The 72,089-nt window shown below is 37.5% G+C and overlaps 5 protein-coding genes across 10 annotated transcripts in view; 3 read left to right on the forward strand and 2 right to left on the reverse strand.

Annotated features, from left to right (window-relative positions):
• Positions 1–22,961: 22,961 nt before the first annotated feature.
• On the reverse strand, positions 22,962–38,685 carry sec23a (Sec23 homolog A, coat complex II component). Of its 2 annotated transcripts, none has more exons than XM_053509915.1 (20): positions 38,615–38,685; positions 37,124–37,366; positions 36,459–36,516; positions 36,280–36,366; positions 35,212–35,448; positions 34,853–34,932; positions 34,460–34,604; positions 34,046–34,204; positions 33,757–33,872; positions 33,052–33,175; positions 32,898–32,978; positions 32,675–32,764; positions 27,369–27,475; positions 26,820–26,973; positions 26,623–26,700; positions 26,363–26,524; positions 25,574–25,660; positions 24,491–24,646; positions 24,091–24,156; positions 22,962–23,699 (listed from the first exon to the last, which is right to left on the reverse strand). In XM_053509915.1, exons 2-20 carry the CDS (start codon positions 37,342–37,344, stop codon positions 23,610–23,612), a joined length of 2,298 nt encoding a protein of 765 aa, XP_053365890.1. In that variant the 5' UTR covers positions 37,345–37,366; positions 38,615–38,685; the 3' UTR covers positions 22,962–23,609. The 2 variants fall into 2 exon arrangements, with proteins under 2 accessions (XP_053365890.1, XP_053365891.1); XM_053509916.1 differs by having other exon boundaries at positions 37,124–37,363; positions 38,615–38,660.
• On the forward strand, positions 27,484–32,667 carry LOC128535847 (histamine H2 receptor). The gene is made up of 3 exons (XM_053509917.1): positions 27,484–30,221; positions 30,717–30,870; positions 31,577–32,667. The coding sequence occupies exons 1-3, from the start codon at positions 29,525–29,527 to the stop codon at positions 31,755–31,757; spliced, it is 1,032 nt and encodes a 343-aa protein (XP_053365892.1). The 5' UTR covers positions 27,484–29,524; the 3' UTR covers positions 31,758–32,667.
• A 2,198-nt stretch (positions 38,686–40,883) lies between the features above and the next one.
• Positions 40,884–49,613, reverse strand: srp54 (signal recognition particle 54). 2 transcript variants are annotated; one of them, XM_053510408.1, is made up of 17 exons: positions 49,553–49,613; positions 47,983–48,075; positions 47,776–47,878; positions 47,561–47,652; positions 47,386–47,470; positions 46,577–46,681; positions 46,343–46,409; positions 46,200–46,257; positions 45,963–46,113; positions 45,701–45,849; positions 45,510–45,610; positions 45,331–45,417; positions 44,272–44,345; positions 44,065–44,173; positions 41,475–41,645; positions 41,268–41,363; positions 40,884–41,105 (listed from the first exon to the last, which is right to left on the reverse strand). In XM_053510408.1, exons 3-17 carry the CDS (start codon positions 47,851–47,853, stop codon positions 41,014–41,016), a joined length of 1,515 nt encoding a protein of 504 aa, XP_053366383.1. In that variant the 5' UTR covers positions 47,854–47,878; positions 47,983–48,075; positions 49,553–49,613; the 3' UTR covers positions 40,884–41,013. The 2 variants fall into 2 exon arrangements, with proteins under 2 accessions (XP_053366383.1, XP_053366382.1); XM_053510407.1 differs by having other exon boundaries at positions 47,983–48,070; positions 49,553–49,611.
• Positions 49,614–50,147: 534 nt separating this feature from the next.
• On the forward strand, positions 50,148–67,342 carry zgc:109986 (uncharacterized protein LOC553566 homolog). The gene is made up of 8 exons (XM_053510178.1): positions 50,148–50,319; positions 51,546–51,667; positions 51,742–51,880; positions 59,188–59,309; positions 66,392–66,502; positions 66,577–66,683; positions 66,949–67,048; positions 67,183–67,342. The coding sequence occupies exons 1-8, from the start codon at positions 50,223–50,225 to the stop codon at positions 67,297–67,299; spliced, it is 915 nt and encodes a 304-aa protein (XP_053366153.1). The 5' UTR covers positions 50,148–50,222; the 3' UTR covers positions 67,300–67,342.
• Positions 67,343–68,269: 927 nt separating this feature from the next.
• baz1a (bromodomain adjacent to zinc finger domain, 1A) overlaps positions 68,270–72,089 on the forward strand; it is a 23,002-nt gene continuing 19,182 nt past the window's right edge. The window contains exons 1-2 of one of the 4 annotated variants that reach the window (XM_053510337.1): positions 68,270–68,467; positions 68,804–68,980. In XM_053510337.1, the coding sequence (XP_053366312.1) occupies positions 68,868–68,980 (113 nt within the window). In that variant the 5' untranslated portion in view covers positions 68,270–68,467; positions 68,804–68,867. Of the gene's footprint in view, positions 68,468–68,598; positions 68,981–72,089 lie in introns of those variants that run through there. The other 3 variants (XM_053510338.1, XM_053510340.1, XM_053510339.1) reach the window with 3 other exon arrangements.

Raw genomic sequence — 72,089 nt, forward strand, 5'->3', positions numbered from 1 at the left:
AGGATCTTCTCCTATTGAAATTTTATCCATGGATTAGCGTGAATATATCTAGTGTCTGTTTAGTCTGTGAATGTGGCAACATTTTTTTAAACAGACATCCCAAGGATTTCCCCTGCACAATAATACTTGCATACTTGCACATAATTTAACTGCACATCTGTAATTGCAATTTCTAACGATGCCACTTGTGTCTTAGTAATGTTTTGGTTAAACCTGTTTGCACATATTTACCACATAAGACATGTTGTGCTTGTTAAAAATACAAAAATAGAAAGAAGGCTGTGTGTGAAACTCAGTGAGAGATTTGTGTTTTCTCACTCTCTAACTAACACATGATATTCAGCATGTGAGCATCTTGATAATTAGCTGATGAGTTGATGACTATGTTAATGAGGTGGTAAAGTGTTAAACTCACTTGTTTCGGCACTTGTTTAAACAGAACATATTGTGCTGCGGTACAGGTGTTGGGATTTGATGGCTGTGTTTTTCTCCATTAACAGTGCGTGTTTGGGACAGTTGGTGTTTGTGCACTCATTAATCCATTATCCTGTGACTATATTTGGAGTAGACTACAGCTGTGATTGATGGTTATGTACTAATTAGCACTGCTAGTCTTGCTATATTTTCAACAATGACTAATAACTTGCTGTGCCTAGCTGTTTTATCCTATTCCTTGGAATAGTTTTTATATATTACTGGTTTTCCTGAGTAGACTGTTATCAAGACGAGTTGTTGCATGGCAGGTGCAGCAGCTGCGGTGAAGATACGGTCGGATAATGCAGATGGCCGATGCTTTGAAAGTGACCATGGAGAAAAGAATGAAGTTATAAAAATGGTACCCATGGCAAGGTTTTCTTACTGCATACTAAAAATAGAGTTATCTGTGTAGACAAAAGGTCTATGCAACAGTACATTGACTTGGATTAAGTTTACAGTGACATTTTTCAATGGACTGTATATTTATGATGTACGTTCTGCGCCAGAATTATTAACACATAAATTTATGTCTTACTTTTTATCAAGGTTAAAAATGTGCTATGTGCAGAATCTCTCTCTCTCTCTCTCTCTCTTTTACACGAATTTTCTGTGAATCCTGTTATATTCTGTATAAACTAACTACTATAATGTATCTAACTATGAAGGGAGGACATTATATTTTACAGTCTCATATGCAGGTAGAAGGCATTTTTATTTGTTTCAATTTCAGAAACAATTTTCAGTTAGCAATAATAAAGACTGTAGACTTTCATAACCTTATTATAACCTTATAGAGGCATTGAAGTGACCGATATTTCTAAATTACACTGTTCATGGACACTTGTGATTAATGCATAGCTCACAGGCTGGCCATTTCTCTCTCTCTCTCTCTCTCTCTCTCTCTCACACACACACACACACACACACACACACACACACACAGAAAGAGAGAGAGAGAGAGATTGTGTGTATTTATGACCCACTTTTGCTTTTATAATTGCCTTTCAGAGATCACTAGCTCCTTCCTGAAGTCGTAAATACAAACCTATTTGTAGATTTAAAAAATCCAGGATTAGAACAATGTTGCCTCTGAGCTTGGCTGAGAAAATACTTTTGTTGGATGGCAGCACTCAGTGTTTCATCAGTGCAGATTTATTTGCAGTGAAATAATTGTAGTGAATGATTCATAAGGCTTAGAATTGTGAAATGCTGAATATCTATATCTGTCAACCCTAGAAATTATAAAGTGTTCTTTTTACATAATAATATACGTTGTAATAACGTATTATGTCAGGTGGTGTTGGGCTCAAGTTCTGCAATCAAGTTCCAACCGGAAAGATTTTTCAGAAATTTTGACTTGGAAAACAAACAAAGTTTTGGTTTAAGAGTACTGAGTATCATGTATTTACGCATGCGCTTCTTGTTTTGACGCAGAGCATCACATGATCACAACTGAGCCGATGGTTTTTCTCTTTTTTGCGCTGCGGAATTGTGGGTAATTGTCTTTCCTACTGGTTCTTAGTGTTCGTCTCTTACTGCGTGTACTGTTTACAATAATACTGAGATAACGTGTGTACACGTAAAACATATTTTATTTTGTGTTTGTAAGTGCGCGTGTACTGTTTTTTTATAACACACCTGTGCGAGCGTCTAAAGCAAAAGGAAGTGCCTCTATACACTCACGCATAAACACCCTCCTCTTCTCACCTTTACACGCACACACACACAAACACACACACACACACACACACACACTGCTTTACACAGAAACACAGCTCTGTCGCGATTCTATTTTTTTTCACCCGAGAGTTATTATAGATATTCCTTGCTAATTTTTTCCAATAAAACAGTCTTTCCGTTTGTGTGTGTTTGTGTGTGTGTGTGTGTGTGTGTGTGTGAAACTTAAATAAGAGAGGAGGAAGTGTTACTGTGTAATAGGAGAATAGGGGAGAGACTGATTCCTCCTCTTCTCTTACTTTAGCTTCACAAACACACACACACACACTAATGGAAAGACTGTTTTATCGGAAAAATTAGCAAGGAATATCTATAATAACTCTAGCACGCATAAACGGAAACACTTTTTTTTAAAGTAAAGTGCAGGTTAATTGTTTTTATTTTTACTTTATATTTTGTATTAATTATTTTTATGTATTTATTTTTTGGGCTGTGATTTGAGTTTCCATTATTTCTTATGGGGAAAACTCTTAATGTTTTACAAAGCTTGTTAAGATTTCATATGATAATCTGGCCACATTCTTTTTCTGATTCAAATGAATTTTTTCAACATTTTTTTTTTAATGGCAGACTGGCAAAAGGTATATTTTCCTGAATCCATTTTATTTACTATTTAGAATGTGCAAAAGCGTCTTTATCCCTATGGTATTATCCCTTATCTTTTAAAATTTGTATTTAATAGGGAAGAAGTACTATCGGTTGGCAGCAAGACTACATTTATTAAACTAGACACCATGGAGACAGAATGACAGAAATAGTCTACAGCAACACTTTCAGGATCAGTGCAGGGTCAGTAAGCCAATGTTTCTTTTTTCGCCACATTAAATCAAGAATAAATGCTCCTGTGTTTAAATAGGCATGGTGTTAACAGAAGATACATGAGTGCATTGTGTGTGTTCCATGTTCAGTGTGCACTGATTTGGACAACAAACAACAATTCTTTTGTGATGTTAACACACTTAATTTAAAGGTCCACCAGAAGGGCTATCACCACAGAGGCAGCTAGAGCACCTGAATTCTTTGCAGGTTGCTTATCACCCCTCATCTGTACAAATAGAGCCGTATTCACTGCCCTTCACCTTGCACCACTTTTTTGGACAGAAAGGACAATTAAGAAATATTTTCTTTTAGTTCAGGATTTTACACATTTGCCTACTGAGTCTAAACATATTCTTCTGTAGCATAATCATTTTTTGGTGAAGACCTTAACCTAAGTCTTTAGCCCAACACAAATAACTTATGACAACATTCTGACCTTAAACACCATCAAACAAAAATTCCCAACATCTTCAAACACAGAAAAGAGTTAAGAACATAACTGTGCTTAAGAGTTCAACTAGAACCCCATACGATCAAGTTTTGTGCATCCAAAAGCATGAATAAATATACTGCAGTTAAGTCATCTGTAAATATTTAAATACAGCTAAATTGAGGGTGCTCTATAAGGAGTAGATGGGATAGTATTAGTGGTGTTGGTGGTCAAAGAGAGTATTTAATCTTACTATCCAGCCAGTGCCCTGGTTTTTAAATTTCTGGTATTTCTTTGAATACTGTAGCATTACAAATTTCCTTTATTGAAACTTAGAGACCTGGCCCAAGCCTGTTCCAGCATGAAATTACCCCTGTGCATAAAGCAAAATCCATGAAGTCATGGTTTGCCAAGGTTGGAGTGGAAGAATTTCATTGAGCTGCACAGAACACTTACCCCACGGAATACCATTGAGATGAACTGAAATGCTGATTGTGTAGCATCAGCCTTCTCACCTAAAAATCAGTGCCTGACCTTACTAAACCTTTATAGCTAAATTGAGAAATCGTCCTAATCACAGTCACATTCCAAGAAATTCCATATATTAAGAAAAGACTCTAATGGGCAGGTGTCCACCAACATTTGACTATTTTTACGGTTTATAACACATTTCTTCACAATTAAATAATAAAAGATGTTGAGTGTGCTTAAGATAATGATTAACATTTTTACTTTGGTCTTGACCTGACAGTAATTGTTAGAATTATGACTAAAACTATGGGCCTTCAGGCAGTCAAACACTAATTTTAGCCTACATGAACAACAGGCAAAAGGATTCACTATCATTCAGGACTAATTAAGTACAGCATGTTGTTAAATGTCATGTCTCACTCAATTAACATTTAATACACATTTAATACCCAGTACAAATATTAGTTAACCAACTACCAATTACCACATAATGTAAGTTTGCTTAAATATGTCAGTAATTAAAGTTGAATTTGGATTCACCAGGCGGCACTCGCTATCCTACCAATAACTGATGTTTCTGTCTGCTAAAGGACTGAGGAGATTAAACAGAATGACACTACAGGAATCTGTGAACATCCCCATCTGTGAAACCAAACCGCCTGCTTCTTATTTCATTTCTTTGAGAGCCAGGATTCTCAGATTGTGTTTGAAGGACATAAAATGTAATTCACCAATTCACGCAGTACTTGCTACATAACTTGCCATGTTGAAGAATACACAAGAAGTGGTTTAAAATACTTTAGTTCGATTATAAATACTTTAGTTAGATTCTTTTTTGTATTTATAAACCTGAGAACTCCCAACATAGAGCTTCATCCCTCCTTGGAGCATTCAGATAACCTCATTTGTTTGAGGTAGGAAATAAATAGACAAATGACAACCTGTTGTGTTGTTATGTGAATATGCAATAAAAAGCTTTCGAAGAGCTTTACCCACAATCTTTCAAGAAAAGCAGAAGAAATGCATGAAGGTAGTATATATTTTATATGATTTTGCACAACATATAACAATTTACTGTTGTGTACTGTACATCGAGTATGGTGCTCTCCTAGTTTTTATAAAACCTACTATTGTCAGTTCATGATGATTTCTTTGTTTATACAAAAGCAAGGCTCCGTTCTGGGGCCACTATAACACTTTCACACTGTTTTATAATTTTCTTATGCAGCTAGTGGGTACTCAAACATAAACGTTTAATGAATAATGAGAATTTAACTAGACTAAAGTGTATAAAGAAAATTAACGACTAGATGCTGGATAATTATTTACTATTTAGGGTTTACATAATAAAAAGTCTGCTAAAAGCAATTGTATGATAAACCTCAGTTGCTTCTATCTTTTCCTTAACCTGGTGTGCCCATTTTTATTATCTCATTATAATCTCAGGTAGACACCAGTCATAGGACATGGTTTTTCCAACAAAAAAACACAGCTAAATATTTAAATAGCTAAACTAAATACATGACACACTACTATATGCATCTGAAAAATTTGAGAAAAACTTGATGCCTTTATCACCTATGCTGTCAATACTTGCTGATCTGTTTCAATAGATGCTTAATTAGTATCCAGTCCATAGTATATCAGCTTGTCTCTAGGAGATCCACAATGTTGTCCATATTAGCACTATTTTTCTATACCCATACTATTTTCCTATTAGATGGCGGTTGAGTTTAACATTATGCTTATATAAAACCTTTTTTTTTTTTTAATTTGGAATATATTTGTCAGAAAGCCTACCTTTTAAACCAGGAATTTTGTTAAAAATAAACAGACAGAATTGTGGTAAACCGGGGTGACGTTACAATTGTCCTCGCTCTGTAATGCAGTAACAGCACTGTGTGGGGCAGCTGTGTCTGAGGGGGCATTGAATCTATGGAACCTTCTGCCTCTTTCATTTTATTTATATTGTTGTACGTAGGCCTTCTAGACTGCCTGAATGCATTTTGATCACTGAATCTATTTTTAAATACTGAATCACACCAATGGATTTGTTATTTGAACTTTCTGTTCAGCTGTAAGCAACCGAGTGTTGCCTGATGTGATGCTATAGCAAGATTCTGATATATAATGCGCGTCCTGTTTTTTCCACATGCCATATGTACCTGCCTGATTTTACACAAGTGTCTGATCATGATACTCACATTTACTTTTAACTCAACCTTTTTCAGGTTATTTTTGTTAAAATCCTTACAGTATTTAGCACCATGTTACTGTCAAATACATGGGCGTCTTGCTTTTGGAAGAAACAAGTCAGCCCTAAATTCATCATGAGCACGATATTTCACTCTTCCTCTCCTCTAAGGTTCTCCTGCAATCTCAGGAGTTTTCTTACTGCTAACTTTGTCTTTGAGTCAGATTTATGTAATCCTGTTTTATAGGAAGAAAAAGTCTTGAAAAATATCTATATGGTTTGAAATTGAGATTTGTTTACATTTTCTGAATGCACCAATGTAATTATAGTTAGCCATCGCTACAGAAGAGATGACTCATATTACAATTTGGCAGTTTGCCTAAAGGAAAGAAAAATCTCATCACAAGTAGCTACCACATCAGTGTCTCAGCCACGAGGAAATTAATTATTATGATTGTGATAATTAGTGCCTCAAGGAAAATTTGATCCAACTACATGCTTTTGAGGTTTTCTCCTCTTCCCTGTTTTCCTGGGTTGTAGACATTAATCCATAGAACAAATGCTCTGTATGACTATTCAGGATCTTTGTTTATGAATAATATATATTTTTTTACATTTGATCCAATCTGTTCTCTTTGTAATGTTTTTCAACTTGATAATAGGAACGAGATGATATCCTGTGTGATTAACAAACATAAAACCCTTGCAGTCACATAGAAAATAGTAATTTTCACTGCTGTTGCTTGTTAATCCAACTGCCAACTTTTTGAAAGAAACATAATCAGAAAAAATATATATAAATAACCATGATCAGAGATTATTTAAATGTTTGGTAAGGTTACATCGTACAAAAATCAACAGCATATACCGCAGCTATGTTTAATATTAAAACAATGTGACAAGATCTCACAGGATTGGGACTAAACAGCGGTCTGGTCGTATGAAAACCACTTATTAGTGAGACTAATTAAAAAATTATAAAAAATTATTCAAATATATATATTTTTTAAGGAAGCATAAAGTTTAGTCTTTGAAGCTACAAAAAAGATCAGGTATTCTTATTAGCTCAGATTGACACTATTTCAGAGAGATGAGTACATCTGGGTAAGAAGGGAAGTGCACTTGAGTGTTTCATTTCATATATAATGCCCACTGTACAAGCCTCTGGAGGCAGTGTTATGATCTGCAGTTGCTTCAGTTGGTCAGGTCTAGGCTCAGCAATGTTATGTGTTAATAATAAAAATGAATTCAGCTGATGACCTGAATGTATTAAATGACCAGGCTATAACATCATACAGTAGGTTTCCTTTCCCTGATAGTGTGGGCATATTCCAGCATGGCGATACCAATACTAAAGAGTGAAATTGTTGTTCTGGGAAAATAAAAAATCATCACTTCACACATGAGTTGACCAACACAGAGCCCTGACTCTTAACCTTATTAAAAGTCATTGTGATGTGCTAAAGAAGATATCATGAAATGGTTTGACTCATCTGTCATGAGTAGAAAAATTAATGCGTGATGTTGTGAGATTGCATAATGTGGTTGAAACAATGCCATGGTGAATATGCATCGTGATCAGATTGAAAGGTGGTCCAAAGAAATAATATACAGTGGAACCTTGGATTATGAGCACAATTAGTTCCGGAAGTGGGCTCGTATTCCAAAACACTCATAAACCAAATAAAGTTTTCTTATAAGAAATAATAAAAACTTAAATTATTCGTTCCACAGCCCCCAAATTAAAATAATTAATACAAAATAAAAAGTATATATAAAACAAATAAACCTGTATTTTACCTTTAAGTAAAAATAAATCCAGAGAGATAAGTGTATCCATTTATGCACGCAGCTACTGTGTGTGTGTGTGTGTGTGTGCTCACACATAACTAAATCACTAAATGTGTCACTGAACATAATGTCACTTAATATGTGTCGGGTGTGTTTTGAAAAATAATAAAAATTAAATAACTTACTTACTTTTGAGTTGAGCCCATGACATGCAATGCGAAAGCTGTTCTGTCAATAAGCTCTAATTGTGTACTGGGTTTTGTGTGCATACGTGCAAGTGTATATGACACTACAACATTGTATGACAAGATGAAAATCTTGTGTGAGGGCCCTGTGCCACCCCTGGGGCCCAGAATCTTAGACATCCTAATGGCAGCAGATTCCAACCTGTCTTTGAGCATTTTAAGACCACCCAAAAGCCTCAAATGTTGCAAAAAACAACAGGGCCCTTTCCACACTATGATGAAATAATAGTATGATGACATCACTATGGCTGATGTCATTGTGCTGGGCCCCTAATAATCCCTATAAAACAATATGGCCCTCCACACACTATGATGACATAGGGCTTATGTCATAGTGCTTGGGCCCTAATTAGAGTACGACTTCTTATGGCCAGGTATGTAAATGCAGATAAATATAACTTTAATGCTGTGCATTTAAAACATTTCTTTTAACTTAATTTGAAGAAAAAATCTTGGTAGCTAAAACTGCCAAATATGTTGGCCAACATTCTTTTGGATAAGTGTGGTGGGAAAAATTTTATATGTTCATTTTCAACATCTCATTTTGTTCAACATCTCTAGTTTTTAAAGGCCAAGGTTGTTTGAAAAGAAAAAGTGCAAGAGTTTGGTTTGTTTTTTTATCTACAAGAAAGACTATCTAGAGACTGATTTTAATAATGATCCTGTGTTGAAGCAGTTTGGGAAGCAGTTCTGGTAATTATGAGGACCCGGACTAGAAGAAGAATGTCACAGGGTCAGGAACAAAAGGAGTAGCATTTTAAACATCGTTAACGAATAATTAGTAGAGATAACATGTAGACAGAGGACATCACATGTTTGTGGTGCAGTAAAGGTGTCACCTTCACAACATATACACAGATAGCTGTATGAAACTAGTATCCACATTTTGCCTTAGGTAAAGGAACAGACCTGGGGGACTCATGGACGTAGAGTATTATGGTGAACTGGTATGTTTAGATGCTGTCTTTCCCACTCTCATTGATCACTCAGGTTTGTTGATGGTGAGGTGATTGGTCGCCTTACATCTCAGGGAGCTCTCATTTCTCCCTAAAATGTTAAGCGAACCCTGGCTCTCCCTTTTAGTTATGCTATTACAGTTAGTCCTGCCAGAGTCCTGCTTGCACTCTACACTAAATATACACTCACCTTATACATTATGTGACTGCGACCATACCTAAATGTTATCTCTCCTCTTCTGCTCTCCCCTCTTCTGTTCTCTCTCCCCCTCTCTCTCTTCCCTCTCTCTCCCCCTCTCTTTCTTTCCCTCTCTCTGTCGAGCTACACATGTCGTTCCTGAGCTGCCAGTGATCCAGACTCCCTCTGCCCTCTGGACCTGTCTGACTCATCCCGCTTCTGGTTGGAGATCTCGTCACATGGATGCCCCATGTGTCTCTTTGGGATGCGTCTGGTGTCTGAGGATGGTTTCACTCTACCATAAAGACAGTTCTGGCCTCGACTGATAGTCGGGACTGGAAAGTCTACCTGAGCCTCCAATAACTACCTGGACTCCATATTAACATTAATTAACGTCAATTAACATCAACTGTAATACTGAACCACCTAACACACAGTATGAATGCAGATCAATTCCTCCTTTCTGTTTTCACCCAGATGAGGATGGGTTCCCTGTTAAATCTGGTTCCTCTCAAGGTTTCGTCCTATTGCCATCTCAGGCAGTTTTTCCTTGCCACTGTCGCCCTCGGCTTGCTCACCAGGGACTATCTGACCATTTTGATTCATACACATTCAAATTCCATACAAACTTAAATAATTCTATTGATTGTGTAAAGCTGTTTTGTGACAATGACAATTGCAAAGCTATTGCGCTATACAAATAAAATTTAATTGAATTCAATCAAACATTTTCTGATTTAATCATTTTATATATTTTATACAAGGTTTTATTAACTGAAACATTTTAACTAATACTGCAATAATTTATAAGACATTTTAAATGGACACAATTGCAAAACCTTGTCCAAAATAAGCTTTGCGTAGTTAAGTATTATGTATTTATAAACAAAAAGTAATATACTTACTGTAAATGTTAACCTATGCGACACACTGATTAAATTAAGCATTGCATTCTTAGATGTTTTTGACCTTTTATCTCGATATTATTTTCCATGCCTTTAAATGCTTATGGGAGGAAAAGCAATTCCTTATCATCTCTCTTTTTTCTTTGCCTAGAGACAGCTCTGTGCCTGATTTGCAGGATCCGTTGTGGCATGCAGTCCCAGCACAATTTCGTGCCCACACACTTTTGTGTGTGTGTGTGTGTGTGTGTATGTGTGTGTGTGTGTGTGTGTGTTGATAATGACGATGTTTTATCTTTTTGGTTGCTAGTATAAAGTCAGAGCGTCTACTTCCCCCAATTAATTTACCCTCCTGGAGCACTGTTGTTTGTCCAAGAGATTTACTCTTTCGCCCAGTCGAAGTAATCAGAGAAAGAGACTGAAACAGGGCCGGGAACATATTGTATGTCAATTCATAATTAACACACACACTCACAATCGAACACATAATTAATGATCGTATTGACCAACAACAAAGCTCGATAGATGCTGATCGCAAATCTAGAGAATTCTTGTTTTTGTATTTAATGTATTTAAGCATTACTGGAGTGTGTAATTACTTAACGTTGCTATTATGTAACAAATAAACTTTGCTAAATATCAACATTTAGCCACTAAAAACACTAATTACTACATTACAAAATTTCATATAATAGTATGGTGAGCTAAATACTGCCAGAGTTTTACGCTTGGCCAGAATAAGCTGTTAATTGTTTTGCTGTATAATCAAAATTATTAATGCTGTTATGCAGATATGTTTTTATCATCCTGTGGCTACATTGTCTGCCCACACAGACTTCCAAAGGGAAATAATGAAAAACAATTTAATTTAGTTTCTTCTAAAGACCAGTTTTAAAAGAGCCTGAGCCTAAAGGGTCCACAATCCATGCATAAATCTGTTTAAAGCCCACAACCTCAACAAGACCCTGTTTGTTTGTTTTTTCTTTTACAGTTGAGAGGTGGAGACAAAAGGTGTTAGGAAAACAACCGGTAGAATTGCTAATGTGATCTCAGCGAAAATGTTCCGGCTCCAGGGGAGTCATTCTTGCCAGTTTGATGGGCTCTCTTTGGGGTGTGCTTGAACTAGAGGAAACACTAAAATAGAATTTGCCCAAGGAGTCCCATTTTACACAGGTTGGGAGGTAGTTGTTCTTCAGTATTTGCCGGAGTTCACAATTCCTGTAACTGTACATTCTATACAATTGTTGTACCAAATTCTGAGCCCCCAGAGAGATCCCATCCATGGTGTCATACTGCTCTATGACAGCTGTCACAACACCCTTAGAATAAATGGGAACTTATTGCTGTCTGCCCTCCTCTGGAAAACAAAACTAAATTCTGAGCTTCAAACTGAGCTCATTTGGTGATTCATTCTAGAAGCAGAAACACGCAGACCGTTCCATAGGATGTACATGTTTTCTGCCTTGTAAACAAGAAATGACAGGTGACTGTAAGACACCATTATTTATTGTGGATACTGCATTGTGCATCACTTCATGACCTACATCAGGTTCAGAAGTATTGGAAAAATGATAAGTTTTCCGGTATTTGGCCTTGGTACACAACTACATTCATTAATGTACAGTTTGCTGATGACACGACCGTGGTGGGTCTTATCAGCAAGAATGATGAATCAGCGTACAGAGAGGAAATACAGAGGCTAATGGACTGGTGTAAACACAACAACCTGTCCCTGAATGTTGATAAAACAAAAGAGATGGTTTTTGACTTCAGGAGGACATGAAGCAACCACTCTCTGCTGTACATCAACTGCTCCACTGTGGAAATCGTCAACCAAATTCCTTGGTGTCCACCTGGAGAAGAATCTCACGTGATCCCTAAACACCAGCTCTCTGCACAATGTACTGTACTATGTGCACAAGTTTCTCTTTCCTGTCTCTGCTGCTACTTTTAAAAGAAATGTTTACCTTTTTTTCATCTATCATGTCATTTACTTTCACTACCTTAACTACCTTAACTGTGGAGGAGCTTCTTCCCGCAGGCGATAAGGTCTCTCAATCACATCACACCACACAGGAGTAATGTCTTTTAAACATTGACAATGACTGGACAATCATGGACACATTCATGCAATACATATTTACATATCTAAAGTCATTGCACATGTCACTTTATACAATACATGTTTACCTGCCATTGCACATAACACTTTGCCACTCTGACACTTTAAGACATTAAAAAAAAATTTATATATATATATATATATATATATATATATATATATTTCCCCCATATTCCTATATTCTATTTTTGTGATATTTTTACATGCCCTTATTTGTACAGTTGTTAATTTTACTAGTTACATTAATTTTCCTTTGTATTTTATTTCTTTATTAATATTTATTCCTTATATATCGTTTTTTTATTTTCTTTTTAAGGTCACCGGCGGTCGTATAAGCATTTCACTGCATATCGTACTGTGTGTGACTGTGTATGTGACAAATAAAATTTAAATTTGAATTTGAATTCAATCACAGTATACTGTTTGCACATTTTGACATGCACCTTATGTTGTCTTTGTGTTGTCTTTTGTAAAGTATTTAGAATAGTTTTTGTTAATTTGTGGTGTCAGTTTGGTTTGTCTTAGATAGTTAGATAATTAGGTGTCCTATTTAACTAGCATGTATGTATGTATGTATGTATGTAGACATCTATAGTGGTGTTATCAGCAAATTATAGTATTGAAGGGGTGGATAGAGGTGAAAAGATTGAAGAGTATTGGCCTCAACACACACCCCTGGGGGGTTTCTGTGTTCAGGACAAAACTGGAGAGGTGTGATTATTAATCATGACTCACTATGGCCTCCGGGTGAGATGGTCCAGAAGCAGGGTATGTACCCAGACCTACACTGGCCAGTTTGTAAAAAGTGTTATAAGGGCTTATGTTGTTAGCTGAAGACCACAAACAGTATCCTCACATACCTGGTTACTGTATGTGTGTCAGAGTCATCTGGCATGTGAATGAGACATTCAGTTTGCCCACTAGGCGAAGTGGTGCTGGTACAGATTTAGAGGGATAATGTATTTAATGAGGTAGAGCACTTTACTTGTGACTTGAATTCGAAGCCTGAATCTGAAATGTTGGAACAGCTGATTGTTGTAGTGAGTGGTTATTTCTGAAGCAGGTTACTTTGCTTGCTGATTGGCACCTGCTTTTAACATTTACTAAGGCACTCTGCAGGGTAAATGTCACCTGGTGGTACTGTATAAAATTGTCTCTGCCACATGATGGTGCGTGTTGAGTGTCAAATTAGGCAAAAAACTGGTTTAGGGTGTCAGGTAAGTTTTTGTTATTACAGAGCTGAACAGTGTATGTCTTGTTGTTTGTCAGTGCCTTGAATCCACTCCAAGGATTTTTGTTCTTAAAGTGTTCTTCAATGTGCTGCATATTAGTGCTTTGCATCCTTGACCCCAATCAGTGCAATGTAGCATTGAGGTGGCATCTTTAATCAACACTTGCACTGTTTTGCCAGCTGGCCTTGTCCTTCAGATCAGTGGTTTGTATACTGGGGTCATAACATTGGTTAACAATTGTCTAGTAGTACCAGGTGTGCAGATAATATATATTTAAATACTTCTCAGATATTTGTGTCAACATGGTAGAGACCGTTGCTCTCTCTCTCTCTCTCTCTCACACACTCTCATGCATGCACCTTTTTCTTTCTATTATTGAAAGGTTTTCATTTTTGCCATAACTCTTTTAAGACTTTTAAGGTCTGTCTGGTTGACGTCCCCTGCCACAATATAAACTATAAATGCACTGTTTCTTAATGACCTTAGGTAGCACCACAATTACTATTATTACTGTTATTACTGTGAATTTGCTTTAAATAAAGCACAGTCTAGACTAGACATTAGCAAAAACTGGGGAGTCCAGATAGCAATTTTTTGTCTATAAGATCCATGGCTGTTCATTATTGATGGAAAATGTGTATTTACTCGCCTGCCTTTACATGCATATGAGTGTTACTAACATCCAATTCTTAATCCTTAGGGTTCAATATGATGTTGGCCCAACCTTTGCAGCTATAAAAACTTCATCTCGTTTGGGAAGGCTTTCCACAAGGTTTTGACATTTTTCCAAAAGCGCATTTGTGAGGTCAGACACTGATGTTGGACGAGAAGGCCTGGATCTTCGATCCCAAAGGTGGTCTACTGGGAGGTCAGGACTCACAGTGGGCCAACATCATATTAAACCCTACGGATTAAGTGTTAGATAGACTTTGGGCAATGTAGTTGCCATTGCCATGGAGACTGAAATATCATCTTCCATAGCGTATTCTAATAAGCAGCATACGGAGACAAGAGTTTATTTGTGTAGACACTGCACATTCACATGTACTAATTTAATGCTGTCATGAACAGCAATATCTTCCATTGTCTGATTACATTGTTTAACTAGTTCTGTTTTGTTGTTCAGCCAATACTGGTACATATATATTATATTATATTATATTATATTATATTATATTATATTATATTATATTATATTATATTGTATTGTATTGTATTGTATTGTATTGTATTGTATTAAGTTTAAGTCTTATACACAACATGAAAATTGTTCTTTTCAAGCTTTTATCTCATTAACCCTCTGCATATTGATGGAGGTTGGGGCAAGAGTCGATCAGTGCTTGAGATGTTGGACTGGTGATCAGGAGGTTGTAACCCAGATGCAGCCAGGCTCCCACTGTTGAAACCTGGAACAAGATCCTTCACCCCCCCACTGCTTAGATACAATAGATCGTTTCGTAGGTCCTGCCCAGCAGTGGGCCAGATTAAATGATTAAGGGCCAAATTAGATGACTGTATCTGAGGATCCCCAAAACTACAGGTCATGTGGAATGTTCCCTGTCTGCATTGTTGAAGTATTCGTCGTTGTCTTTCACCAGTTTCACTAGATACAGTTTAATTGTGAACAATTACTTACTGAAGTATATGTGCCACCAGTTCGTGAGTGGAAATGACTCAACCTGGAATTACAGATTTTTGGGTGGATGATCGCTCCCAGTTGCATGGCAACAGATGGACTGTAATTGTACTTGTAATTGTATAACTACAAAATGACCTAAATGACTAGTGCTGATAAAATGGACAAGGAGATAAAATTGGAGCGTGTACTTTGAATATTATTTCAGCCCTTACAGATATATTAAAAGATTTCATCAGATTCACAGAGACTTTTTTATGGCATTAACCTCTTCAATAATTATCAGCAAGAGGGTTGTATGTCTTCTGTACAATTTTAGAGCTCTTTTGATTTTATACATTCTATTAAACTGGCACAGATAAGATCCCTAGGTGCCATTTCTGTCCTGCTCTTGTGAGTATAGTGGAACATTTAGGTTCAACAACGATGAAATCAAGAATATTTAGGAATGTGCACGTGTTTTCATTAAATGCATCATGTAATTGTAGTATTTGAGATTGCAATGTCACATCTTACCTCTTTAGAACATAACCCTCATCTTAGTCATTAGAATTGATTTTCAGTGTCATGCTTTTGCTGGTTGCTGTTCATTTTATCTATAAAGCTAAAACTGAGTGCTCATAGCAACATAGTGCGTGTGTGTGTGTGTTGTCTCCATCAGCACTCAAATCTTTACCTGATGTTGCTGTCGCCACAGCAACATACTGTTGGTCTCACTGATTTATTCATTCCTGATGTTCTGCCTATGCCAAGGAAGAAGAGAAGAAATAAAAATAGACGTAAGAAAAATAATCAGCTCTTCAGAGCACCTACAGTTGTTTTCATTAGTTTATACAGACTCATCATGAATATAAATGTCTCGGCAACAGTGGGCTTTCAATTATATCTTTAAACAGATTGTGCAGTATTGATCTTTAATAGAAAAAAATAACTATTGCTTAATTTATTTAGTTCTATGTGCCAAAAATACACATAAAACTAATTAGATCATTGATTCAGTGGTTCTGATAAACAAATAATTTTACTTCAAATTAAGATCTTGTATTTGTAGACAAAGGCCAAAGTTCTCTCAGACCTGTGTAGTAAAATAAGTTTAAAAGTTGAAGAATTTACCTGCCATTAAATTAGCTAAATCAGAGATTTTGAAACATAATTGATATCAGAGATTCGGTCTGTAAACTATTCTAGACAACACTGACACTTCCATGTTTTCCAAATTCCTGACACCATTTTACAGTATAACAGATTGATTTCATACTAAGGGTGTCTAGGACAAGAAAAAGTCCTCCTGCTTTTTTTCTTTGTGTGTGTGTGTGTGTAATGATGTTGTGCCATCTGCTCTGTTCCTTCTCCTTGCCTGTTGATCTGACGTTCCTGTTAAATTTTGGGTAGCCTGGGTAGACACAAGCTGTCAAGGCTTCTCTAAGATTTTTTCTTTTTCTTTTCATCTTCCCAGGCTCAGTGATGGACAACACATTATTAGCCTTATGGTGCAGTGTTCTTAGTGTTCTCGCTTTGGTTCCTAGCAGGAATTTATTAAAAAATACTTATAGGATCAGAGTGTAAAACTGCTTAGTTGGAATAACCAGTCATTACGCTAGCACACAACCTCTCTCGTGTGCCTTTTAAAGACTTTGATATGTAAAAAAGTTTTTTAAAAGAACATTTGCATCACTTTGTCATATTTCATATCACATATCACTTTCTACACAATTCTACTTGAAGGTTACTGCTCCCATGTGGCCATGTTTGAGAATGATCTTTGCAGTTTGTCAACCTGTGTGAACAGGGTCGAGTCAAATTAAAAACCTTTACAATATGACATATTGCAAAAACAAACTGTATGCACCAATCACTCATTCTGGATTCTGATTTCCACTGAATGAGCCACTGGGTGGAAAAAAAAAATAAGTTCAACAGATGGTGCATCAGTGATGATACATGCAACCAGAACACATTTTTATGAATCCAGACATTCTTTAATAAATGGAACTATTAAATGAAATGTTTGAATCAAATGGACATTAAATTTAAAAAATCCACTTTAGACATCTACATTATTTGCTTTAAGGAGTGCAAAATAAAAAATAATACGCTTTTTATCACCCCTCATGAATGGCATTTCCATTATGCTATTGATTTCAAAGTCATGTATGCCATTTTTTTATCTTGACCAATAAAGATAATCATATTGTGACTTTAAAATACTCTAAAATCTAGGTCTCATTCTTAACGAAGAAAGATTCAAAAGAAGAGGCAAAAAATAATGATGACAAATAAAGTAAAATAAATGTAAAGATTTTGAGAATGTTTAAGTCTGTTTTTTTTCACTCAGCGCTGTTTCACTTAATAATAATAATAATAATAATAATAATAATAATTATTATTATTATTATTATTATACAGCTGTTGAGTATTTAAGTATTATTTATAAGATAATGTAGATTTATCTGTTTAATGTAGATTCTTAATATTTAAGGAAATTGCAATTCTACAGCAGCATTGAATAGAAGAGCTTAAACAAAATATGCAAAAAAAAAAAATTAAGTAAACCGAATATACAGAAGTACTACATGTACAGTATATGCATGTATCGAAATTAACAAATATACATAACTGTGTAAGGAGGTAGTGCATCTTGAGCTGATATTTTGTGAAATATTGTGCACACTGTGTGTAAAATGGTCGAGCAGCAAAAAAGAATAAACATATATATATAGTGACGGTTCACTCCTTTTCAGAAACAAGAAGGTCGACAATACTCCGGCCCTGTAGGGACTCATTAAACGCCCTCATCGCTGCAGTTATCAACAACCTCCCATAATACTTGTTAGAGCAGTGACCTATTGTTTTGTTACAAAAAAAGGACTGGACGAGAGGCTTTTTTTTTCTATGGTCTATATTTTTAAAGTGTCCTTTGTTTGACTATAGTCTCTAGTGAATCAAGAGTGATTCCCCCATCCAAGTCTGTTTTCCTGAGCAGCTTAAAAAGCCTGCTGGCATCACTGAAATTTACACTATTGCCCCAACACCCCACAGCATAAAAAAAAATCTCACTGGCCACAACAGGCTAATAGAACATATTCAAAAGTCAAAAGTCACCTGCAAACATCAAAGGACCTAAGTCTTTTAAGGAAATAGAGGTGACTCTGTCCCGTCCTGTATGCCTCCTTATTTGTAATCCAAGTGCACCCCCAAATACTTTTAGTTGTTTGTCTCAACACACTCACCCTCAATAGCAACAGTACACCAAGGGGCTTCAATCTTTCTGGAGTCAATAGCCATCTCTTTTTGTTTTGGTGATGTTCAGTTTCAGACGGTTCAATTTACATGGCTTACCAAAGGACCCCACTGGGTACCTATATTTCTCCTCCTGTCAATTCCTTACGTACGCAACCACAGCTGCATCATAAGGAAATGTTTGCAGAGGGCCCAGTTCACTGTTGCACCTACAGTCAGACGTGAAAAGGAAAGAAGGTAATACAATCCATGTGTTGCTCATTGCCATGTCTAATACACAGTCCTTAAGCTGCACAAATTGTGGTCTACCAGTTAAATAGTTCATCCTCCAGCATGAGATAGATGGCTCAATTTGCATACCATGGATATTACTCCCCAACAGTCTCTGGTGTATGGTGTTAAAATCACTTGAGAAATCGAAGAAACACACAAAAAAGCAGGAGGACCTTTTCTTACCCTAGACACCCTTAGTAGTATAAAATCAATCTGTTATGAAATGGTGTCAGGAAAACATGGAAGTGTCAGTGTTGTCTAGAATGGTTTACAGACCAAATATCTGACATCAATTATTTTTTTCAAAATCTCTGATTTAGCTCTAATTGGTGATCTAATTAGTTTTATGTGACAGTGGCTGGAGTGCAGATGTATGAGTTGAGAGAAGAAGTAGCTTCGGAGCAGATGTCTAAATGGAAAGGGAGGAATTGGAAGGAGCTGCAGGTGGCATCACTGTAAATTGGCGCTAGAGATTCTGGACAGACTAGGGGAGTTGCCACAGTCATTTCAGTTGATTGAAACAGTGAACTGAGGGAGCACAGAGAAGATTAATTTAAACCTATTAAGGAACACTTTTAATTCATTCTCTCTTTCCAAACCCCTTACACAATTGTGCTAGTGACATGTTCAAAACCAGTAATACTGCTTCTACAGAGTGGGTGAAAAGTAACTAGGCAATATTTAATGGCTATACAATTTGTAGTATTACTGGAGCACCACTTCATGGTGCACCACCCCATTTTGCTTTTGCTATGTGTACACGGTTAGACCAGCATTTTTCAGGATGTTGGCTGGGACAAGCGGACTTCATAAATGGCCTCCAAGTAGTCCAGATCTCACTCCATTTTCCTGTGGGGCTATACAAAGGAGGAGGTGTACAGGATAAAGACTTGCACATTGGAGGAATTGGAGGCACGCAGGCAGGAGGTTCTCAGCAATATCCCAAACGGTTTGACTCAGAAGTCTGTGCATTCTATCCTCAACCAATTGAAGAAACTGGTTGACGCTATCGGTGCCTATGTGGAAATTTAAAGATTTGCTTTTATTTTTCTGTGTATAAAAGTACATGTATTACATATACATTTATTTTATATATATATATATATATATATATATATATATATAAATATAATATTATATATATATATATATATATAATATTATATTTATATATATATATATATATATATATATATATATATATAATTATATATATATATTATATTTATTATATATTTATTATATATGTTTTCAATATATTTGTAATATTTGTATTAGAAATATAGATTTTATTACTATTTTTTAATGCCTAGTTATTTTTTATCCACAATGTATATATTAAAACCTCTGCTCCATTTTGCTCACTAGGTTTTTTTCTTCTTTTATATTTTTCTTCTTAGCCTCATTAATCGTCGTTTTAAGCTCCCTCAGTGCTCACCTTAGCTCCTCTTGTCTCCAGTCATGTTCTCTTCTACTGATTAAGAACTGCTTTAAGTTTACTGGTGACACTAATAACTTGAGCAAATAAAATCTTTAAAAACTATATAATGTATTTTCCTTTTCACAATCAAGAAAACAGTTTAAGTTGTAAATTCAAGTGATCTGAAATAACGTGTTTACTGTTTATTTTTTTACACCCAATAACAGGTAATAACCAAAATTAAACAACTAATAATAAATTAAGAGACAAACAGAACTGAAAACAATGTGACAGCAACTATCAGGAAGACGAATCATTATAACATTTAACATTTTGTTTTTGCTGCACTTGTGCTTCTTTGCTCAAACCCATTCTGTTTAAATTGTAAAGTATTTTTTTATCTTCTTGTAAGCAAAAAGATGCAATTCCATACAAGACTGGTCTAATATTTTACTCAATAATTAGCAAGATAATACATTTATATTATATATTTAAGAAAGAAAAAAGAATAAAAACCCTTTTCATATATCTATTGTATGTAATGTGTGTATCTAAACATGTGGATATATCAAATAATCATTCATAAAATCATCATTTACATCTACATTACAATGTGCTTCCACACTGATTTAAGGGATAAAGGACAGCTATCAAAAAGCACTTTAATTATTATAGGTTGGCCTTTGACACATTCGTCCCTTTTAAACTTACAACCATGTTAAAAAGAATGGCATAACTGGGTTCAACTTTAAACAGAAAAAATACAGACCACATGAAAAATATATGCGTCGCTTCTGATGGTCACGTGATAGCATCAATGATGTTGTGACAACTGACATCTTTAAAAGACACATGATACTACACATTACCATCATCCTTTAAATGGCATACAGTAACTGGGTTTAACTGGGAGATTTTTGTTGAAACAGGCTGTTAGCCAGATGGCAGCACAGGGCTGCACGTTCAGTCAGGAACGATTCTGGGGGTGGGGGCTGAAATATGTTTGCCCCGCCGCTAACATCATTTGGCAAATGTACTGTCAACCAGACAATGCCAAACGTCATTGGATCAGAGCGCCGTCACTCACTCATTGTCCCGGAGCACCGTCATTCACTTAGTGGTTCAGAGCTCATTCATTGGCTCAGAGCACCGTCACTCACTCATTGACTTAGAGTACTGTCACTCACTCATTGGCTCAGAGCACTGTCACTCACTCATTATCTCAGCGCACTGTCACTCACTCATTGGCTCAGAGCACCGTCACTCACTGCTTGATTTGCGAAGGGGAATAATAGTTCTGCGTTTTTTAAAACGGAGTAGAGAGACACACAACACGACACGTCACCCTGTTAATGGACAAACACTCTCATTAAATTTACTAATGATACAAGAATCACTGGCTGAAAAAAAAAAGTGGCAGATATGGTGTGAGAACAACAATCTCACACTAAACATCAACAAGACCAAAAAGATGGTTGTAGACCTGAGGAAAATAAAGGGCGCTGCAAACAACTGTTGATCAGAGGGTCTGAAGTAACTACAAGGTGGATGTCCATATCAGTAATCACTAAACATAAACAGCAGAGGCTGTATTTCTAGAGAAAAGAGAAGAATGTTGTTTAGAATGTTACTGGTGATGGTTGTAGAAAGAGACCATTTTAATCTTCTGCACTGCTTGTGGTTTGGTCACTGGGCCACAGAGGACAGGAAGTTACAGCGAGTGATCAGCACACTCCCAGAAAATATTGACATGGATCCTGTCACGATGATTCAACAGTGTCTGCAGGGACACCCTCACCTTGCCCACTCACTGTTCACACTTATGAAGTCTGGTAAATGATACAGGTACATCACAACCGGAACATCCAGACTCAGGGACAGTCTGTCAGACTCTTTAGCAACAGTCACCCACTTCCACCTACATCTTCCCCTGATTATCACATTAAATGTACATATTTAATACATGTTATGCATATTGCATTTCTTTTTGTATGGAATACACACTGCCTGGCCATACTGTATGTGTATATATAATGTACACCAATATGTGTAAAAAATAAATAAATACAGATTTCAACATAAAATATATGCCTCTCTTCTGATGGTCACATCATAGCATCAATGATGTGACAACTGACATGTTTAGAGGAAAAATAATACTACACAGCCAACATAATTTAATTTCTCTTATCACTGTACTGCACTTGAAGTCTTCTGTAAATCAATTGGTTTTATACCTTCATTAATGAGAAATTTCATCACAATTCCGGAGTGGCTGATCACCACAGCGGACCAATCGACCTGCATAATAACTTGGCACAGATTTCCTGCCGGATGCCCTTCCTGATGCAACCCTTCCATTTTATCCTGACTTGGAAACAGCACTGCATCCAATGGCTGGGGTTGGGGCATTGGCTGGAAATCGAAAGCAGGCCTTCTGCATGGCAGGCGAAAAACCCACCACTGAGCCACTAATGCCCATCTGAAGTTAAATTATAAATGTGAGGTCACAAATTTCTAAACTCAGCACATCAGTTGCAACTTGCAACATTAACATAGGTTCTCCTTAAACCAAAACTCACATTAATCCTAATTTACTCAGCATTTTCGGTTGTGGTGCCTTTTTAAAGATACAAGTACTCTCCTGCTAAAATCTAAGTGCAGGCGTAATTAAGGTGCAGTTCCTTGACAGGGTAAAATTAAGCAAATAACCACAATGTAGTTATAATTTACATTTATCATTTACAGGATAGGAAGTAAACGGCTATTGTTTTGTTTCTGTCTACAGCTGACGAGACAAGCAGCAAGATTATTAGTATTAAAACTACAAAGCAGGTGTGAAATAAGGACAGTTTTATTAGAAACATCAGGTATATAATTCTATAACACTATGAATAACAAGCATAAATAGCAGAACATCACACAAAAGACTCCTCATACTCCACAAGCCAGTATGTTCATAGCTGAGACTTTTCATTTCTGCACTACATGGAGACTATGATAGAAAAAAAGCAATTGCATTACACTCAAGATGATCTGCTGATACGCATTCTTGTAAAACAGGCCGCAGTGATGCTGCTTCTGTGTTTCTAGGTAGTTTATTATTATTATTATTATTATTATTATTATTATTATTATTATTAATAAAGAATTTCATCTGATACAATAATTCCATTACAGGGGAATGGCATTTATCATTTATAACTTGACAGAGACCATGATACAGTATTGCAGGGCTTCTTTACACCAATACTGGTAATCCACCTCAATTTATAGTCTGATAGACATCAGACTGCAAACATAGTGGATAGAACTGATCTGTTAATTATTAAGTCAGTCTTTCGTTAAATTAGATGTATTTGAAAAACGAGAACTTCGTTTGTGCAGGGTTTGAGATGACAACATAAAACAGATTAGAAGAGCTCCAAGAGATGTTAATTGCTGATTTAGAAATGTGGATTGGTGCATGTGTATGAGAAGAAGCTCTTAGGCAGCACTGGATACTGCCAGCTTCTTCAGATGATCCATAAACACCTGCAAACTCACGTCGTCTGTTAGGATGGGCGCACCTGACTCCTGCAGACAGAAAGGCAAATATTTATGCATAAAGAACCATAAAGTCAATGCAGTAATGAGAAAATTTGAATGCACAAAACAACCTGCAATTATACACGCATGCAAATGTGAATGTTTAACTTTTATACAAGCTTTACAGACAGATTAGTACCAAGGGCTTTATATTAAAAAGCAAGAAAACAAAAATTTTAAACAATGGAATGTTAAGATGATATTCAAATGTTTTACATGTGTATTGTGTTAATCAAAGGACAACATTAACCTTATTTACAAATGTTTCATACATGTACCATAAAACCTGTACAATAATATGCGAAAAGGTTTAATCCTACATTGAACTAAATAATATTTAGTGCATGAAAATGCTGATGGTCGTCACTTATGCATTTACCTGGCCCCAGGCATACATGTTGTTATGGGTCTGAGAAGGGTTGACTTTGGACAGCAAGAACCGAGCCTAATGGAAAAAATAAAAATAAAAGGAAATCATTGAGCTGCAGGTAGTGTAAGGATTTCAATCTAAACCATGGGATAATTAAACAGCAGAACTGTGCAGAGAGGTGATTGAGCCATTACACTCTCGTCTGATTAAAAGGAACCATTAAGATGATCTATAAAATTGTAACGTCTCTATAAATTTCTATAGTTCTATAGAGCAGTTACCTATATTTACATCCAAGAAGATGGCTTTTAGTTCTTATATGACTGTATATACACAGTTCTTACACCTGCCTAGTAGCACTAAAAAGACTAAATTTAGAAAAAGGTTTTCTTCGCCTGTGTATGTTTACCTGGCTGCCCCCGTGCTCAGTGTCGATGTAACGAGGCATGGGAAAACGTGTGTGCAGGATCTCCTGAGCATCATCTACTGGTGCTTGAAGAAGGTGCCGGAAGTTTTCATACTCTGGCATTTCCTGGTAGCGATTTTTCCTCCAGTGAGCCACTGTCTGCAGGAAAAAAGGCAATATTGCAATATGTAGTACTTTTAAGGTACATTTACAAAGTACCACACGCTGCATCTGCAAAGCCACCAGCATTGTGGCTGATTGGACACACCCCTCTCACACACACTTCACACTCCTGCCATTTGGAAAAAGGTACCGAAGCATTCGGGCACACGCATCCAGACTGTGCAACAGTTTTTTTCCACAAGCTATCCGCCTTCTCAAAAAAAAGGGATTGGACTAATAAACACACACACTCTCAAACATTATCACTCAGCTTAACTCAGCTACCTCAAAACATTGAGACTGGACGGACTAATCAACACAAAGCGCAAACACACTGACCTACACTACCAAACTATCATACACACCAACCTGTAAATGCTCTTTTGTACAATATTCATTACTGGACTACTTTTTGCACTAGCTTCTTAACTTCTTAATTCTTGTAACTACCTCAACACCTTATCATTACGTTATGTTGTCGCACTGTCACTTTGTTGCTTTTGTTTGCACATTTGCACGTGCACTTTATGTTGTCTATTGTCTGTAAAAAACCCTGTAGATAGTCTTCCTTAGTTAGTTAGTTTCTGTTAACTTATGTTAGGTCAATCTGTCTTGTCCCTGCTAGCCAGCTAACTAGGCCTCTTAGTTAGCTAGTTTAGTATTTCGGTTAATTTATGTTGTAATTTTATGTTTACATGTAGAATTTTAGAATTTTATGTTGCATGTAGCACCTTGGTCCTGGAGGAACGTTGTTTCGTTTCACTGTGGACTAACTGTATATGGTTGAAGTGACAATAAAGCCTACTTGAACTACCTCTTCTTGCGAGTCAGACACTCAGACTAGCAATCTGACACACCTCACACGTTGGAGTAAAAAAATTAAGCCCTTTACTTAATAAAGGTCAGCAGAAAACTTGTACTTACCTCTCCATGGTATATGAGGATCTGGAAAAATGTATCCATTAGGAGGATTCGGTCTGGCAGAATGCTGCTGCTGTCCAACAGCACCGGCTACATGCAAGGAAAACAATTTCCATAAATATTTAGGCTTTTATATCAAAGTCACAGTGCAGATGTTACCCCATACTGTCTCTCACCATTTTTTATTATGCACAACATGTGGCACAGCTGGAGAAACCCCAAACATATAACACACTTCAGTATTATTAACCTAATGCACCACTGGGAATCTCTCAGCCTGACATTACGGACAGCTTTTGCCGCCTGCTCAAACCGTGAAAATTACACACTTTGTCAGGAACAAGAACAAGGGATAATTATTCTCGCTCAAATATACACAGTCGCTTGCACAGAACCTCTAACTAAAGTTTCAAAATAGATACCATCTCTTGGATAGAGTCTGTCAGTGCTAAGAAAATTCACGGAAGAATATAAATTTCCCTTAGTAATGAAAATCAGTTTACTAATTAAACACAGATATAGCTTGCTAGGATGTGATAAGAGATGGCAAGCAATAATCTGTTGGGTCATGGGAGTTAAGTTTTTATGATCATTATGACAATGCATTTTAGAGTCACCACAGAAGACCTCATAATATGTAATGGATTATTGTGGACACTTCACCGTAAGGATGATGAATAAATCTAAAATGTATAACTCTCTCTCTTATTAAGATACCAAATGTATGAATAAATTGCAATCTTCGCAAATCTGGTATGTAATAGAAACATCTATAAACAAGCTTGTAACTACCTCTGGGGGTCCATTGAAGGAGTATGCATAGAGAATGGGTTGAATCATGATAAGAGACTGAGTTAGGTCCTGTCTCATAAAATGGTGTCTGTAGTAGGAGCTCTCATCAGGACTGTTGTTAAATACTTGCAGAAATGGAGACCTCCTCAGATGGAACATGAACTGTTAATAAACAAAATAAACATCCAAATTAACCTTCAGCAGTCCAGAAGCCAGATCGAGACTTCAAATAAAGCAAACGTCAGAGGTTTCAATCTCACCTGAGGATACAGGGAGAAGGTCTCAGAGAAACGGAAGGAGTTAGGGTCATCCTTGTGGTAATCTCCAAATTTCTGACACTGAAACAAAAACAGCAATTAAAAGGGTAAATACAAATGGGGAGAAACGTTTGGAGAATATTAAATCAATTTCTTTTTTATGTTTTCTGATTCAGCCTAATTTGTCAGACTCTTCTCACCAGACGGATAAGCTGCCGATCCAGCCAGCGCAGGACATCTGGTCCCTCTTCTGATTCAGCTCTATAGACAGCCAACCGGGCCATGAGGATGGCAGAAGCCTCCTGATCAAACGACGCAGAGATATTCTGAATCTGCGTCTGAGCATCCGCCCAGCTGAGAAAGACAAAGAGTAATCATGGCACTGACCTTTGCACACTTATTCATCAATCTAAGCCACATTGATTCATCCACAGCTGTCTGAATTTTCAAGTAAGCAAACAAACTGGGGATGCTGAGACATACAAAAATGTCAATGATCATTAAGAAAATGGCTAATAAGTGAAAATGTATAGGCCCTTTGACCCAAGATACTTTTTAGAGGCACGATATTCGTAAAGCCAAAAGGCTGAAAATGACCTCAAATAATAGAATTATACACAATAGGCTGTGCACAAAAAAAAAAAAAAAAAAAAAAAAAAAGCACCAAGGTCAGATGATAACATTTTACTAAATCTGTAGATTATCTGTTGTAATAGCTAAAGTGAATGAATACAAAAAGAGGAACTGACTTCCTGGCGACAGTGGTGACTCTGATGCGTCTCTGTCCACTTGAGTGCTGATACTGGGTCACGTACTGTATGGCACCTCGACCTCCCTGGGGAATTGGAGCATTGTGCTGCAAAACAAAGCAAAACCTTTTTAAAAAAAAATCCATCCAAATACAGTAAAACCGCAGATTGCGGGTAACGCGCTTTGCAAGTGTTCCGCAAGAACAAGTAAGTCTTAGTTTATGCATCATGTAGCACGCATGCGCTTCTTGTATTGACGCGGAGCGTCATGTGATCACAAATGATCCAATGGTTTCTCTCTCTTGCGCTGCAGAATTGTAGGTAATCGTCTTCTCTGCTTGGTGTGCTTCTTTCACTCGTATAATCAACATCCATCCGTGCATGTGTGTACTGTTTACTATAACACTGTGACCACATGTGTGCACGTAAAACATATTTTATTTTTTGTTTGTAAGTGCGTATTTTTTGTTTGTACAGCGCACCTGTACTGTTTCTTATAACACACATGTGCGCGTGTGTAGAGCAAAAGAAAGTTTCATTAGAGAGATTAAAGATCCATTTATCCCTCAGCCTGTCATTATATGTGCGCACGCAAAATTTAAAACCTTGCCCCTTCACTCACACGCATTTACTCTTGTGTGCGCGCATGTGTGAAATTCAAATAAGAGAAGAGAAAGGTTTACTGTGTAAGATGAGAATGGGCAGACGAGAAGGGCTAATTGCACCTCTCCGCTTACTTTAGATTCACACACACAGCGCCTGCGCGCATAAACGGAAACACTTATCTGTCGGGATTTCTTTTTCTTTCTTTTTTTTTTTTTAAAGGTAAAGTGCAGGTTAATTGGTTTTATTTGTATTTAATATTTTGTATTAATTATTTTTATGTATGTATGTTTATGTGAAGATGTGGTATACTACAAATCATTCTGCTAATAAAGCAATTTCCCTTTGGGATTGATAAAGTTATTTGAATCTTGAAGAAATATTAGCTTAAATGTTGTAAATATCATTAGTATGTAAAAATAAATGCACAACTGAGGACAGACGTAAAATTTTAAAAGCCCACGGCAGCTCAGAATACTTTTTGATCATTGAATCAAACATTGCTTCACTTCAAAAGCATAAAAGAAATCATTGCTGCCTGTCAAACGGCCTGCGCTCTGCAATGCTAAAAGCAATATTTAAAAAAAACACATGGCAAACTGCCAGTATCTAAATTACACCCATGTCATGCTTGCAAAACACTGCCAAAACTTCCAGTTTGCCGTTGATGATTAGCCAACAAACAGCAATTGAACACTGAAACTGTATTAGACAGGATTAAAATATTTTTCGTAATCACAAATGAATATGCCAGTTTTAGTTTCAATCATTATGTAATCATCCACAAAAAGTAATCGGCCAAAGCACAACGGCAGGCAGCAGAAGTTATTATGTGTTATTGACAATCTGTGGAGGGGAAAAAAAAAATCCACACAACAATCATAAGAAAAGTGACAAAGAAAGAGAGACAAACAAAATAATTGGAAAAAAGGCTTAAGCTTAGTGAATTCTGCAGAGCAATAATTAATGATTAAGTCTTAAACCGCATGAGTCATACTTCTTGCCAATTACCCTAACAACACTTGTAGGCAGAAAGGCTCATTAACTTGCCAGTCAGTAGATATCGCAGTAAGAGGATATTAAACCTAGAGTTTCTTGTTTACAGAACAACCAAGCTCCAGTCATTTGCACAGCCTGTGTCCACTGAAGCTGTCCGTTGTAAATGTTGAAAACTTGTTACTGTTCATATGGTTTTGCCATGTAAAGTGACTGTATGCAATGTTAGAGGAGAGAGGGAGAGAAAAAGCAGGCTAAGCTGATGTTCCCCACAGAGATTAGTGCACTGAGAACTTTAATGACTGCATTGGATCATCTAATCATGAGGCACAGCATGAAGTCCACACCTGCATAAAAGCCACCATCACTCTCTGGAGCTCTGAGGCAGTGTTGGATAAGTCGATCGTAAAACATGATTTCTCTTGGAAAAGTCTAACGCAATGGCTGGGATTCGCAGTAGAGCAACTGAGCTGCAAAAGATGCAGGATGGCAACAGTAAATGCTTCTCTTCAGATGTCTATATGAGCGTAGCGGGAAGGAATAATTTTTAGTTTAGCATGATGGAGCGGACAGAGGTGGTATACGCAGTTCTGATGATTAGTTCCAGTTTGTGCTCAGTGTGCGGGAACGCCATACTGCTACTCTTGCTGCTATCTGACAGGAGCCTGCAGACGGAGACATGGACTCTGACGCTCAGTTTCAGCCTGAGTGATCTGGCACTTGGCCTCACCACCATCCCTTTCGGAGCTTATAACAGCCTGTTAAGACCACAGGGGTATGCCAGCTCGGGTGCGCTGTGCCAAGGCAGTGCCTTTCTTTTCCTGCTGCTCCAATTGGCCTCAGTCCACTCGCTCACCTGGGCCACCATTGACAAGTTCACTGAGATCTGCTTCGCTCTTAAATACGCAAGGATCTTCAACGCGCACAGAACCAGAGTTATCCTTACTGTCATTTGGGTCTATTCGCTCTTGAATGCCTCTCTGCCTTTGCTGGGCTTTGGAAGATATAGTTATAGCAGCAACCGGTTTCTCTGTGCTCCTTGTTTTGAGCCTGCCAACACTGGCTTCAATATGCTCTTCATAGTAGTGGGAATAATCGTGCCCATTTTGGCAATGTGCTCCATGTATGGATACATAATGTACATAGCCAGAAATCAAGTACGACGAGGGACGTTTGTTTGCAACGAACACCATTGTTTTTATGTGCCTGCCAATAATTATTTCAAGAGCTCCATTGTTATGGTGACAACCACAGGTAAGCTGCAGGAGAAATAAGACAAGGTAACTCGATAATTATTTACTGTTGGAGTTTGATCTTTGACAGAATGCTCTCCATTATTCGAGATTGCTTATTATTGCTACCTTACCCACATTCAGTCGGTACAGAACAGATCTTTCCTTTTCCATGAATATTTTCTTTTACTGTCATTCTTATCTGAATCTGATGTGGTCTGAATCTCATTCATTGCTCCCAGACATTAATCAAACATAATAGACGCCAATTAACATGCATTTACCAAATAAGTTAATTGGAGTCCATCGCTCTGTAGCACTTTTTTGAAAATATAATTCTAAGCAAGCAAAACCAGTAAATAAATGTACTGTCAGTCAAAGGTTAACTAAAGCATAACCGAGGTTGCTACCGAAACTATATAATCACAGAGTGTCAATACTAGTAAATTTACAATGCTACTGGTCAAAACAAACTTCTTGCTCTTGACTAAATCCTTCGAACTGTGTATGTCAACAGTGTGCCTACTTATTTGCTGGCTGCCATACATCACCATCTGCTTCTATGAGACTCTGACGGGAAAAAAGAGCCCTCAACCTGCCTCTGCTGTAGCCACCTGGCTAGTGCTCTTCACCTCCACACTCAACCCATGGATCAACTCCATGACCCAGACGTAAGCAAAGGAGTAAACTTTAGTGTGGGCTAGTAACATCTCATTTTTTTGTATGAAAAATAGGAAAATGCTTTGATTAGATATTGTGGAATGATGCAGGCTTCAAAGGGTTTTAAGTGTGTGTCCTTAAAAAGTAACAAAAAAAATAAATAAAAGGTGCGTCAAGTAAATCCTTACTTATCAATTTCCACAGAAGTGCTTTCATTCATGACAGTTTCTCTCAACACACTTTTGTTTCTATGTGTACATGCTTAGGTCAGGCAACCAGGTACCCTCTTTATATAATGTACTGTTTAAATGCCGGATTTTTATAAACTGACAAAAGCATTATTTTTTGTTAGACATATTATTATTGATATTTGCCTACCAGAAGAGCACACAGTGATCTACTTTTCTAGAGCTACTTATCTATGCCATGTACATTAAACGCAATAGTAACGACATCCTTCAGTATTTAAAGTTTAACCATCAATGTGTGTGGGACAAATTACCATGAATTGCATAAAGTTATGCAGACAATTTAGGGCTTTTTTTTTTTTTTTTTTTTTTTTAAGAGCGAGGTTCAGAGGCATTAATAGCAAAATATCCCTGCATAAAATGTTACATGTTGCACAAAAACACTGCTATAAACATATTGTAAAGGAAAGACAATTTGCTGAGTGTGTACATATGTGTAGGTGGTTAATTATGACCTTGTTCCTATTAGGAGGTACAGAGTTGCCCTGCGCAGGAGCATAAATAAAATCTGGCAGCATGCACAGAAGAACTCCTTCTCCAGAAGTACAGAAATATGCAGAGACAGCCACAACTGTCCTTCCTCAGAGTCCAGTGCACCTCAGGCACTACAAGCACACACTGATCCTGTGAATGAGTCTGAAGAGGCTTAAGCATGCCTTTCTTATCTCTGGCTGCTGTGTGAATATGAGACCATTGCTGTGTTACAAGAACTGGTACCTTTTCATATGTACCACAGTATCTAAATGGGCTTTGAAAACAGATTACAAGCACAAACATGCATAATTAATGACCTCGGTGGGAAAGTGAAGAGTTTATTCTGCAAGAGTTCTTTTGAGAGAAATATTGAAAATGAAATGGGTTTCTTTAAGAATATTTTATGTAAAGGAATACCAAATGAACTTTTAATTTTACTATTTTTGAATTCAATTCTATTTATATAACATTTTAAAGATTTCGAAAATAAGTTATGGAATGGTGAGGAAATATGTATAAATTTTAAATGATCAGTTTGTCTGTTATGAGCAAGTTAGCGGCGAAGAAAAAAAAACTCCTTGCAATGATAATTGGATAAAACCTTGAAATATATTTAAACAAGTAAAGTGTTTTGAATGAGAAATAGTTCTTTGATGTTTTTCAGTTACAAATGTTTTAACAGCTGATAAATAAGCATGTGAAGATTTTTTTCGATGCAACACCATACAGAACTACAACATACAAAATATGATTTTTATTAGTTTTGTGGTCAGAGGTCAAGATTTGTCTGCCTGATACGTAAATTAATAAACATACTATGTTGTAAACCAATAAATAAAAATCACTTTAATCTATTTCATAGAACAGCTTGAGCAAATATTCTTGTTTCTTGATTACCTATGCCCTCTAGTGGAAGTTCTAAACATAACAATCTCTCATGCAATGTTGCATACAAAATATACTCAGAGGCATCTAACATGTAGGTGTAGTTCTGGTTCCTGCCTGTCATTTCTGACCATGTTAACTTACAGAAAACAAGAATCGACATGCTGATAGAAAGACACAGTCTAGTGATACGAGTGAACACACATACCTGATTGACAACTTCAAAGTAAACTGCAAGTGTGGTGTTGGGGTCCAGACCACAGATCTTCCACTGGCAAGTACCGCCTGTTCCTATTTCCTAAAATAAGTGACCAGAAAATATATTAGAGGTGATGTACAATGCTTCCGTTAAAGTACAACATCTGATGTCACCAATAAGACAATCATATATATTTATTTTACATCAGATTCACAAATAACATCCAACTCACATTTTCTGACACACAAGGTCCTTTGGCGTTTAAAGAGACACATGGTCCAATTGCTCCAGATATCTTAATCTCTCTTGATGTCTGAAATATAAAATAAGGTTAGCCATGTTGACTACTTTTCTAAATCATGGAGAAAAATATGTCGAGTCTATACCTTAATCTCTAAAGTTCCTGCAAAGGCCATTTTAAAAGATCCTTGCACATCTTTATTAAAAACCCTCTGGAACGTTTGCTTAAACAGGGATGTGTTAAAAGAGTCTGCCATCACCATGTAACCCCTGCACAAAAAGAAGAGAAGATTTCATACCATGATGATTCATAATATTAATAATCATCATGTATAAAAGGTCCACCATTTTACTGTCAGCAGGTGCATTTACATAAACCATATTATTACACTAATAATCAGAATAATAGCTCAATGTGTATAAATGCATTATGCAAACGGCTAATTAGGAACAGTCAACAGTCTGATACGATCTGGTTCAAACAAAGTGACATTTTAGTTTGAATAAAACAGGTGGTTACCCTGGGAAATATGTTTAAAATGAAAATATAAACACTTGATCCAAATGTTTCTCTAATCAGAATGAATAAGGTAAGTATGAGTTATCTTCAAAGTTGAAGAAATAAACTTTCTTCTGTTAGATTTCTGATAGACAACCAATTAAAGAAAAAACATTATTCTGATTAAATATTAATCATGTAAATGCATATTTTATTGAATCAGCATTCATGTAAATAGTTAAGTTAAAATCTAGAACAAAATGATTGCCATTGAATTCAAGAAATATAGTTCATATACGTGGCTAGGTGTAACAGACATTAATCCAATTATAATGTTTTATGCTTTGCTCACCCTGTGTGGTTGGTGCAACACTTCATCTCTGCCAGTCCAGTCTGGTCCAGAGCACAGGCATAAATGTCAATGATGTGTCCATTGGCTGCAGCTCTGTTCGCCAAGGCTTCATAATGCTTCAAGGGAATAACATTAAGCTCTTAGTTTTAAGGCATGCAACAGGAGAGTCAACATTTTATTTGTTATATTAATATATCATTAATGCTCACATATTGCAAATGACAACAAAAAGCTAAAGCTAGAAAAAAAATATAGAAGTCAGTCCCAAATGCTGGTTCAGGTAACTCACTTTAGTGGCTTTTTTCATGAATTTTGCATTGTCTTTCTCTATGTCATGCCAGGAGCGGATGGGTATCTTTAGCTCATCTCCAACAACCATGCCTGGGCCCTGGGTGGCTGGACCACCAATAAAGGTCATTATTCGTGCCCCTGTGTTGGGGAATGTGCACTATAAAGAGAGAAGAAATACAAACAGCAAAACCATAAATAAAACATCAAAAATCATATATATCATCATATATTTGACAAAGTTTTTAACCCCATGGCTTCAATTCTTAACTAAATTTATTTTTAATTAAAATAATATGCATATCATCTTTAAAAAAATCATATTGTGACATAACTTACAATACTGATCATTATTGCCCAGTGATTATTAAACCTTTATATCATATGAATAGGGCTATTACAGAATGACACTTACTTCCAACAGTCCAACAGCAATGGATAGCGCGACCCCTAATGATCTAAGGGGTCGTTTACCCTGGGTGACAGGCCAGGGGTCTTTCTGCAGCTCTCCCAGGAGATCAGTCAAGTTCATATCAATCTTCTGCACAGGCTGTAGAAATCTAAACAAAAGAACATGCATTCATATGTTATTTTATACCACGTTATAAGCCAATAAATGGTCTGCTTAGATACAGTGCCTGCTGGAGTTAAAAAATTAACTGTAGACCAAAGGTTCTATGAGATTCAAGTTTAGATTTAGCCTTCTGTGACACGTTCCACAGCTGACAAGCCCAGAAATTGTTATTTAGTTTAAGTGATAACATGATATAAATAATTTTCACCCTATCACATAAAAAAATGTAGATACCTGTTAGAAGGAGGAGCTTGGGGTTGTTGAGGTCCACGGCCTTGTTGAGCTGCAGATTGCTTGCTCAGACCAAGCATTTCCTGCACAAAGCATGATTCAAAACACTGAGAACGATTCCACCAGAGAAACCCCTAAATCTAAAACCGTTTATACTGCTAATTTAAAAAAAAAAAATCATACATAAAAAAGTCTCTCTATTGTCCTATGCCCCAATATTAGTGAAACAGATCTTTACTGATGTAGATTTATTATTTTATATAAAGAAAAACAGCAAATTCTCTAAAACTAAAGAAAGTTAAACATATCTGACAGGCATTTCTATATCTGACAGACTTTTTATAAAAAGAAGGAGCATTTACCTGTAGCTGCTTGGCACTGAGATCTTTGGTTCCTCTGAAAACATAGCTTTTGGAGATGCCCTCACAACCCAGCTCGTGCACCTGTACCATCCGGCCAAATGTGATGAGACCCACTAAAGCGGTGGGAGGCAGCAAGCTCAAAGACATCTGCAGAGATTCCTTCAGAGCCTGCAGATCCTCATCTTCCATACATGTGTCTACCACATACAGAAAGTTCAGGGGCATCTGAGGACCTCTCTGTGGATGCAAAATTCAGAAAATCTATTTAAAAGTTCTAATTAAATTTCAGAATTTGAGACTTACATCCATCCTTACATAATTAAATCATAAAACAATGTGAAATAACTTATACTGGGAGCCTGTGAATTCCCAAATTAAAGAGCAGCTCTTCTTAAAACGGTCTAGAAACATTATCTTTAACTGTATTATCCCTTATTGTGAGTAGTCCTTACATGCAAGGACCACATCAACCCATTCTGGAGTCTGGGCTGTCAAAACACATTTTTGTAACATGGGCCAAACAGGCTGTATATATGGTATACAGAATTTGGGAATAAAACAACATGTTTATATTTTATTTGTATGCTTAAAGGCAACTATCAATTCCAAAAAAAGGCTCTACCTTTTACTGTGAGTGAAGGTGTGCCCCAGTCAGTGACGCAGGCAGTCTTTGAACGCATGGGTGTGACTACAAATTTGTTCTTTAAATAGTACTGACGCTACTGACGCATTAGTCACGTCAGACAAGGTTTTCAAACAGGCAGTGAATGCTCAGATCTCGTCATCACTTAGCTTATAATATGCATGGCATGTCTGAAATGTATTGTGCATTCAAAACTAAAATAAGTAACGTTGCCAAGCTCTGTGAACTTCAATGCAGTGTATCTATTTGTTTCATATGCAATTTACCCAGCATGAATAGAACAGGCAGTGACAACAAAACCATACAAAACTTATACAGTGTAAGGCTAGCTTTCACTGTCAGGGACTTTATCAGGTACAAATGGTGTGATTACTTAGATTTAAATGAATATATGCATTAGCTACAGACCAATACAAAAAACTTACCTGGACTACATATTCAATGGTGGAGAACTGTGGAAGCAGTTCAGCTGGTTGGTTCACCTCTGATATTCCAGCATACGTTTGGGGAAACTAGAAGAGATTTACATTTAAAATGTTAATTTTAAAAACAGATGCCTTCCAAACTGTCTGATCTAATTACTGTTCACCAGGAAAGCTCTTACCTGGTTTCTCTGATAACAGAAATTGCAAGCCCAGAGTTTTGCTCTGTAATCCACTTGGCTGAGACAGAAAGAAAACACATTTAGAAAAACATATTATAAGCAAATATGTTAAAAAAGTAACTGGAATGTTTTCGCTATTTCAGAAAGCAACTAATTAACCATGAGCAGCATTTTTGATGGCAAAAAGGCTGTTTGTAAAGCCAGAGTTTACTAACAACTGGGTAAGTATCTCACTTTGGGAACCTCATATGCGCCTGAGTAAAGAAACTCCAGTATATATATATTTTTAAAAGTCATTGTGTAAACTTAAATCAGAATGTTTAAACATTCAGTTCCAAACATGAACATTGCATCAAAACAAACACTGACTAAAGTGGCACCAACATATTACTTTGGAATTTGGATGTGATGAATACTGAGCTAATACTTTAACTTTGTCACGCAAATTTCCCTAGGAAAGGTCCCTAGAATAACTATGGGAGACAAGGCTGCCCTTGCAAAGCTGTGACTGGACTAACCTTTACACAAACAGGGTGTGTGCCAGTGGAGCTTTTGTTTTCCTGTATTACCACTTATGAATATTTAAGGAGAATTTGAAGTTGGAGGACAGATTACCATGTGTCAATACATTACAATAGTAGTTGAGACAATAAGTACAGACTTACCATAGCGGATTGAGCACAGCTCGACAGGTGGCACGGCTACATAGTACAGGCTCATACTGTATAGGTGGAAGATCTGGGCGCTCTTTTAGCGGGGTAAAGAGAGAGGCCACAGGCACTACCATACGCGTGGCCTCCAGACGACTGGAGGGCCAAACATTCCAGCTGAAACGCACTCCATCTCGGTCTTCATTCTGCTGAATGAACTCAGGGAAGGTTGTCATTGCACCCTCTGAAATTTATCTGCTGTGAAATAAATGTAAAGGAGAATAAAATTAAATGAAGCAGTAGTCACAGCAGTCCTTCACATTTCTAATCTGCGAAACTATACAATTAAAAGGTTTCTTGCTCGTTATTGTTTAACGGCGGTTGGAATTCAGTATGTTGATTCCATCAACGCCAACTGTAGGTTACATCCTCGCTCACCTTCCCAGCCTCGTAAAAGCGATTTCCAGACCAGCTTTCCGTAAAAACACCTAATGCATCCTTTCCTGAACTCTGACTGCTTTATCCAGCACTTCCACACACTCTTCTCGACACGTGTCCTCTTGGAGTTCTGCACATTGCATCACCGCCTGTGTGCAATGTGCAGAGATAATACCTATAGACCTCCCCCTCTTTAGCTTCAATGTCCTTTAAAGACAACTTTCCAGTCCAGTCTTCCTCAAAACCAACATTAAAGGCTTCCTTCCCCGACCAGTGACCGCCCATTCTAAACGATTCTTAACATTGCCTTTTATTCTCCCAAGCTTTCCCAAGATGAAAGATAGCCTAAAGTGGACTTCCGCTTACGCCACATTAACAACTGTGCAGAACTTTCAACTCTGACGTAACCCCAATATCATGTTGGATGTTTTGTTGTTTTATTTAAAAGTGATGTCACTTAAACCACGAAAGGTTACTCTGCTTTTAATACACATAATCAATACATTTTACATATAAACCGCTTGTCTCTAAACTGGAGAAAGTAAACACTCTTTCAAACTTTTAATATTAGAAGACCTGTCTCTTATTAACTTTAGACTTGTATAAACAGCGATAAACAGGAACAAGAAGTAGCCAGGGCTGTGTTTTAAACTGGGTCATTCATTAGAAACGCCATGGCTGCTAACCGGCTACATTAGCGACGTTAACTGGGTTAAGCAACTACCGTTTGATTTGGTTAGCGAGCTAAAACTAATTCCACATTTCATAAACAACGAAATGAATTGAACTGATGTTACGCTCCATAAAACCCAGTCGGCTGCGCTGCCACATCGCCACGTCCAGCCGTTAATGAGACACGGGCTAGCGGATAAACCGAATCCGGGTAAGAAGGCTACGTTAGCTCTGAAACACAACCGATACGCGTTTATTTAAGCGAACTGATAAATAACTACCGAATTATTTTACTAACAACAAATAGTATAATACCTCACACAAACATATTATGTCAAAATCCATATATATATAAAATATGACAACACTGTTTATTTCTTTTAATATTGAACATACCTGAAAGCAGGATCTGTGACGCGCTCGGGCGGACTGTGCTGGTGCGCTGACGTAGCAAATATGGCCGAGAAGCGACGCTGCCACGTCATTACAAAGCTGCAGGGGAGGAGCCAGAGCTACGGGTGCCTCACCTTCAGCCGGAGTTAACCCTTTCACTCCCGGTGCCTCTTCAGTGCATATCATTACACAAACCGAGAATGCAAACCTTCATTTATTCAGTCTTCTTGACTAGATCCAAATCCCAGGCATACCGTGTTGGCAAGAATACACCCTGGATGGGACCTCAAGCCACGTCAGGGCACCATACACACATATACACTCAATCATACAGCTTCATCCTGTGTACAGGGTTGAGAGGGTACCTGGAGCCTATCCCAGAAAATTTAGGGGGTACACCATACGCTCATTCACACACTACGGGCAATTTGAGGATGCCAATTAGTCTAATCTGCATATATTTGGACTGTTGAAGGAAACCAGAGCACGGTGGAGGAAAGCCACCAAGCATGGGGAGAACGTGCAAACTAGAAGCACACAAAACGGAGGTAGGAATCGAACCCGGACCATAAAGGTGCGAGGCCAATACCAACCACTTAACCACCGTGCCATGACATACACATATCAAGCTTTTTTTTTTTTTTTTAGCTATTCCACTGACCACCAGGCAAGGCATTAGAAATAATAAACAGGGGGCAAATTACTGAGAACATAGAATCACAAGATTAACTCATGGGTGGATAAATAAATGATGTGCCCATATTTTCCTTGACTTACCCTTACCCTTACGCACTGCTCTCAAAACAGCCTTTAAGGACACGAATTCCATAAGATGTTGGAAAAATTCCTCTTTCCTGGTCTATTCGCACATGATTGCATCACACAAGTCCTGCAGCTTTACCATATTTAAATAGGTTGTGGCAGGCCAGCAATGATTGATTAATGGCACCAAAGTGTGCCAAGAAACGCCCCACCCCATTACACCACCTATGCCAGCTTGAACTGTTGACATAAGGCCAATTGTGTCCATGAATTCATTCTGTTGGCCCAAAGTTCTGACCCTTAGCAGAAACTGAGATTCAAAAGACCAGGATAATCTTTATTACAGTCCTTACCTCACCTAGTTTTGATAAGCCTGTGTGGTTACTGCAGCCTCAACTTTCTGGTCACAGCTGACATGAGTGGAACCCAGTGGGGTCTTTGCTGTTGTAGCCAACTTTTCTCTAGGTTTAATGTATTTTCGCCGCTATTGAAGCATCCTGAGCCTCCATAACACCTCAGCAGTGACACAGGCTGATTGCCTCCATGCCACGCCGGATTGAAGCAGTCATTTCTGCAAAAGGATTCCCGACCAAGTATTGAGTGCATAACTGAACATAATTATTTAAAGGTTGACTTTTTTTGTATTAAAAACACTTTTCTTTTATTGGTCGGATGAAATATGCAAATTTTTTGAGATAGGAATTTTGGGTTTTCATAAGCTGTATGCCAAAATCATCAATATTAAAATAATTAAAAGGCTTAAACTAATTTAGTTGTGTGTAATGAATCTAAAATATATGAAAGTCTAATGTTTATCAGTACATTACAGAAAATAATGAACTTTATTACAATATGCTAATTTTTTGAGAAGGACCTGTATATCTTACTGTAACTTTCTAAAGCAGTTTTCAAAATGTGCTTTACATCAGCTCGTTAGCCCTAACTGCGAGACATAAACATGACAAAATAATATAATGCCTATTAAAATTTTGCTATATAAATTTATTATATTATGACAAAATATTGCCACAGACTTCTTACACTACAGTTCTTTTGTCTCACATACAAAGCCAAAGTTCTTCTAGGGCAATTCCAGGAAAAAAATGACCATGATCTCTCACTTTACCCCTTGACTGTAAACATCTTAATCATAAAAGGGGGAACAAAATCACAAAATCTGTTTTCCTTGAGTTCGATTCATATATAATAACAGCAGCAATTACTAGCAATCTTTTACAAAGGATGAACATGTCTGAGTGTCTGTTGTGTGGTACACAAGTAGCCATATCTGGCACTCTTAAACATTTTTTGCAGTCTAAAAAATAGACATAAAACTAAATAATGTTAATTAAAACTGTGATCGCATTAATTTAACCCGGCAAAAAAAATTAAATGTAGTCTGTTTTAAAACTGCTTAATTCTCACAGATCAAACTTTAAAGAGAGTCTTTATACAGTCTGATTAGTGAATGCTTTCTCGAGAAAATCTCAGCTATATAAATACTCGAGTCTGAATATTTTACATGGTTTAATAAATGACTATTATCTGAGGCAAAAAAAAAAAAAATCTTGCTCCACTTAGATTCTGCTTCTCTAAAATCCATCAGAATGACTTCCATCTTTTATTTAAGGCTGAAGCATTCACATGTTGTTGAATCCCATCATTCCTTTCATGTTACCAGCAGCTCCTTGCTGAAACTGCCTCATCATTGACTGTAGACCAGCCATGCCGCCTGCATCAACACAAAACATTTGTCAACCAAAAGCCTTATTATAAGCAAGACAAAAGCATAATTGCCAGATTTTTTTTTTAAGGCAAATGTTCTCAGTAGTGTGCAAGGCCAAGTAAAGCTATATATACTCTCAGAAGTGACGGATTAGTAAGTGATGCATACCCATGTGGTGCAGCACTCTGGGATCCATCATCTTTGCCATCTGCTGGTTCAATTTGGCCATTTGAGATGGGTTAACGTTCTTGGACATGTCTCCTCCTAAAAACCAAATGTGACACCATACAACACATAAGCAAAATGTTCATAACTTTGTAAGTAATTTGCTTCCAAAATAATTTTTGTTAACATAAAAAAACATCAGAATTATACCTTTAAATAAGCCTTTAATGCCACCCATTTTCTTGACCATCTGGGCAAACTTTGTGTATTGTGTAAGAAGTTCCTGCACGTCTCTGGTGGCTACACCTGCACCCCGCGCCACTCTCTGTACCCGGTTCGGCTGCTTACTGAACAACTTTGCACCATCTTTGTTGTCCAGTTCTGCAACGAGTAAACCATTGGAAAATAAAATCATTCATACTACTTAAATCAGATTGATCGGGTTGATCATTTTCTATAGTAGCAATAGATTTGTCAGTAGTGCTAGCTGTAAATCAAATTACAAGTTTATAATAAATTGCTCATTCTAACACACTACGACAAACAGGTGAAACTTGAAAAATTAGGATATCATGCAAAAGTTAATTTATTTCAGTAATGCAACTTAAAAGGTGAAACTAATACTGTATACGAGATAGACTCATTAAATGCAAAGCAAAATAGTTCAAGCTGTGATTTGTCATAATTGAGATGATTATGGCTTACAGCTCAAAAATCCACAATCTCAGAAAATTAGAATATTGTGAAAAGGTTCAATATTCTATGTTCAAAGTGTCCCACTCTAATCAGCTAATTAATCAGCATAACACCTACAAAAGTTTCCTGATCCGGTAAATGGTTTCTTAGTCTGGTTCAGTAAGAAGCACAATCATGGGAAAGACTGCTGACCTGACAGTTGTGCAGAAAACCATCCTTGATATCCACTATAAGCGGCGAAAGCCTCAAAAGGTAATTGCAAATGAAGTTGAATGTTCCCAAAGTGCTGTATTAAAGCACATTAATAGAAAGTTATGTGGAAGGGAAAAGTGTGGAAGAAAAAGGTGCACAAGTAGTAGGGATGACCGGGAAAAGGCTATTCAAAAGTGTTGGGGACTTTTACAAGGAGTCGACTGAGGCTGGAGTCAAGCCACCACACAGACAGATCTTAGACATGGGCTTCAACTGTCGTATTCCTCATCAAGCCGCTCCTGAACAACAAACGACGTCAGAAGCGTCTTACCTGGGCTAAAAAAAAAAAGAAAAAAAAAAAAAGAACTGTTCTGTTGCTCAGTGGTTCAGTGGCCAGCAAACTCGCCTGACCTGAATGCCATAAAGTATCTATGCGGCACTGCCAAGAGAAAGATGAGAGATATGAGACCGAACAATGCAGAAGAGCTGAAGGTCGCTATCAAAGCATCCCGGTCTTCCATAACACCTTAGCAGTGCCACAGGCTAATAGCTTTCATGCCACGCCGCATTGAGGCAGTAACTGCTGCAAAAGGGGCCCAAACCAAGTACTGAGTACATATGCATACTTATACTTTTCAGAGGTCTGATATGTTCTATGTACAATTCTTATTTTATTAATTGCATGCAATTTTCTAATTTTCTGAGATTGTGAATTTGGGGTTTTCATGAGCTGTAAGCCATAATTATCTCAATCATGACAAATCACTTGAACGATCTTGCTTTGCATGTAACGAGTCTCTCTCATATATTAGTTTCACCCTTGAAGTTGCATTACTGAACTTTTGCACGATATTCAAATTTTTTTTTAGTTTAACCTGTACAGTAACAGCTCATTTTCTGTGACTACTATGAAAAATGCACCTCCTTCTTTGTCTTTCGGCTGTTCCCTTTCAGGGGTCGCCACAGCGAATCATCTGCCTCCATCTAACCCTATTCTCTGCATCCTCTTTTCTCACACCAACTAACTTCATGTCCTCTCTCACTGCATCCATAAATCTCCTCTTTGGTCTCCCTCTAGACCTCCTGCCTGGCAGTTCAAACCTCAGCATCCTTCTACCAATATATTCACAATCTCTCCTCTGAACATGCCCAAACCACCTCAATCTGGCCTCTCTGACTTTATCTCCAAAACATCTAACGTGGGTTGTCCCTCTGATAAACTCATTCTTAATCCTATCCATCCTTGTCACTCCCAAAGAGAACCTCAACATCTTTAGCTCTGCTACCTCCAACTCTGCCTCCTGTCTTTTCTTCAGCGCCACTGTCTCTAAGCCGTAGAGCATCGCTGGTCTCACCACTGTCCTGTACACCTTTCCTTTCATTCTCGCTGATACTCTTTTATCGCACAACACACCTGACACTTTTCTCCACCCATTCCAACCTGCCTGTACCCGCCTCTTCACCTCCTTTCCACACTCCCTATGAAAAATGCACCACACAATCTAAACACAATAACAAATGTGTACTAAGATGCTGTGGCATGACCTTAAACAGACTGTTTAAGGGCATGAAAACCCTCCAATGTGGCTGAATTAAAAACAATCATGCTAAGAAGAGTGGGCAAAAAAATTCCTTCACAGCCATGTGAAAGACAGTTATTAGATTTGGGAGGCAATTACTTTTGGTGACATTTAATACAAGGATGCAGTTTTGGAAGGAGCCTCTAGGGTCAAGCTGTAACTTTAAGTTTCCAGCACAGGAAGGTCCTTAGAACAGACTTTTTTTATTGTTTCCTGTATCACAATTCCCCCAAATGTTTTATTTCTTACATTATCACCTTCACCTTCACCTTTCAGTTATTCTTTAAAATTTACAGTTGCATTATATTATCTTGCATGGTAAAAAGACATACCTTGGTCATTCATACTGTCCATTATGGTCATGAGTTTCTTTAATCTTGCCATAGACTCCTGTTCATTGCCTTTACTCATGAAGTCTGTTCCAAAGCCTGGGATCATACCCTAGGTGCAACAATATAACAGTAAAATGTTCAGCTTCAGAGAAATTAAAGCAAAACTCCATTTATGATGTGATCATGAGTATGTTATATTCACTGTACCATAATTTGTCCAAAAGGTCCCATTTTCATGATGTTCTGGAACTGTTCATACATGTCCCTGAGTGTAAACTGACCTATGAGAAGAATGAACAGTGATCCCAGGTTAGCACTGCAACAAGCAAACAATAGCTGCTACATAGCATGTCTAATTTAATGCTGGTGGATCTATTCTTAATCTATTTCTGTCTATAAATACATACACATTTATTTTTTGTTTCCAATTTTCTCCCCAATTTAGTCGTGTCCAATTCCTCCCCGTCACTAAAGGGTCGAATACTATCATGTGTTTCCTCTGAACTACGTGATGCCAGCCAACCGCATCTTTTCTAACTGCTCAATTATGCACAGCGTAACACACTCAGAGGACAGCGCTATCCGCTCACAGACACCCCTGACTGGCTGTAGAGCCGTGATTAACGTGGGAGCACGAAGTACCTCTCATCCCTCCCCTCTGAGAGAGCTTGGCCGATCAGCTCTCTCTAGAACTCTGGCTGCGAGACTTTACAGCATCATTTAGGAATTAAACCAGCGATCCCCAGATGATAGGGCGAGCACTTTACCACTGCGCCACTCGGAGGCATACACATATTTTTGTCCAAATGTTTGTGGGCACCTTGACCATCACACACATGCAATTTTCATGCAATTTAAAGAGCATTAGGGAAGTCGGACACTAGTCAGACACTTAAGGTGACGTAGAGTAAAGTCAGCATTTCAGGTCATCTATAAGGTGTTCTGTGAAATTAAAGTCAGATCTTTGTGCAGAGATGCTAGCCTTAACTGGTTCAAGACCAGACTAGTTTGGGGAAGATCTGCACATGGGTGTGATGATCAGGTGCTTTGGGCAAAGTAGTGTATACCTTACTGTACCTCTCTCTCTCATACACACACACGTTCGTTCACTCATCTGATGAAAACTGACCTTCAATGTAATGCTAAACCTGCACCACATAGACATTTGCTCACTAGAGCGCCAGTCAAACACTATAACAGACAAATATTCACAGCACTCCTACTGACTGCCTGATGTGTACATTTTGCAAATGTCTTCATCCATACCATGTTTAAGCTTGTCAATTAGCTCCTCATTATCATCAAGTTTAAGTTCATTCACTTTATCTATCAATCCCTCGATGTCTCCCATGCCTGGAAAGACAAGAGCAAGGCGATTAGAAATTAAATAAATAAATGAAAACAGTCAAATTAAATAAACATGTACAAGAAACTAAAAACCATACCAAGCAGTTTGCTTATGAAGGGCTGAGTTTTGAAGGGCTCAAAATCATCAATGTGCTCTCCTGTGCCAATGAAAATAATAGGACTCTTTGTGGCAGCAACTCTGTTCAAATACATTGTACCGTAAACATTAGTTTTGAATAATAAAGCCATAAAAATCTGTTTTCACCATAAAGGATGCCTAAGTACTTACGCACTGAGAGCGCCACCACCTTTAGCATGGCCGTCCAGCTTAGTTACGATGACGGATGCAACATCTACTTTGTCTTTGAAAGCCTTAGCCTGAGACTCACAAGCCTGACCAATGGATGCATCCATCACGTACACGATGTTGTCAGGTTGCTGTGGAAATCACAACAGGTACAGCAATAATCTTTTTTGAAATATGCTTCACTTGATAAACAAATCGTGATTTTTCTTTTTTTTTTTTTATACAGATTACATTATACACTTACCACAGCATTTGAAACCTGTAGCATTTCTTCAAACAGCGAGTCTTCCTGTTTATGCCGACCGCTAGTGTCAACAATTATTATTTCAAAGTTTTCTGACTTGAATTTCTCGACTCCTTCAGAAGCTATTATGACTGGATCCATTTCTGTGTAACTGTTGATTCAAAAAAGTTTAAGTTGCAAAACATTCATGTTCTAAAAAATGCGCGTTACTAATAACTCGTCAAAAAAAAGCATCACCTTCCATAAAAAGGAATTCTGGCTTTTGTTGCATTTTGCTTCAGCTGATCAAAGGCACCTTATAGAAAAAAAATTGCATTAGTTTATATTTAATCAACAGTCATTGTTGTTCATGATCAAATTGCAAGAGGAGCCAAACTTACCTGCTCTAAAAGTGTCAGCACAGATCAAACATGTTTTCCAGCCTTTTCTTTGGTAATAATATGCCAACTACAATAGGGCAAATAACCACAATTACAAACAATCCAGACCCTACACAAGATTTAAATTTTTTATTCTGTTTATGTCATAAGATCAACCACACCTTGAACTAATTTATAATTACAAAGGAAATATTTTATCTCACCATGGGGGAGAATTTAGAAGCATTACAGTACCTTAGTACATGTTGTGGTTTTTCCGCTACCCTGAAGCCCAACAAACATGATGATGTTGTTCTTTCCTTTTGTGGGTGTCCAGGATTTTACACCAGGGTCCACCAACTATAGACAAAAACACTAAACTGTTAAACTGACTGTACAGTCTGGTTAAGAGCACACAGTCTTGTTTATTAACAAATTAGAATTTACAGTACTGTGAAAAAGTCTTAAGGCACCCCTTATTTCTTTATATTTTGAAAAGACTTTCATGAATTTTAATGTAGTCTTCAGGAATAGTTCTCTGAGCTTCCAGAAGCATTTTTTGCCTCTTATTTTCAGTCCAGTCCCTGTACCTGACCAGTTTCAGAGAAATGCTTTGTTAAGCCCCACAGTGACCGATGACATCATTCACGCTTTAAAAACATCTAAATTAAGACATGAATCCGTGAGAAACTGGTGCAGATGACAGATTATCAGGCCAGTGATGATGAATGCGGAGTGGTTGGAACCAAGGAGAGAAGAAATTAAGGTTCTGCTGACAATCATTTAAAAAAATGTTCTCTTTAGGGACTTTGCAGCATATCAGAATAAAGTTTGTGGTTCCATTTCTCTGGCAAACTGCATCATTTAATATGATGAAATGAGGGGTGGCTTAAGACTTGTAGAGTACTGAGGAATAAGAGGAGTAAAACACTTTAGGATGTGTTATGATTAAATATATCATTGTAAAAGCCACTTCCATCATACCACCCCGTTGATTATTTTATTTTATAACAGCACATTTTTACTTTTTTAATTATGTCACTGTGCACTAAGAGAGCACAAACCTTTACAAGCTCCTTGAAAACAGCGTGCTGGATCATTCGCCTTTTATTTAGCCCAGAGGCCATTTCCTCGAGGTCAATGGCTGCCCTGAAAATGGTTAAACAGCATTTTTACACAGCAGCTCCTTTGCAGGAAATGGACAATATGTGAATAAAAAAATAATCATTATATACTTACTTGACATTTTCTCTGAGCTGCTTCACCAGTTTGATATTTACATCAGCTTCTAGCAGGGCAGCACAGACCTCTTTGAGCATAGCATTTAAAACCTGGGGATGGGAAATAAATACAATTCTATGATAAGACACATGCAGGCACCCAAGGGCAAACATTTAAGATAAGAAAGTCTGTTATGTGTGCAGGAACATGGCCTGTGTGTGTGTGTGTGTTACCTCTTCGTTGATGATGGTGGCATTGCTGAGAGAGCGCAGTGCTGCTGTTATTTTCCTCCCCAGGTCTGCTAACACCATGTTTACAGTTTAAATAGGCAGCAGCCTATGATAGGATGAAATCACATGCACTGGGTCAGTTCCCATATCCCATAATATAATTATATGTATTCAGTTATAAACACTGAAATTAAAAGTTTTTCCCCATACGTGTTAGAAGAACAGAAGCTCTTTAATAAGGTGGGGGATCCCCACAGGAGCTGATCACGTTCAAGAAAACAAAGAAGTGATGTCCAATCTGTCCTTAAACAAACCAAAACACACCTTTTAAACATTGCATTGGCTAAGAGAATTCAAGAAAAGCAATTACACCACCGTCGCGTTGATTCAAATCTGCTGAATCAGCAACTAGCGACGCCGGTTACGTCTAACACTGAAGCTCTGGAACGAGTGGCTTATAGAAGGGGTGGGGCCAAAAAAAACTGTGACGTTTTCATAAGTGTCACGTGACGAAGGACAAACGAGGCCTCGCGCTCGCTGGAATCACGTGACTGATTCGTTCGGCGCTTCACATTATATATACAGAGCCCCCCCAAAAAAAGGCGTGTGTATTCAACATGAAAAATATCTATACATAAAATACTATTACTAAATTTATATAAACATCAAATGATGCGACTACTGACTTAAACAAAACATAATTTATGTTTTAAAAAGGGGCATACATAACTGTTGAAGCGTGTAAATCAAGATTTAGAAAAAAAAACGTTTTTGCGTTTCACAGTGAAATTTGCATGTACTCATGTAGTTTTTCTTTTTCTTTCCCTCTTATTGCATAGTTCATTTAATTATTTAATTTGTGTACTGACAGTCGAATATACATATTCCAATAATAGTTTCCAAACCGATGATTGTTACTTATATAAATTTTTGTATGGTATTTTTAAAAGAAAGCACCTTTCAATGTGTAAACATTTTAAAAGTAACTTTTCCCAAAAAATTAATTACTTTAGTAAATTGCCAAAACGGAGTCAGAAGATTATTATTTTTTTCTTCTTAACTTAATTTTAAAGATTCAGGGGGTGACAATGTGCATAAAAATGCCCTTTGCACAGTGGATTTTTACACTAGAGAATATACACATAACTGACAAATGTTAATGATTTATGCAGTAATATTTGGAGCTTTATGTCCATATTAATTCTACTGCTTAATATGTTGAATTTGTCCCCTAGATGTCAGTACAACAAGCTCATATATGAAGCTCCATGAAACCTTTTGATGAAGCTGTTGGCTGAAAAGCATCGAGACCTAAACGAGGCTTCATCTTTACAATCTGTAACCAAGATACGTGTAAGGCTCTTCTGGGATTACTGGAAAACACCTAAAAAATGTGTGTTCTCTTAAAACTCTCTGATTAAAACAGATTGTTTTTCATCAAACGAAAAGCCCAACATAAGTGACTATATTACTATTACATTTCGTTTTATATAACTAACTGTAAGCTGTGTTAAACGAGCTAGAGCTCGTGTAAATCCGAAGCTTTATTTAATAAACAAACCAGTCTGCTAATCCAGAAGCAACAAACCAATGCTAGCCATGTACTGATGTGATTAGTTTGTACCGCTAGCTCGCTCGTAGCGATCGTCGAAAGCCCGAACCAACTCAAACTAATATCATATCTTATATAAATAAACTACTAACTAACAAAACAAACAATACGTGAATCGCTAAACCTTAGAAATCGCATTTACGTGAATTATTTCGTCTTGTTTCTTACCTTCGATACAGCTGTTTCAGGGAAAGCAGACTAACGTCATCTCACCCAAAAAACTCCCACAAAACCTTTTAACTTCCGGGTTACCTACCGGACGTCGTCTTTTTTGTGCTGATCTGGGATCGGATTTTCATCCAAGTTTGAAGACTGACACACGTATCAGTGGCGTTATAACTGGCCCAGGATAAGAATAAAAATAAGAGTCGCTACATTTAAGATTTATCCGGTGTACGTGTTCATTTACCTCTTGTTGAAACATTTGCGCAATCAATTCCTGTTCTATATATTTTTTTGTTTCCTATTTTGCCATTTCTGATTTATTTTAAAAGTATTTCTATGTTAAAGTGATGGAAATTATGTCAACACGCGCCGCACACATTTTTAAGGTGGCGCTAACACAGGGAAATGTATTAATAAAAATATAATATTAACCAACTTCTTCTATATAATGACTAATCCTATAACTATTTCTATGATATTTTATGTTGCTGAATGCAGTTTGCACAACCCAATGTGTTAAGAAGGCTAAACTGGACTTTAATAATGGACCTTAAATTTAAGACCAGCCCTGGCTCCTCCCTGTTTTGAAGTACTTCGTTGTACGGGCTTTTATTTTAAAACTGCCACTTGGGTTTGGATTTCAACCACTTAGAGCCGAACATTGTGGTTGAAAATGAATTTCAGCGACGCTAAGAATAACATTCTACAAATCTTGAACAGAACAGACTCTCAGGATCTTGCTAAACTGATCAGTTGGATGAAGCATTCAGGTGATTTATTTAGCTAAGAATATATGAGTAAACTCTACTTATATGAGTAACCCTATTCAAATTATTAACTTAAACGATTGAATCTATAGTTTTGTATTTTTTTAAGTTAATATTTGTTATTGACACGAGGTGGTATCAAAAAGTTTCGAGACTAGTTTTGTAACACGCCAACAGGTGGCAGCACAAGGCTGCCCGTACAGTTACAGGGAGCACCTATCTTCAAAAGTCAGTGCAATTGAGGCTGTGCTATCTATTGGTGCATCATGGACAGCAAGTTGGAACAAGAAACAAAGGTTTCCTTTAAGAGCAGAAGAACATCACTGGAAGACAATGAGAGATCAGGAAGACCTTCAACAAGCTCAACCCCACATCAACTTGTGTATGATGATCATCAGAGAACAATCCACAATGTTGCTGTCATTGTCTGTGTGTCATACAGAACAGTTTAAGCAATCCTCACATGTGATTTGAACATGTGCCTCGTTGCTGCCAAGTTTGTCCCCAGGCTGCTGACATAAGGAATATTGCGTTGAAGTTTGCCAAGTACTCCGTCAGTGTGGCGTGGAAGACCCGTCTTTCATATCAAGGAATATTACCAGTGAAGAAAATTTGGGTATCTGGGTACGAAAGCAAAAGTCTTCACAGTGGAGGAGCCTGTCATCTTCATAACCGAAAAAGGCGAGGCAGGTCTGCAGCTAGACCAAGCGCATGCTTTTCATCTTTCGACATTTAAATAAATAAAATAATAATTAGAACTTTATTAATCCCAGAGGAAAATTGCTTCTTCGCATATCCCAGCGTAACTGGGGTCAGAGCACAGGGTCAGCCATGATACGTGCAGTTAGTACGTGCAGGACCTTGCTCGAGGGCCCAACAGTGGCAACCTGGTGGGGATCGAACCGGTTCTGATCAGTAACTCAGCGCCTTAGCCCTTTGAGCTACCACTGCCCCATTTATGACATTGTGTTCCGAGAATTTGTCCACAGAGTCCAGATCGTCAATAGTAAATTCTACTGGAAGGTTTTAAGGTGTCTGAGGGAGGACGTAAAAGCATTCGGATCTGTGGCATGCTCATCTCAAAACCTTTTAATACCACCTCATGTAACCAGATTTGGTGCAGTTTTTGGGGAAAGCTTTTGCAACATTTTCATCACATTTAAGTTGCATGAATTTGGGTTGTTTGTAGACAGTTATTTATTTGTTCATATTGTTTATGGATCTTTTAGATGATCTTGATAATTACTTGGGTGACAATCAGAGAGCTATACTCCAAAGCATCGCAGATGACCTAAGGTGTTGTCTTCCCCTTGAGGCTATGTTTCCTTCAGAGACCATGGCCATTCAGAAGGTTTGTTGTGTTTTTGGTTATCATTATTTTAGCTAATTCTCTTTGCATCTCATGATGTTCATTTTGCCCTGCAGACTCAGCAGAACCCCAAACCAACTGTGCATGTGGATGCGTTTTTGTATGATGAGGAAACTATAGATTGTCTCTGTGAAGAGGGCAAGATGAGTCGCAATTTCTGTCTCAGTTGTGGATCGCATAAAACGGCTCCTATGGGTAATTATTTTTTTTTAATCAAAGTTATTTTTATTGAAAATATAAACAAGATTCATATTTTCTCCTACCCCACTCGACAAGAAAAACAACTGGTAGTCAGCAGAAAATTAAATAAGAGAAAATACATAAATAAATAAATTACACATCAAACAAAAAATAGTAAAAAAAAAGGAAGTATTAGAAACCTAAATTAAAAAAACAAATCTTTTATCACAGATCCAATTATCTGCATCTACTGTGGATTTTCAAAGTGGCTCTTAAATGGTTGCCAGACATCTACATGGAACAGTGAATCTTTTCTAAATGAATAAAATCCAAGACCTCCTTAATCTGAGTTCTGAGCACTGATGGCAATGACTCCTTTCACTTAAACAGGATGATTCTCCTAGCGAATGGGGAGCTAAAGGCTATGATATTGGCTTGGGTCTCATACAGGCAAGCACCACTTATGTCAATGCCAAAAAAGTGCAATGAATGGGAATGGTTCTAATGGTATGTGCCATATTTTTGACAATGTATTAAAAAGAAAACTCCAAAATTATATAACTATGCAATCGCGTAGCTGGTTCCTGCCTACATATATCAAAGTCTTCTTTAGTTTTACCTGCCAGTATAGCCAGTAGACAATTTTAAATGAAACTACTGTGTATTTAGGACAAACTGATGATGGGTAAATTTAATGTATTATCTTTTGCCAGAGTTTATCAGAAATTTGTTCTTGTGTAGCATTTTCCCAGTTAACTTTAAGTTCATCTAATGTGGCTGAATTACTTCTGCTTAATAACTTATATACAGTGCTAATCATCTGTTTAGCATCTGGTTTACATCTGTGAACAGAATCTAAGAGGAATGGAGAAGGAGATAAAGGAAAGGGGTCAGAGTTACAGGAAAGAGTTACAGGTTCAAATGAGCCAAAGATATTGTCAATATAAAGGTTGTATAATGACACAACACCACATATAACCATACCGCAAAAGCATTATCTGTAAAGGACGGAGCAAACATACAGTGCACATTCAGTGGTGCTATCAAAGACAGATCAGTAAGCTTGAAATGACACAGAAACTGAAAATGTTTTATATACCTTTAATAAAAATGATTCAGTTTCAACCAGTTAATGCTTTCTCTATAGCTACGGGAGGATTGACATCATACTTCACCCAGAATAACAGTCCCTCACATTAGCAGCCCAGTAATAATAAGGGAAGATTGGAAGTAACATTCTCCCTAATTCACAGTGTCTCTGTAGAATGCTTTGTTTATTAATTGTTTGTTTTTTAATGAAAAAAGCTCTCAGTCATAGAAATATGACTACTTCAATTATAAAAAAAAATATTTTGTTATATTTACGAATCTTGGCAACAGATTAATTTTAATTGTGTTTATTCTTCTGCCCAATGAAGAGAGGTAGCAGGTCCCATCATTAAAAATCCAATTTCATTTTGGAAAGTAGAAGCTGATAATTCACCTAGTACAGATCGGCATGGTTATGTGTTACCCAGATCCCAAGATATTTAAATTTTTCTGGGATTAATTTTAAAGGGGATAAGGGGATGAAACACGCAACTGCGCTATATTGGTTTTAATTGGCATCATTTCCCTTTTTTGTAGATCATTCTTGTAGCCAGATATTTCACCAAAGGTTTTCAATAGTTCCATAAGTTTTGGTAGGAGATAAATAGGATCAGATATGATAAGCAGGGTTTCATCCGCTTAAAGGGAAACTTTGTGTTCTACTCACCTATGAGAGATACCTTTAATATTGGCATTTCCTCTTGATGCGATAGTCAGTGGTTCAATAGCCACAGCACATAGAAGGGGTGACAACAGGGACCCCCGTCTCGTACCAAGCTGAAGCTCAAAGAAAGGGAATAGGTTATTATTTGTCTGAACAGCAGCTAGTGGTGATGAGTATAGCACTTTTATCTATGGTATAAATTTAGGGCCAAAACCAAATTTACTAAGAGTTTAGAAAAGAAAATTCCAATTCACTTAATCAAATACTTTTTCAGCATCAAGGGAAATAATTGTTTCCAAATTGTCAAATAGAATGTTAAGTCACTTAACCATCCCGTGAAACGTAAAAAGGTATTTGCACATTTAAAACAACTTGATGTGGACATCGCATTTCTTCAGGAGACTCATTTACGTACAACGGATCATTTCCGGCTCAGAGGGATTTGGGCGGAACAGATATATCACTCCAATTTCCATTCAAAAGCTAGAGGTGTGGCCATACTCATCAAGAAAAATACACCATTTACTATGACTAGTATAGAGGCTGATTCCTTGGGGCGATATGTTATTGTGGTGGGCCAGCTTTATTCCCTCCCAGTCATTCTGGCCAATATTTATGCACCAAACTGGGATAACCCTGCATTCTTCTCAAATATTTTCTCTCGGTTACCAGATATATCATCGCACCACCTTATTCTTGGTGGCGACACAAATTGTGTACTCTTCCCCGTTTTAGACCGTAGCTCGTCCAAAAAAGCTCCCCTTTCTAAATCAGCACGTTCAATTAAACTTTTTCTTAAATCATATGGTATAGCTGACGTTTGGCGGTTTCGTAACCCAATTTCCAGAGAATATTCCTTCTTTTCTTCTGTTCATAAGACCTTTTCCCGTATAGATGCTTTTTTCCTAGACAAGAGACTTCTTCCTTTTATTACCAAATGTCATTATGGAGCTATAGTTATATCTGATCATGGTCCCCTAATTATGAAAATGCGTATCCCCAATACACAATCCAGCTACCGTCCCTGGAGGTTAAACTCCTTGCTTCTATCAGAGGAAGATTTCACTGAATTCATTTCCTCTGAGATTGCACTATTTCTTGAGATCAATCAAACACCAGGGATGTCCTCTTCAACTATATGGGAGTCACTTAAGGCATATTTACGAGGCCAGATAATTTCATATTGCGCAAAGAAGAATAAAAATGACACTGCACGCTTTAAAGAACTGGCTGATGAGATACTGGAGCTAGATAGACTATATAGTTATGTACCCTCTGCAGACATAATGAAAAAGCGTATACTTTTGCAGACTGAGTTTGATCTCCTGTCAACAAGGCAGGCTGAATATCTTCTTTCTAAATCAAGACATATGTCCTATGAGCATGGGGACAAGGCTGGGCGAACACTTGCTCATCAGCTAAAACAAAGAACTGCCAATCAGTCTATCCCTGTAATTAACAATGAGCAAGGTTTAAAAAATACTGATAGCCTTAAAATTAATGCATGTTTCCGAAATTATTATCAGTCACTATATACTTCCGATTCATGTGTCGATCCTCTTTCCCTGGAGGACTTTTTCAATAATATACATATCCCTTCTATAGATCCAGTGAATGTTGCTGAATTGGAAGAAAATCCCACGGTGGAAGAAATAGCCTCAGCAATTGCATCTATGCAGAGTGGCAAGTCACCAGGACCGGATGGTTTCCCAACAGATTTCTTTAAAAAATTTTCAGAGCAGCTTTCACCTTTACTGTTATCAGTTTTTGAAGAGTCACTTTCAGTAAAATCCCTACCACCAACCATGCGTCAGGCAGTTATCTCATTAATCCTTAAAAAAGACAAGAACCCTCTCGAGTGTAGCTCATACCGTCCAATCTCCCTACTTAATACCGATGCCAAAGTGCTTGCTAAAGTCCTTGCGCGACGTTTAGAGGGGGTGTTGCCCTCCATTATATCACCTGACCAAACAGGGTTTATTAAGAATCGTTATTCTTTTTTTAACATCAGACGACTTTTGAATATTCTTTATGGCCCCTCCCCACCTGGCACACCAGAGGTAGTTCTCTCATTGGATGCAGAAAAGGCATTTGACCGTGTGGAATGGGGTTATCTTTTTAATACTCTGGAGAGGTTTGGATTTGGTCAAAAGCTTATATCATGGATAAAACTTTTATACACATCTCCATTAGCCGCTGTGCGTACTAATAACAGCATATCTGCTTATTTTGAGCTTCAACGTGGCACGAGGCAGGGATGCCCTCTGTCTCCACTTCTATTTGCAGTCGCAATGGAACCACTTGCTTTAACTCTGAGACAAAGAGCCGATATCCATGGTATTTAACGGGCAGGATTGGAACATAAGGTGTCGCTTTATGCAGACGACATGTTATTGTATTTGTCACAACCCCTGACAAACTTACCTAAGTTAGTGACTCTACTTACAGAGTTTGGCAAAATATCTGGCTATAAAGTTAATATCCAGAAAAGTGAACTAATGCCTGTTGGTGATGGGGTCATTCTGTCATCTTTAAGCTCAATTCCCTTTAAGATTAGCCCTAAAAAATTTAAATACCTTGGGATTTGGGTTACGCATGATCATAAAGACTTGTTCGGAGCCAATTATCCACCTCTCTTATCCAATCTAAAACAGGATCTTGAGCGTTGGGACCACCTCCATCTTTCATTGGGTGGAAGAATTAATACAATAAAAATGAATGTATTGCCCAAATTTTTGTATATTTTTCAGTGCCTTCCGTTATTTTTAACAAAATCTTTCTTCTCCAAATTAAATAATCAGATCTCAACCTTTATTTGGAACAAAAAAACACCAAGAATTAAAAGAATTATACTGCAGAGACCTCGTGCAAAAGGAGGGATGGCACTTCCAAATTTCATGTATTATTACTGGGCAGCCAATATAAGAGCACTGATGTTCTGGTTAAATAATGACATTAATCCCCCTGTTTGGACAATTCTGGAGGGGGCCTCAGTTAGGCCCACTTCTTTAATAGCATTATTGTGTTCTAAAATACCATTTATTCAACCAATCTCTAGTTTGACCTCTAATCCAGTTGTTATACATTCAGTTAAAATCTGGAATCAATTCAGACTATCATTTTCCCTTAAGGAGTTACCACAGGCTGCCCCAATTGCTAAAAATTACATGTTTGTTCCGTCTATGATGGATGATGCCTTTAAAGTTTGGGCTAGAAAGGGTTTGGTCTCACTGTCTGAACTCTATATTGATGGAAATTTTGCATCCTTCGAACAGTTGGTGCAGAAATACGACATTCCCAAATCACATTTTTATAGGTACTTGCAGCTTCGGAACTTTGTAGTATTGAATTCCAATAATTTCCCATCATGCCCTCCACTTTCTTTATTAGATTCAATATTTGAATGTAAATCAGTCCAAAAACAAACTATACGCAGGATTTACGAAATACTCAATATGTATGATTTAACACCCTTAGACTTACTTAGGAATAAATGGGAGACAGATTTAGATGAACCAATTTCAGAGGAAATCTGGCACAAAATAATACAGGGAATCTTCACATCATCCATTTGCCTTAGACATGCTGTAATACAATTTAAGATTGTGCATCGTCTACATTGGTCAAAAGTCAGACTCTCTAAGATTAAAGCTGATATAGACACCACGTGTGACAGATGCAGACAGGCTCCTGCAACTCTGCTGCATATGTTCTGGACTTGTCCAAGACTCTACATGTTCTGGACCAATATTTTTGAAACTTTTTCTGGAGTATTTGAAGAGATAGTAGAGCCAACTCCATTTGTTGCATTGTTTGGTGTGCCTCCAGAAAATACCAGTTTTAACCAAAGGGAAATTAAAATATTGGCTTTCTGTTCCCTTTTGGCTAGGAGATTAATATTGACTAAATGGAAAGATCCTGATCCACCAACATTTAGCCACTGGATAAGGGAGGTGATGCAAAACTGTCTTAAACTGGAGAAAATTAGGTATACAGTTAGAGGGTCTACTGACACATTTTATAGTATTTGGCAGCCTTTCTTAACTTTTGCTGAGGTTATAAACGCAGATAAGATAGTACCGTAAAGGAAGTGTGTGTGAAGATTACTTATTATTATTTTATTTATGGACATCTGATTGTTATGGCATCCTTGTGTTTGTCTGGTGTTGGGGGGGGGGGTGTTCTCTTCTCTTTTGTTGTGGTTTGTTGTGTTTTTTTTCTGTAAAGTTTGAAAATAAATAAAAAAACTTTGATCAAATTGTCAAATAGAGATAGTTTATATATACCATTCAACAGGCGCTTAATATAAAAAAATAGTATCTGTTCTTTGATGAAGCCTGTTTGATTTTTGTGTTTGTATTCAACAACGAAATTAGATGATATGAACTGCAGTCAAGAGGGGTCTTTTCCTTCTTTAAAGTTAAGAGATAACTGCTTGGCGCCTAGTTGGAGGGAACGATCCAGAGGAGACGCTTTCTTGGAAAACTGATGCTAACATAGGCGAGAGCTGATTGGTATCCATCTGGTCCTGGTGATGCCAGATTGCATACTTTGGATAACTAGGTCTATTTCTGTATCAGATATGCACTCATCTAATTGAGATGCTGTAGGGGAACAGCCTCTAATGTTGAAGTATTAGCAGATAAAGGAGCCTTATATAGTGATTTATAATAGTGGGGGAAACAAGCTATTGATTGTTAAATTATCAGTACACTTTCTGAAATAGTAACAGTAAAGGTAACAGAAATGATCTTTTTGTATTTCTGTTATATCTTGTTTAGCCGATCGCTGCCGCAACAAATTGGCTAACAGTCTACCCGTTTTTTTTCCCTGTGCTCATAAAATAAGGAGCATGATTAAAAAAAACAGATTTTCTTTTTGTCTTGTCGAAATTAAATTATATTTTGCTTGTAAGAGTAGGCGTATAATTGGTGTAGGTGGCACACTGCATATTAAATCCATTTCCTTTATCTTATCTGCTAGTTTTGTAAATTGTTCAGTGGTCTCTTTATTTTGTTTTGCACAAAATAAAATAATCTGCCCCCTTAAATAAGCCTTTAAGGATTCCCAAACTGTTGGTTTAGGATGACATACCTGAAGTTTGGTTGATGTTTTTAAAAAAAAAACTCTATTTCTGATCTCATAAAACTCTTAACATTCTCACCTAAAAGAATCAAGGAGTTAAATCTCGAAGGACAATAGTTAGATCCTGCACTGGGGATATGGATTGACAGAGTCAGTGGAGAGTGGTCTGATATCACTATGGCTTTATAATCCAAACCTGTTACAAGAGGAAGAAAATATTATGTACTGGAGTATAAAATGAGTATTTTCTTGTAGTAGATTTCAGAAACGCCAAACATCTTCTAATCTATTAACCTCCAAGAAACTCTGTTGCTGATTTGGAGGTAAGCGTTTGCTTAGGGGAACTGCGATCTAAAACACCTATATCACCACCTATGATAATGCTATGAGTAATTTTAACGACTACACGAATGGTGTTTTGTTTTTTGTTTTTGTTTTCAGTCCATGCAAGTTTCTAAGTGCTGTATTTTGCAATGTTCTACAGAGTTCATCTCACATTCCTTCTCAATCTCGGAGCTCCAGTTCCTGTTTTTTCACGTTCTCCCAGACCTGACAGGAAAGCTTGTAGTAGATGTTGGTTCCAGACTTGGAGCAGTGCTCTATGGGGTAAGGTACTTTTGCAATGAATAGTCTGTAGATACTCAGTATTTTTTTGAGCCAATGTATCGAGGCAATATAGGCAGTACAGTAGTTATAACAGCTCTAATAAGTAGCTGTTGTAAATTGGGGTTAATAAAGTAATCTCTCTCGCTCTCTCTCTCTCTGTGGTAAGCACTTGATATGTATCCCACTCTGACAATAACTGTAGGGACAGCAGTAGTATGTGGGCATGAAGGCTCTGGGTTATTAATCAGAAGGTCGCTAATTCACAATGGCTGACCCTGCGCTCTGACCACAGCTTTCTACCTGGGATCTATGAGGAAAATAATTTTATTATGCAGTAATGTTAATATGACAAATTAGGGCTGGGCGATAAAACGGTATCGGTGTTTATTGACGGTACACCATTGTCGATAACGATTTAAAAAAAATCGGTATGAAGCGCTGTAGTTCTAAAATGCGGCTAGCTGAGCACGCGCCTTGCCTGAATCGCAACAACCTATCAGATGTACCGATAAATGCACGTGACAAGCAAACAGGCAATAAGCTTACACAGCCACACTGCGTTGCTCTCGGGTTGGGTTGCATCATCGCCACCTCGGGCAGAATAACACGCGAAAATGAGTGCTGTGTTTTTAAATAATAAAAAATAATAAAAAGATTTTAAATAATAAAAAAAAAGTATGTCTCAGCTCGCCACTGTGGCAGTTTTTTGGTTTATTTTCTTTTGACCAACACCAGAACAATGTTGTGTGGTGTTATGCGCTGAAATGCCCCCCTGCCATGGATTGCCCCCAACATAATCGCTATCAAATATTGTATTAGAACATAAATTCATACGTTAATGGTTCACGAATTACATGAGACAATAAAATAAGCAATATAAAAATGTTGTATATGAAAAAATATAAATATTAGTTTTTAATATACTGTACAACATGTATACTTTTAGATTGTTCATTTTATAACAAATTAGTTTGGTCAATTTTTTCATCATAAACAATATTTATTTTTAGTATATAAATGTTATATACATAATATTATATAAATGTTTATTTGCATATTCATGACAAAGCATGAAAAATAAATGTGCCACAAAATAAACATTATACAAGAATTTGTATTAATGGTCTTGAAAGCTGTCACATGCCTAGGATTTATTATAATAGTGATATCATATTTGATAATAATAAACCTATGAATTTATGTTCAAATATAATATTTGATAGCGATTATGTAGGGGGGGGGGCAATCCATGGCTGGGAGGGATTTTAGCACATAACACAAGTATGGAAACCCAAGTAATTTATTTTATCATCTTAACCACTTCCACCCTTTGGAATATAAAGCATGTCGTCCCCTTATCTCAGTTTAAAAAACACCCCACACGCAGTCAACAATAGAGAGGTACTTGGCAACAATGCCTTATGAAAAATCCTCCAAGCGATACAAATATATAACCCAAGCGATCTCGTTCTACACTGCCAAAGAAATGCTACCACTTAGACTTTTCTACCACTTACCACGTGGTACAAAAGTCGGCTTCAAAAGACTTCTTAATGTGGTTGATCCCCACTACGTTGTCCCGGGGCAAAAGCATTTTACAAAGACTAAAATTCCAGCACTTTATTCGGAGTGTAGGAGAGAAGTGGAGACCGAGCTGTCCACTGTCCCATATTTTGCTAAGACTACAGACATTTGGACAAGCCGCACGTGTGACACGTACATCAGCTTAAGTGTACATTTCATTGAAGAAACGTGTGAATCTGACGTGTAAATGCTTGGAAACCACACCCGAAGACCACACGGGTGAATTTATTGCACAAAACCTGGCAGATGCGCTGCTCTCACGGGGTCTGAATGAAAGCAAGCAAGTGTACATCACGACTGACAGCGGGGCGAATCTAGTGAGAGCCGCTTCACTCAACAACAGGACTCGGTTGCAGTGTTTTGGCCACCGCTTACACTCAGCTATAGGTGAGTAGAGTTGTTAATTAATAGTTGCTTAATCATGGATGTGTTTGTATGAACACTAATATAAATATAAAATTAACTAGAAATACACAGTTAAAACAAATAGACAATTGTTCTTGCACTCTTTGCAGGATTTTAATCATTGAACTGTAATTTTAATCTTTTTGTGTTACTCTTGTTTTACTCTTTCATATTTACCCCCCCCCCCCCCAAAAAAAAAGAATTTGATTTGTTTGTATTTTGTGCATGTATTACAGTGTGTATATTTAAGTTGCTTATACCTGACATCTTTCTTTTTTTTTTCAGTGGCAGCAGGGAAGGACAGAAGAGTTGAAAGGGCTATTAGTGTATGTAAGAGAGTGGTTGCAGCACTTTCTTGTAGCTGGCGCTATAATGATTGTGTGTATGATTTCTTAAAAGGTAGTGAAAAGGCTACAAGATTTTCTTTTGTTAATTTGTTTAATGATTGCACAATTATTTAAGGCAATAAGTAACCTGGCATTGTAATTGAAAGTGTTTGTTTGCTACATTACCTGTGCTGTAGGTAAAGTGTTCAACTCTTTAAACTTTAAAACAAAAATCATGGCATACCTTGATGAAAAATATGCAGACCCGGTCACTGATGACCTACTCAACATGGCAACATTAGCAGATCCAAGATTCAAAGATCAATACATTAAGACAGACAAGGTAGAAGCCATTAAAACATGGGCACTAGCTAAAATTATGGATGATGACCAAGGCTGACCAAGGCCAGGAGGTGGCTCTGGGTGAAACAGAAGCAACAGGTGCAGAGGGAGGAGCTGCTGCTAAATCACAACCACCTCCACCACTGAGTATGAAGAAACAAAGGAAGTCTTTAGGGAGTTTCTTTAAGAGTCAAAACCCTAGTGCAGATGCCTTACCTCTCACTGAAAGACAAAGGGTATGGAGTGAGCTGAAAAGCTACCAGATGTCCCCTGAAGCTGACAGCGAGTCTGAACCACTGGAGTGGTGGAGCCTACATGAGCGCAACTTCCCAAGAGCTTGCAAAAAAATACTCGTGCATCCCAGCCACCAGCACCCCCTCAGAAAGAATTTTTAGCATAGGGGGTAATGTAGTCACATGTAATTGGGCAGCATTAAAACCAGAGAGAGTGAACCAACTTGTCTTTCTTGCTCACAATTTATAATGTTCCAATGTACAGTATATGTGAATAATGATGGTTGGTTCCTCTACTTGAAAGCTCAGATTTGATTATCATAATTTGTTTTGTTTACAGATTTTGAGGCTTACTGTATCATTATTATTGCCGTTTTACAGATGTTGATCTACCTTAAAGTTGATTGTTCAGCATTTACACTTTACCATTGCACCCACTAACATTTTATTTAAGAGTCTCTTTGACACTTATTTTTATTTAATTATAAGACATAAGAGACAAGATATTTTTGTTTTTGACTATTAAAACTATTTGCCTTAGTAATGTTGGTGAATTAAAATAAAGTGGTTAAATTTAAAAACCTTTTCCACTTCTTGTTCATTTATAAATGGATTGTTAAACAATATTCAATAATTATCAATACCGAATGATATGAAACATAATATTGTGATAATTTTTTTGCTGTATCGCCCAGCCCTATGACAAATAAAGGCTTCTTATTAATATTTAAAACACAGAACTGCCAGAGTAACTGTGGAGACTTTAACTAGGCTCTAAACCTTCAACTACTCAGCTATTTGTTTGGAATATAGCCATTCTCAATAGGTATCTCCAAAGGTATTAAATTGGGTATATAAGCAGGTATCGACTTGATATAGTTATTGACTTATTTATTATTACTGTTTTACTGTCACAATAACTGTGTGCTCTCTGCAGTCATCTTGGCAATGCGCCTGGCCATTGTCCTGGGTTTATTTCAGTCATACAGGCGATGCAATTCAAAGATATACGGTGGGGCAAAAAAGTATTTAGTCAGCCACCAATTGTGCAAGTTCTCCCACTTAAAGATAAGAGAGGCTTGTAATTTATCATCATAGGTATAACTATGAGAAACAAAATAAGAAAAATAAATGCAGAAAATCACATTGTAGGATTTTTAAGGAATTTATTTGCAAATTATGGTGGAAAATAATTATTTAGTAACCTACAAATAAGCAAGATTTCTGGCTCTCACGACCTGTAACAACTTCTCTAAGAGGCTCCGCTGTCCTCCACTCGTTACCTGTATTACTGGCATCTGTTATTAGTATAAAAGACACCTGTCCACAACTTCAAACAGTCACACTGCAAACTCCACTATGGCCAAGACCAAAGAGCTGTCAAAGGACAACAGAAACAAAATTGTAGACCAGCACCAGGCCGGTGCAGGACTGAATCTGCAATAGGTGTGCAGCTTGGTGTGAAGAAATCAACTGTGGGAGCAATTATTAAAAAAATGGAAGGCCTATTGCCCCTTGATCTGGCAATATCGTGCAAGATCTCACCCCATGGGGTCAAAAAGATCACAGGAACTGTGAGCAAAAATCCCAGAACCACACGGGGGGACCTAATGAATGACCTGCGGAGACCTCTGGAACCAAAGTAATAAAGGCTAACACACTGAGCCACCAGGCACTCAAATCCTGCAGTCCCAGACGTGTCCCCCTGCTTAAGCCAGTCCAGGCCCATCTGAAGTTTGGTAGAGAGCATTTGAATGATTCAGAAGAGGATTGGGAGAATTTCATATGGTCAGATAAAACCAAAATACAACGTCATGTTTGGAGGAGAAAGAATGCTGAGTTGCATCCAAAAAACACCACACCTATTGTGAAGCATGGGGGTGGAAACATCATGCTTTGGGGCTGTTTTTCTGCAAAGGGACCAGGACGACTGATCCGTGTAAAGGAAAGAATGAATGGGACCATGTATCGTGAGATTTTGAGTAAAAACGTCCTGCCATCAGCAAGGGCATTGAAGATGAAACATGGCTGGGTCTTTCAGCATGACAATGATCCCAAACACAATGCATGGCAACGAAGGAGTGGCTTCGTAAGAAGCATTTCATGGTCCTGGAGTGGCCTAGCCAGTCTCCAGATCTCAAGCCCATAGAAAATCTTTGGAGGGGACTTAAAGGTTCATGTTGCCCGCCGACAGCCCCAAAACATCACTGCTCTAGAGGAGATGTGCATGGAGGAATGGGCCATAATACCAGCAACAGTGTGTGAAAACCTTGTGAAGACTTACAGAAAACATTTGCCCTCTTGTCATTGCCAAAAAAGGGTATTATAACAAAGTATTGAGATGAAATGTGTTATTGACCAAATTATTATTTTATTATTTTCTTTATTATTATTTTGTTTCTCATAGTTGAGGTATGCCTATGATAAAAATTACAGGGCTCTCTTATCTTTTTAAGTGGGAAAACTTGCCCAAATTGTGGCTGACTAAATACTTTTTTGCCCCACTGTATAGATAAAGAAGCCCTTTATTTATTGCATATACAGCGCCATGAAAAAGTATTTGCCCCTTTTGATTTTCACACACTTATGTAAATGGTGTTTGAGATAATCAAACCAAATTTAATTCCACACCAAAATAATAAATTTATTAAGGAAAAAAAAGCTATCCAAACCTACACCTACCTAGGGCTAAATGTGAAAAATTCAGGTCTGGAAGTAATCAGGCCTGGGTCTGAGTGTAACGAATTTGCAAAATTACAAATAAAAATCAGAGAGGGGCAAATACTTTTTTTACATGTGAAAAATTTGCTAAATTATTGCTAAATCATGAATGAACTGTGATTTTTGGAAAGCTAAGTTAAATTTGACTCGCAGGCCTCACACTCAGACCCAGGCCTGATTACTTCCAGACCTGTTGAATCAATCACTTAACTAGTCACTAGAAGCACACTAAAAGATGTCAAATAGCAACACAATCTGAAGGAATTCAAAAGCAAAAGTGAAACAAAGTAATTCTGGAATAAAAAGGTTTACCAAGCCATTTATATGGCTTTGAGGTTCCAGTAAATCATGGTAAGAGGCATTATCCACAAAATTTTAATAGTAGTGAACCTTCCCAGGAGTGGACAGCCTACCAAAATTACTCCAAGAGCACAACAATGACTCATCCAGGAACTCATAAAAGAACCCAGAACAATATCTAAAGAACTGCAGGACTGACTTGCCTCAGTTAAGCTCAGTGTTCATAATTCAACAATAAGTAAGAGACTGGGCAAAAATGGCATCCATGGGAGAGTCCCAACGCAAAAGCCACTGCAGACCAAAAAGAATACAAGGCTCGATAAAGAAAAAAAAGCCATAAAAAGACTTGATTATCCACAAGCATTTTTTGCATAGAAGAGTAGGCCAGAATTTCTTCACAGCAACGTGAATTACTTATTGGCATAAATGCTTGATTGCACTTGTTGCCTCCTAGGGTGGCACAACCAGTTAATTAAGTTTAAGAGGAAGTACTTTTTTTACATTTAGGCATTTGGCAGACGCTCTTATCCAGAGACTTACATTTTTATCTCACTTTTTCACACAGAGGAAAGCAGGTTTGGACAGCTTTTTTCCCCTAATAAATGAAATCATTATTTAAAAACTTTATTTTGTATTTACTCTATTTGTATTTACCACTATTATAATACTAAAATTCGATTGATCATTTGAATCATTTAGTTGTGATAAATATGCAACAACAAAAAAAAACACTGGAAGGGGGCAAATACATTTTATGGCACTGTAAATAAACAGCACAATGGAATTATTGTCTCTGTGTATGAAGTTGGCGTCAGAGCACAGGGCCTGAAGATTTAAGTACAAATTTCAAAAACTTTTTTTAGGTCACATGGGATACTGCAAAAGTGTTTATTCATTACAAATTGAGCAACGTGCATTAGGTTTGTGCATTTGTCATTGTGAGAATCTAATAGGCCAGATCTTATTTGTTTGAGTCTTTATTAACAAGGCACCTGGCTTTTGTTTTTTTTTAACCTTATGGGGGACTTGCATAATGCAGGCATAATACACCCTGCCCCAATTATATTTCATGTGATTTCCTGTCTGTGCTTATGCCATCTCCTGTTTTGGATAAATAGTTTCTGCTTGCTTCTTTGTTTTCTAAACTAATAAGTTAGTATTTGCTCAGTAGGGCTACCTCTACAGTGCAGCAGCACAACTTGTTGGAGTAGAAATATGTGAAGAGTTTGTCAAGCTTCAGACAATGACCGTGGAGAAGTATGGCTTCAGTGACAGAATTCAGGTACCAGATATAAACTGTGGTATTACTGTATGAGTGCTAAAGTTAATATGTCCTGATAAATATTCTTTCCACAGGTGATTCATGCAGATATATGCTCTCAGGCAGTGTTATTGCAAAATGCAGATGTTCTAATAATGAACAATGTATTTGAATACTTTATGGAGCCCAAAGACCAGGTAAGGTAAGTCACACTAGTATTAAAACTCGAGGGCTGTTTATGATGCTTTAACAAATAATGTACAAAAGGTAAATAATTTTTTTAAAAGGTATGATTGCAGAGAACAGCATTTGTATGATAAGCTAGGTGATAAGGTGACGGTAGTAAACGCTACACATGGGATGAAGCTGGATAAAAGGCTCAATTATCCAGAATGCACAAATGTTTCTTTCATTACTATGTCGAGTGTACAGTATATCAAATGACAATTTATTTTGTTCTTGTACAGAGCTTGGCAGTTCATTAAACAAAATTTCCTAAAGCAAGGTGCATTATTGGTCACTGTTCCAAGCCTTCAAGAAACTCTCATGTCACTTCAAGAAACAAATGTAAGCAGAATGGCATATTGCCATGTTGTATTTGTTTTCCATATTTTTTACAATCACTATCAGCATAGTGCACAATGCTTTTGTCTGAATCCTATTAAAAGTAAGATATTTGATATCTTACTTTTCTGTTACAGGGAGCACCAGCAATTGCCAACTGGATGCAGGAAGTACCTCTTGATTACAATATTTATCTACAAAATGACACAGACACAGATTCCCTAAAGCAAATACATCTGTACACAGTACTTTGATATAAACACAGAAAAACACAAAATAAATTTTTTTGTAATATAATTTTGGTAAATCTCTCTTTTTTTTTTTTTTTTACAATTTACAGTGGATTTACATACATTGAAATCAGTTTAAAGAAGATCCATGCACACATCAATGCATGTCTGTCTATATTATGTGGATGTTCTCTTCATGTTAGGGTTTCTTCTTAACTATGCAGATTTTTTATAGGAAGTAGTTTTCTACTTTAAGTCAGGGTCATGATGGATTCAGAGCATATCCCAGAACACTGTGACTGAGGTGGGAATTGAGGTCAGAGCTCTGTACATGATACTCCAGTTCTTCCACCCTGACCTTGGCTTTCAGCCTATCCCAGGAACCATAAGGCACAAGGCGTGGTACACCCTGAACAGGGTACCAATCCATCGCAGGATACACACACAGATACTCTCACTTATTGTCTATTCTGATTTATCCTGTTATCCTAAAGCATATCCCAAAAGACTTAAGGAACGAGGCGGGGTACACCCTGGACAGGGTGCCTATCCATTGCAGGGTACACACAATCACTCATCATTTATACTGCTTTATTCATACCGCCAATCTAAGGAGACAACATGGGTTTTGGAGGAAACCGTAGAACCTGGAGGAAACCCACCAAGCACTGAGAGAACATGCAAGCTCCATGCAAACAGACCCAGAGGCGAGAATTGAACCCTTGACCCAGGAGGTGTGAAGCCACAGTGCTAACCACTACGCCACCATGATTTACTGTTTTTGTTTTTGCTTACTTGGTTGTTTGTGTCAAATCAAATATTTAATCATTTCATTAACTCCAAAGAAACACAAATACTTCAATTTTTTTAATTCTTAGGTTTCATTTTGTTTCTTCGAACACTGATATGTCTTTCAGTAAAAACAGATTAAGTTGAACTTGTCCAAACTGTAACGTAATAATCCTAACATCTCGGTATTGGCGGTGGGCGGTTGAGTAGCAACAGTTCTAACCAATAGCATGACAGAAATCTCAAGCCACCGCCCAGAGATCCTCCTTGTCGGTAACCCGAAGTGCAGGGGATCAAAACTTATCGTCAACACGCGCATCCCGCTCCGAGGAGCGGAGCAAGTCCGGAGTTCCTTATCGTTATCTCCTGGGGAGGATTATTATTTCCTTGTGTGATATAACAGGTAAATGTGTTCCTGAGTATTTCTGGTGTTTAATGGTCTTTATAAATGACTTTATGTTGGTAATAAGTGAGTCTAAACAGCCGCTGATTGAGAGCGCGCTCGTGTGTGTGGGCTGGCTCTAACGTCACAATGTGACTGACTGGGAAGCGTGTGTCATTAACAAAGGCTGCATTTCCTCTCGAAATGTATTGCCTTTAGCGGCTTTTCAGCAGTTTTCGTCGTCTCGGGCTTCGGACACCTCGTGTGAGGATGTGAAAGAGTGGTTATTATCGTATAAGAGCTTGAAATTAAATCTGTCTCACTTTCCGTTTCCCTCCTTTTTTTTTGAAACTCTAGGACACCCATTACCCAGTAGCGGCATCAACCGCACAGACGCCGAGATAAAGAAAGAAAAAAGAAGATGCCCCTTCTCCACAAAAAGCCTTTCGTCAGGCAGAAACCTCCTGCTGATCTCAAACCGGACGAAGAAGTTTTTCTTTGTAAAGTCACACATGAAATCTTCAGGACGTACGAGTAAGTGATTTATAACTTAACTTGTTTTTGATGTTTGTTAGCCAAGTTAGCGACTTATGCTAGCTAATGGCATCAAACTGTTCTGAAGTCAGACAACACAGTGACGTCTTCGAAAGTTCAATGTGTAATTAAATAAGTCGTGCTCGTTTCTGCTTTTTCTTTTTAATTGTTTAGGTTACTTTGGTTTGTTTTTGTGTCTTGAAATGAATTATGTTGGATTGCGACCCTGTATCTGATTGTGAATGTTGTTCTGAAGTGGCAGGTGTAAGTAGTCGGAATAAATGAAACTAGCTTAGCTGAGCTCGTTAGTAGCTAGGTTACTGATCCGCAGCCTAGGCCGGTGTGCTGTTAGCTAGCTCAGCTTCCGAGTGAAGGAAAGTTGTTTTTGTGTTACTTTGACAGCTTTGGGTGTAGTTTGCCAAGATAGTTAATTAAGAGCTTCTCCTCTTATAATTTCTTTCCCCTTGGGATTCAGGTGCTGTTTACTCGTGACGACTCTCAGGATGTTTAGCTACAAACGTGGTAGCAGCTATTGTTGAAAACACCTGTGTGACTCTTCCCTACTTCAGTGTATGTCGGGCTTGGCCAGATTTAGATCGAAGAAAAGCTGTAACGCTATAGCATACGAAGATGTTTTGTATAATGGAGTGCTTCCAACTTTGTGACATAAAGGTTTGATGGGCAGATGTCCATACTTTTGGCCGCAAAACATGTTGGTCAGTGGTACTTTTTCGAGTAAATGTTGATCTCAAACATCGGTTTAATGTATTTTATATATATATTTATATATTTGTCTTCCACACCTCTAATCCTGTTTACAGGGTGCCTGGAGCCTATCCTAGGAGACTTGGGGCATGAGGCAGGGTACACCCTGTACCAATCCATTGCAGGACGCACACATGCGCGCGTGCACACACACACACTATAAGCAATTTGGGAACACCAGTTAAGCTAAAACTTATGTCCTTGGACTGTGGAAAGAAACCAGAGTACCCAGATGAAACCCACCAAGTGCGGAAGAACATACATTCGGGAATCGAACCCTTGACCCCGTTGGTGCTAGGCTACAGTGCTAACCACTGAACCACCACAGTTTAATTCTTTTTGTTTGTTTGTTTTTATCTCTGTCAGCTTACAAACAGCTAGAAAGATGGTTGCAGCTATTGTTGAAAAACACACCTCTGACCCCTCCCTCAACCTACTTATAGTAGTAGTAGTAGTAGTATATATTCACTAATACTGGATAGTAAGGAACTAGGTTTAGTGTAATTAGATAAGTAATTACAATTAAATTAAGTGCCTTGTGAAATAATAGTCTGTGCTTATGACATCACAATGTATCTCCGGTGTTAAAAGAGTAGGAGTTCTCCATAATCTATCAAATACATCTACCACTTAAATGCGCCTTGTGGCCACGGCATACCTTCTTCACACTCTGTAGGAAAATATACCATCATAGTACCAAAAGTCTTGCTTCAATATACTGCTGTAGTTACAAGATGGGTGCAGGTTCCCACACCGGTTCTGGGGTACATTATCTCTCCCCCCCTAAGGTCTTGGAAGTCTTCCAGTTGAAAGTGGGTGTGTTGGAGCATGGGATAAAAACTTTCGTTGCCCACACTGTCTTATCAGCGCTTTCTGTTCAAGGCTACTGTCTACCCAGTCCCTGCTTTGCAAGTGTGAACGTGTTCCATCAGTTCTTTTGTAACTGCAGTGCGAGCAAATATGGATGCCCAATTTGTGCTTTCCACAAAACAGAGCAGCATGCTTTAAATGATTTATTTTATTTATTTATTTTTTTATTTTGTGCCCTGAGGGTGAACCAGGTGCTGAAACAACTTGTGAACGAGCATGAGTAAATTAGTGAGTAAATGACGAGAGGAAACGACTGAGTATGGAACGGAAACATCTTCAATCGCAGACCAAGAAAAAAAATTAAAAAGTCAACAGATAACGGTTACATGCTAGATGAAGAGCTGAAGTTTTTGAATTAAACGCAGAGGCCTGCTGTCCAAGGGTGGTAGTGATCTTTCATGACGATACACGTCTGCACGCTTCTGCCTACACTGTTGACATCTGCAAAAAGTCTTGTTTTGAGGTTTTTAAAACATGTGAAGACATGGTTGCATTATTGGCTTGCAGCTAATTTTTTTTAATGAGGGAATACAAAAGTTTTTTTTTTTTTTTTTTAAGATGGACAAAGTGTATTGAAAAGCAAAAAGATTATGTAGAAAAATTATGTCTCTTGTCTTTTCCAAAAGTTAAATAAAATAAATTCTGCAGCAAATAATTTTTTACTCATTGTCAGAACCTGTGGGCTAGAGAATAAATAATTTTGCTCGTGTATGTAGGCTTAATTGTTCAACTGCTGTGACAAACAAATTGCCTATTAAGTGCATACAGACGTCCTGATGCATTTATACTTTATATCACTAAAGTCTACCATGTGAGTTCTGCTAAGAATGGTCCACCACCCAGATAACTCGGTCAGGATCGCCCTTACAGCAGTTAATTTCTGCTGATGGACATGGCAACAGATGGGCCAACACTCACAAATTGTATACTGTATACATAGAACACTTGTATATTAACTGGTAGACCTGGCAAAGTTTTGTAGTGGATCAAAACAAGTGCTTGAAAAATACGATAATAGAGCTCATCAATAAGCAGGGGGCAACTGGCTTGGTCAGTCAAGTCTGTTTATATGGCATTTATAACTGATTTGCAACAATGACACTTGTTAAAAGCGCTATACAAATTTAGAATTTAATTGAATAATAGATTATTAGTTGTAACTTATTGTGGCTAGTCTTTTCAGACATCCAAAGGGCTAAATTTTTTCCCCTCTGATATGATTAGTGGAGTGAGAACATGCCTTGTTCAAGGTAAACAGAAAAAAAGGAGTAAATAACATGTTTAAAGACAAACACTCTGTCTCAGTATTAACGGTGCTGGTCAAAAATAATAATGTGACACACTACTGTAGAACAAAACAAGCCTCCTCATACTGATATGCATTTATAACTGAGCATTATATTATTTTATGGCATTATTATTATATATGCCATTAAGTGTTAGCTGTTGTTAGCAATAGTTGCCTAGTCATACC

Source organism: Clarias gariepinus, chromosome 13, assembly GCF_024256425.1.
Source record: "Clarias gariepinus isolate MV-2021 ecotype Netherlands chromosome 13, CGAR_prim_01v2, whole genome shotgun sequence".
NCBI lineage: Eukaryota > Metazoa > Chordata > Actinopteri > Siluriformes > Clariidae > Clarias > Clarias gariepinus.

Coding starts and splice junctions, on each gene's coding strand:
- sec23a (XM_053509915.1), bottom strand. CDS start 37,344: ATGACAACCTTCCCTGAGTTCATTCAGCAGAATGAAGACCGAGATGGA. Junction 24,647..25,573: donor TCCTCATATACCATGGAGAG/GTAAGTACAAGT, acceptor TTTTTCCTGCAG/ACAGTGGCTCACTGGAGGAA. Junction 24,157..24,490: donor CTGAGCACGGGGGCAGCCAG/GTAAACATACAC, acceptor TTTTTCCATTAG/GCTCGGTTCTTGCTGTCCAA.
- LOC128535847 (XM_053509917.1), top strand. CDS start 29,525: ATGATGGAGCGGACAGAGGTGGTATACGCAGTTCTGATGATTAGTTCC. Junction 30,222..30,716: donor TGTTATGGTGACAACCACAG/GTAAGCTGCAGG, acceptor GTATGTCAACAG/TGTGCCTACTTATTTGCTGG. Junction 30,871..31,576: donor ATCAACTCCATGACCCAGAC/GTAAGCAAAGGA, acceptor TGTTCCTATTAG/GAGGTACAGAGTTGCCCTGC.
- zgc:109986 (XM_053510178.1), top strand. CDS start 50,223: ATGAATTTCAGCGACGCTAAGAATAACATTCTACAAATCTTGAACAGA. Junction 51,881..59,187: donor GCATAAAACGGCTCCTATGG/GTAATTATTTTT, acceptor AATGTTCTACAG/AGTTCATCTCACATTCCTTC. Junction 66,684..66,948: donor GAGCCCAAAGACCAGGTAAG/GTAAGTCACACT, acceptor GTTCTTGTACAG/AGCTTGGCAGTTCATTAAAC.
- srp54 (XM_053510408.1), bottom strand. CDS start 47,853: ATGGTGTTAGCAGACCTGGGGAGGAAAATAACAGCAGCACTGCGCTCT. Junction 46,682..47,385: donor TTTTCAAGGAGCTTGTAAAG/GTTTGTGCTCTC, acceptor TTTTGTCTATAG/TTGGTGGACCCTGGTGTAAA. Junction 44,174..44,271: donor GACCTTTTGGACAAATTATG/GTACAGTGAATA, acceptor TGTTGCACCTAG/GGTATGATCCCAGGCTTTGG.